Raw genomic sequence first — 71,916 nt, forward strand, 5'->3', positions numbered from 1 at the left:
AAGTGATCTTGTTCTAGGAAGCTGCATATATCAGCAGTGGCCTTTCATGAGAGTGGATCCTCCTGATGCACTGGTACTCAGACAGGTCAAGAGAGCTGTTCCAATCTGATTGTAGATCCTGAGTTGGCCTTCTGCTGCCTTAATGCCAATCTGCCCTATAGAGGCAGAACTGGTGTGACTGCTGCCGACAGAGTAGTTTGTGGCAATGTGACTTCTGCCCTTGAGCCTGAGCAGACATGGAACGTGGAGCTGCATTAGCTGCTGCCATACTATGGTGAAGACTGTCAACAGGAAAGTGCAATGGGGTGCTAGACGGGCAACGTGCCTCCCAACAAGTTGGCAATCACCTGCCAAGCAGTGATTGCACTCTGAGAAACTGCTGTTCTATGCTTTTTCTCTCAATGGCCATGACTGGAGTTCTTCAATGTTATTCATCAAAGCCTTCCCAGCTTGTCAGTTTCACTGAAGCCACTTTTCCTTCTGTGCACTCGCCTCAGTGACCCTGGCAAGTTCCTGACAGGTTGGAAAGCAGGTCATCCAGAAATGAGTCTGAACAGATCTGTGGCGGCATGTTGGCACGGTGGTTAGCACTGTTGATTCCAGCTTGGGTCACTATCTGTGCAGAGTGCACGTTCTCCCCGTATCTGCGTGGGTTTTCTCCGAGTGGTCCTGTTTCGTCCTACAAGTCCCAAAGACGTGTTTGTTAGGTGAATCGGACATTCTGAATTCTCCCTCAGTGTACCAGAACAGATGCCGGAGTTTGGGGACTAGGGGATTTTCACAGCAACTTCATTGCAGTGTTAATGTCAGCCGACTTGTGACACTAATAAAGATTATTATTATTATTTAGTTGTCAAATTACCTTAATAATGTAACCATGCAGTAACCTGGAAGAGTATGAGATGGTGTTGGGACTCTAATCCCAATTACAGGGATTTAACTGTATGTATGTGAAGGTCTTCCCATGACTGTGAAAATTGTTTCCTTCAAAATAATAAAGCAGAATGGGTAAGTCTAATAATTTTACACCAGGGGTCAGTGTTGTACATTCATTTTACCCTTTCAGGGGATTACTTTTGAGTATTTTTGTGTTGTAAAGTCACCGTAGTCCCACATGACCATAGGCTGCTTTCCCTTTGAGGTGGAGAGCTGACTGGTGGTGATTTAACCTGAGGATCGGTGCAGCATGCTGGTGCAGTGGTTAGCACTGCTGCCTCACTGAGTTGAGGATCTGGGTTCGATCCTGGATCACTGTCCATGTGGAGTTTTCACATTCTCCCAGTGTCAGCGTGAGTCTCACTCCCACAACCCAAAGATATGCAGGTTAAGTGGATTGGCCACTCTTTTGAGGTCCACCAACAAAACAGAAGAAAGGAAAACAAACTGAGGGACAAAGCAAAAAATGGCCGCTCCTGTTAGGGGCACTGCCCGAACATAACAAAGATCAACAGAAACTTAAAAACATCAAATAAGAGTGCAGTTAAAGGGGTCAATGAAGCACCCCAACCCCTGCGGGTGCCCACCGGGCAAGGAAGGCCTCGATGGCGCCCGTAGACACCGCATGATCCCTTTCCACGGACACCTGGCTACGATTGTAGCCATGGAAGAAGGGTAGATAGTCTGGCCGGATGACCCCCTCACTTGCCCGCTGCCTGGACCTATAAATGGCGTGCTTTGCCAGGCCCAGGAGCAGGTTCACAAGGAGGTCCTCCGCCTTCCCCACGTCTCTCCGCACTGGGTGCCCGTAGATTAGGAGCGTGGGGCTGAAGTACAAACAAAACTCCAGCAAAAGATTGGTTAGAAAACTAAAAAGGGAGTGCAGCCTAAAACATGTAACATAGACATGGTCCACTGATTCCACAAAGCCGCAAAAATGGCAGGCTTCTTGGGAGTCCGTGAACCAGTGCAATCGGTACTGCTGTATGCAACACCCTCCATCCCAGGTCCCCAAGATTGAGGGGGAGGAATCCTCCATAGAGGGACTTCCAGTGGGGACCTCTGCCGTCGGATGGCAACAAGGCACGTCATGGCGTGTCCGGACGACGGGCGAGGGTAAGGAGGGTGCGCAGCAGCAGCCCGGACAGGAAAGCCCTCTGCGCAGAGCGAAAAGGCACGGAGGGCATTTCCGTGAGGCGGCTAGGATTGTGGGGCACCAGACCCTGAGGGAGGTTTCGGGGCTGAGGACTGATGTGCAACTCCGTCCGGGCAGGGGTTCGCCCAGACGGGATACCACCCCACACCTGTGCGTCCTCCAAACCACGAGTGCCATCGGGTCCGAGCACGACCGTTTTGAGGTCTCGGATGGCATTGGCTGCGATCCGGACGTCCACCGCTGCACATCATGGGGTATCATTTAGCCCACTCCTCCGCCACCCAGCACGTCCCTGATCCTGGTCACCTCGGCAGCCACAGCTCGCTCCTCCGCCAGCCACTCAGTAGTATTGGTGGAGGTGCGGATTCCTGAGCAGCGGTTCCCTGGCGACAGCCACCACTCCTGACAGGGGGGAGCTGCGGTGCAAGGCGACCATGTTCCAGACTTTGAGAAGGTCCTTGTAAAAGACAGGCAGCACCTGCAGAGGGTAACGAAGACCCTGCAGATCTACGAACAGGAGCTGCACGTCATAATTCAGGCCGTGCACCTGGCAAATGAAATGCATCGCCAGGGCACACCATCGTGGAGGGGGCTCAACGTAAAGGTATCGTTGCAGGGTCTGAAAGCCAGAGGTCGCCAGCTGGGTGCGAAGGATAGAGGAGGCTGGCCCTGCTCCAGGCGAAAGGCCGGAGCTCCTCTGGGAGGGGGTCCGTCTGCCACGGACTGACCTGGAGTCCGGAACATTTAGCCCAGTTGATCCTGGCAGAGGACACGGCGGAGTACACAGCCTGGCAGTCTTGCATCCTCCGCAGGTCAGCAGGGTCAGTGAACATGAGCACGTCATCAGCGTAAGCTGAAAGGACCACCACAATGCCCGGCCCGCGCAGAAGCAGTCCCGACAGCCTCCTCTGCAGGAGGCGCAGGAAAGGCTCCACACAATAGACTAAAGTTGGCCAGACAAAGAGCAGCCCTGATGCACTCCTCTCTCAAAGCGAAGGGACCCGTTAACCTTAACGAGACACTCTGCGGCAGTGTACAGAAGTCGGATCCGGGCGACAAATTGCGTCCAGAACCCGAATGCTTGCAGAGTCCCGAATACATATTCGTGATCCACCTCGTCGAACACCTTCTCCTGATCAAGTGCAGCGCCGGCCCTAGGGTTGCTGGCGCCCCGGGCAGGCTGAACATCAGCGCCCTTCGGGGGGGAGGGGGAGGGGGCGGGGCCGAGGCGGAGGGGGCCGAGGCCGAGGGGCGAGGCTGGGGGGGGGGGGGGGGGGGGCTTTGGGGAGGGTGGCCGGAGGGAGGCCGGAGGGGGGGGCAGACGGGGGGGCGGACGGAGGGGGGGGCGCTTTGGGGAGGGCGGCCGGAGGGCGGCCGGAGGGCGGCCACCGCGCATGCGCTGGTGGCACCGGCCCAACTGCGCATGCGCGGGACCCGAGTCTCTGGCGCCCCCTAACACATGGCGCCCCGGGCGACTGCCCGAGTTGCCGGTACCTTGGGCCGGCCCTGATCAAGGGACAGGAAGGCGCTCGACATCCCAGTCCTCTGGGAATGATGGACCAGGTCCCGGACCAGATGGATGTTGTCGTGGATTGTGCGGCCCGGGACCATGTAGGATGGTCAGGGTGGATCATGTGCTGCAGCACGGTGCCAAAGTGCAACACATTGCCTTGGCAAAAATGTTGTAATCCGTGCTGAAGAGGGAGACCGGACGCCAGTTTTTAAGGTGGCGGAGATTCCCCCTCTTTGGCAGCAAGGTAACGGTGGCTGTGCGCCATGAGAGGGGCATCTCCCCGGTTGCGATACTTTCCCCCAGGACCCCCGCATAGTTGCTCCCCAGGACGTCCCAGAATGCTCTGAAGAAATCCACAGTCAGCCCGTCCAGCCCTGGGGTTTTGACCCTGGACAGGCTGTTGAGGGCACCGGTCAGCTCCCCCAGGCTTATAGGGGTATCAGGCCCATCGGCGCCCTCCGGGCCGACCTGGGGCAGGTCCTCCCACAAAACTCTGCAAGCATCCTCGCTGGACGGATCCGGAGATAAGAGAGCGCTGTAGAATCTTTGGATTTGGACCCAAACCTCCTCCGGATCCGAGACGAGGGACCCGTCGTCGGTCAGCAGCGTAAGGAGCTGCTGACGGATCCGGCACCATTTTTCCAGCGAGTAGAAGAAGGCGGAGCCGCGGTCCATGTATGTAAGGATCTGGATCCGCGACCTCACATACGCGCCCCGGGACCGGCCCGCGCCCTTCTTCCCTCTGTCGCAGGGCCAGGTCTTCATCAGGCTGACCGAGACATAACTCCAGGTCAAGCACCTCTTTTTCATAGAATTTACAGTGCAGAAGGAGGCCATTCGGCCCATCGGGTCTGCACCGGCTCCTGGAAAGACCACCCTACCCAAGGTTAACACCCCCACCCTATCCCCATAACCCAGTAACCCCACCCAACACTAAGGGCAATTTTTCTTTTGGACACTAAGGGCAATTTATCATGGCCAATCCACCTAACCTGCACATCTTTGGACTGTGGGAGGAAACCGGAGCACCCGGAGGAAACCCACGCACACACGGGGCGGATGTGCAGACTCCGCACAGACAGTGACCCAAGCCGGAATCGAACCTGGGACCCTGGAGCTGTGAAGCGATTGTGCTAACCACAATGCTACCGTGCTGCCCCAAACTTTTCCAACTCCTCAACCCTGGATTTCCGCCTCTTTATCGGCCCCCTTGCATATTCCTGACAGAAAGTACGCACGTGAGTCTTTCCCACATCCCACCATAGGAGGGGAAGCCTCTCCGCTTCCTTCTCCAGCCGATCCAGAAGTGACAAAACGAGTCCAGGAACTGCTTGTCGTCCAGCAGCGGGTTGTTAAAGTGCCAGTTTATGAACCGAAACAGAGCGCGAGACATGGCGAGCCTCACCCACACGAGACGGTGGTCCGAGCACGTCCCCTTCGGGACACGGGGCAGGTACGCCCTTGAAATGTAGAGGTGGTTGACTCTGGACGTTCCAACCCCAGGCCCCACGAAAGTGAAGACGCTGGAGTCAGGATGGAGAATCCACCAAGTCAAAGAACCCGACCAGGTTCCTTAACTTCACCACCGCCCGAGAGCTGCACTGCGTACCGAGGCGGCCTTTGTCCTGAGGATGCAATTAAAAGCCCCCCGTCCAGGACGATGCACTCGGCTGCGGCGATGGTGCCAAGATGAGTGGACACTTGTTCGAAGAAAGTCGTCTGCTGCTGGCCAGCCTGGGGAGCGGAGACATTCACAAAGTGAAGTACCTCGAGCCCCTCGCAGACCGTCAAATGCAGCAACCGGCCTGGCACTGGCTCCTTGACCCCCAAGATCTCCGGCTGAAAATGTGGGGCCAACAAGATAGCCACCCTGCCTAAACGTGAGGTTAGGTGACTCATGTAGACCCCCCACTCCAGGAGCCATGTGACTTTGTCTCCCGGAGCGGTGTGGGTTTCTTGCAGGAAGCACATTGCATACTCCCCGTCCCAGAGAACTGAGAACTTCTGGAACCTGCGGAATGAGTCCCTGCTGCTGTTAATGTTGAGGCTGGTTATGGTCACCTCCATGTCAGTAGTAAAGTGCTACCTTTGCCTTTTCAGTGCTCAGGAAGAGCAGAGGAGCACCGGCCCCTCTGTTCCCTCAGACCCCTTTGCTCCCTCAGGAGTCCGGCGAGGAAAGATTTCTGCCAGCTCTGCTCGGAAGCGTCCGCGTCTCCTGCCTCTTTAACGTAGGCATGAGAAGACCGGATGAGCAGCGCCAAGTCTGACCACAGGACGAGAGCTAGCTGCATTTGGTTTCGGCGACCGCGGATTGCACACAGAAAATCCCGGAGTTCCCCTCGGGGGATGAGGGGCAACTCGGTGTCAGCCACGAGGGAGTTCACCATCTCGCTGCTGATGGACCCAAAATCATCCCCTGTGCCCCCCACCGAGTCGCCGTCTGGGACCGAGTCCTCCGCCACATTGGTTGGCACGGTCCCACCAACCAGCCCTAGGTCTGCCTCGATCCCACCCCCCGGATCGTCGACAGATGGGTTCCTTGCAGACTCCTTCAATTGTAACAGGCCAGAGGGAGGTGGCGGCTCAGATCCCCCCTCCTCTTGCGCCGCCGGGCCACCGGATAGACCCGGGAACAGTCTGGAAAATGCTCCGGGGTGGAGATGGGGACTGCCAGCGTCAGAGACTGGGATGGTGAGGGGAGGCGCTCCTCGCCACCACCACCCAATGACCCTGAGGTCAGAGAGCCGTCACAGCCCTCTGGCATTGTAAAAAGGAATGTCTCTGGGGTTCAAAATGGCACCGCGCGGAACGGGCCCTCGGGGGTCTCGCTCGCACCCAGCCCCTCGGCATCCTGCTCGGTGGGGGGGGGTCTCACTCCCACGCGGCCCCTCGGCGTCCTGCTCAGTGGGGGGGGGGTCTCGCTCGCACCCGGCCCCTTGGCGTCCTGCTCGGTGGGGGGGGGGTCTCACTCACACGCGGCCCCTCGGCGTCCTGCTCAGGGGGCTGTGACATCTCAGAGGTCGACAGATGATGGACTTTGTCTAATCTCTGCTGGGGGCGCGGTGTAATGTCGAGGGGCAGGGGTCGGGGCACCGCCCGCTCCATTCCGCGGGGTCATGATGTTTCTCTCCCTCCACCTCCGCGGGGGGGGGGGGGGGGGGGGGGGTGCCCTGCATCGAAGAAACCTCCATTCTCACAACGCCCTCTGTCCCTCAACACTGTGCCCCCGGATTCAAGGTGTTGCAGTCTCCTGACCGGCCTGGGAGCATCACCACCCCCCCCCCCCCCCCCCCCCCCCCCCCCCCCTTGCTGACCCGCGCAAAAACAACGACGGGCCCATCCCGATCGACGCTAAGGCGTCAATGGGCCCGGGATGAGCTTGAGTGTCCGCAATGGCCCCCAGGCCGGAGTTCCGGGGCGCAGGGGTCTCTAGGTTGATAGGGTCGGGGATATTTGCAGCCGATCCCCGCCTTGCCTTCTTTCGGGCCTTGCGGCCTGGTGGATGCCCTCCCTCCTCCACTCCGGCAGCCGACCAGCCAGTCTGCGCCAGCACGGTGTCCCACTGTAGGGTCGGGGTGGTAATGCCAATGGAGGGGGAGGGGGCAGCGGTGCCACTTGCAGCCACCTTGGTGTGAGTGGTGGCTTTGGAAGCGGGGCAGTTCTTCCGCACGTGCCCCACCTTCTTTCAGGCGTGGCACCGCATGCTCTCCTAGATGGGAGACCTCGAATCCTCCCTCTAATACATCCTCCCGGGCCAAGCGGATGAAAGAGTAGATGTGCCTGACGGGGGGGCGTCCTTCAGGCCGGGAGGGAGCGGCGCTACCTCAGAATGACCCTCCCCCAGTAGTTGGAGGTGGAGGGAGGAGGAGCTCGGTCGGGAGGTAAGGCGGGACATTGGACAATATGACCCACTCGACACTTTTCAAGGACGAGGTGAACCGCCCTCTGGGCCCTCGGGAAGAACACGACCTTCCGCACATTCGAGAGGCGGCCATAATGGCCGAGGGGCTGAGGACCCCGGCCATTGTGCAAATGCACACCTCTATGGTGACGGTAGGGTGAGCGTAGCACTTTACGCCCAGCCTTCGAGTCAGCAACTGGAAATGTGGCGGGGCTGGGGGAGCAGTGGAGGCCAAAGAGGCTACCACCCCCGCACAGGAGGCTCTGGTCACTGGCGTAGGTGGAGTAGCCAGCAGGGCAAGTGCCACGCCCACCCCAATGTGGGCTTTGTCGCGTTGGAATTTAATTGACGAAATAGATAGTGGGGAGGGGCTTGTCAGGGGAAGGGCGAGGTGGAATGACGTATTTTCCCCCTTGGAAGGTATACGGCGGAGCAAAGCAGGGAAGGGAAGAGAAGAGAGAATAAGGAGCACTGTTGGAGGAGGTCAGCAGTACAGGAGGGTGGGGCACCATAGATGGAATGGTGCCTGAGGTGAGAAACTCCTGAGACTCCGGGTGAAGCTGGAGGGTGGGGGGATTAGGGATCTTCAGCCCAGGAGGGGCCAGCAAAAAAAACACGGTCCGTGCTCCCACCCTAGGTCACCACACTGAACTAAGTAACACTGGTTTAAAGAAGTCTTCAGCCCAAGTATGGCTCAGCAAAAAACTCCACCCTGGAATGACCACCCAATGGGACCAATCTCCTTCCTGCTGGTGTATGGGATCTTCAGCCCGGGAGGGTCCCAGCAACCACTCAATGTCCCCATCCTGGAACAAGCAGCGTCCTTGTCCTCATCCTCGTCCTCTCGTTCTGCAGGCAAGTCAGCAACAGCCAGCACTCAGCAACAGAGACAGAGAGCAGCTGCAGCTACTCAAGGTGGATTGGCAACGCTAAATTGCCCCTTAATTGGGAAAAAAAAATTGGGTGCTCTAAAATTTAAAAAAAATCCTGAGGATCACCACACCTCAGGTGAGGGGCAATGTTGTGACAGTGGGGCCTTCATAAATAACTTCAGCCAGTATAGGAATTGTACCTGGGCTGCTGGCCTTGCATAATAAACCAGTTGTCCAGCCAACCGAGCTAAAGTGGCCCCGTTGTGTTGTAGAGTTAATCCAAAGTTTAATGCTACTTAGTAAAATGAAGAGAACATGAGCAAGTTTTTTTAGATTTGCCATGTGCTCTTCATTTATTGAATTTAGTTGATCGTTCACAAACGGTAGGATTGGATTTTTATTCAATGAGCAGAATTACCATGATTTCATCAAATTTAATCTATAACAATGAGCTTTAAGGAGAGTTTATGACTCAGTGGGGTAGACTTTGGTCTTTTACCGCTTGGACTCAAATTAAATTCAAAACATATGGGTGAAAAAATCTCTGCTAGAATTGAATCTTCAACGTAATCCAGTTGCTAGTGGCTGTGTGCTTTCCGCACTAAACCGCCCCTTTTGTTTTTACAAAGGATCACAACATAATTGTGTGGAAAATATAAAAATATCATGGTGGTGCCAACGGGATTCCAATTTTATAGTTGGCCTGAGGTACAGAACTGAGGTTGCTTGGTGCTGCATCGAAGTATGAAATACCTGACCAGGGAGTGGCCAATGGTGCATTTGATAAGTGTGCACACTTTGTGGGGCCCTGTACTCATCTTCATTTCTAGGGGCCCCCCCTTGAACATCACATCCCTCCTCCCTGTTGCAACCCCATGAGGACCATGGGGAAACAATTATTGGGACTCATGGAATACGAGCTCCCTAGGTAGGGGGGGGGCGGAGGCCAACCAGCTGGAGTTCATTAAGGCAGGGGATAAAAGCAGGCCTAACAGGGCCTGATCTGATCTAACCTCCCAGCGAGGTCTGCATTGGGTGTGAGATGCTGTGCTAAGCATGCAATTATACATATGTTCACCTTCATCACCAACAGATTCCTTTTGCGTTATTATGCCCCAATGATGTCATGCCCCTCCCCTCCCAACCCCACCCGCCCTCACCCGCCCTCACCCCACAGAACGCAAAGATGCAAGTCACTGCTTTAGTGCTTTTTTACTTGTAAAAACAGGTCGGTAAGAATAATTACTGAACTGAGATCAAAGCTTACCTCTTGTCAGAATGGCGGTAAAGATGATTAATATTGCGATGTGTGTGTTGAGGTGAGTAAATATGGAACTTGCTGATGAGCAACGAGATGGAAAAAGCAGCCGGTGTCATCACTGCAGCACAGGCCAATGCAGAATGGGCCAGTCCAGCGCAGGAGCAAATACTCCAGTCAACAAGAGGCATACACTGCCATTCAGTACATTTCACAGAGTCGCATTCACTTTCAAAAGTTAACTGATGTTATTGCCGTAAATTCAGGTGGCAGGGTTTCCTGTACCCTGTTCGGCTGTCTGGGGGGGGCATTGGCACTGGCTGGGGGCGGGGCGGGTGGGGGGGGGCAGCAGATTGACCAGCCCCCTCTCCGGCAGGTCCTGTAAGACACAGGGCGACATGTATGATTAGTCAGCGGGCTGGGGGATCGGGGTTGGGGGTGTGGGGGTTGCAAGGGGTGAGGGTGCGGGGGTGAGGGGGACTGGTGTGAGGGTGTGAGGGGGTGGGGGGGGCTGTGTTGTGGAGGGGGTGGGGTGGGAGAGTGTGGGATGGGGGTTGTGGGGTGACTGGGGTGGGGGGTGTGGGTGGGAGAGTGAAGGGGGTCCACACATGTGTCATGGGGATCCGCAACTAAGCGGGGTCTCACTCCCTTGCCCACCGCCGAACTGCGCCTCGGCGACTTCCCTTTCCTCCGGGCCGCCGACCATGACCAGTGCCCTCTGCTCGGGCATGGTGAGGGGCCGCAGTTCTGGTGGTCGCTATCCGGTATTTTCCCGCTCCCAGCGGTTGTGCGCGTCCTTCTCCTGGGGGCGGGTGGGGGGGGGACACACACAAACAGCACAACCATTAGACGTTCCAACGCTTGCAGTCCAGAGGTTGGGTAGATTGTGGTCTCAGTGGCCAGGGCACCCAGCCATGGCGGCTGGCATGGATGCTGGCATGTGGGGCGGGTGGGGGGGTTCAGCCATCCCCCGGCAGGAAGGGCTGGGTTGCAGGTGTGTCGGGGGGGGTGGGGTTAGTGCCAGGGGCACGGAGCAGGCAGCTCACCCTGGCCGCTCTGAGGAGGCCGTTGAGTTTCTTCCTGCACTGCATGCCAGTCCGGACGACACTGCCCACGGCGCTGACTGCCTCTGCCACCTGCGCCCAGGCATGGCGAATGGCAGTGCCTGGCAGCCTTCCACCTGGGCCGGATACATTGTCATCCGCCTCTCTTCCATGGTGTGTATGAGGGTGTCCAGCTCAGCATCCCTGATCCATGGCGCTGCTAGAATAGAACAGTACAGCACAGAACAGGCCCTTCGGCCCTCGATGTTGTGCCGAGCCATGATCACCCTACTCAAACCCACGTAACCACCCTATACCCGTAACCCAACAACCCCCCCCCTTAACCTTACTTTATTAGGACACTACGGGCAATTTAGCATGGCCAATCCACCTAACCCGCACATCTTTGGACTGTGGGAGGAAACCGGAGCACCCGGAGGAAACCCACGCACACACGGGGAGGACGTGCAGACTCCGCACAGACAGTGACCCAGCCGGGAATCGAACCTGGGACTCTGGAGCTGTGAAGCATTTATGCTAACCACCATGCTACCGTGCTGCTCTCTGGGAGGGACGGTAAATGTGGTGGATGGACTGTTGAAGTGCGGCTGCGGCGTGTGAGCCTCATGTGCGCCAATCATGGACCCGGCAGATCCAGCACCGTTTTGTATGGAATTGATTGTGTTCCACGTGGCGATGGTGCTAGCCCATTTAAAGTAGCTGAATCGGTACAGTTGTTGCGCAGTTTTTCCTGTTGTAAAACGCCACTGTTTCCACACCTCCGTCGGCACTTAGTCTCAAAATCGGAGAATCCAGCCCATAGTCACCCAAACGGAGAATCTAGCCCTTGTTATCTTTACAATTTTGTGTTCAAGAACTCTTTTCATCCACTGTGGCCAATACTCACCTTGTGGCAAAGGTGCATGGACCAACAGTGCCAGGATGTGGGCAGTGTGTAATTCTGACAGGTTGCAGTAGACAGGGGAACAGGCCAGAAAGCTGTAATATGGATATAAGTGACTCAGTAATGATTCCTACTCAACAAATTAGTGAGTTGCTTCTGCCTTTTGCTGCCTTTATTGCCTTGTGCACAACTTGGCAATTTTCCACCCCACCAACCTTCATGTTTGTCGATGTCTATTTCTGATACTTTAACTATGGTTTCGCCATCATCTGCCTGTTCTGAGGTGTGAGGTAAAGACAGGGAATAGGTATCAGCAAAGAATTTGAAAATGGCAGCATTACCATCAAATCAGCATTGTACACTGATTGGTGTTGTAAACTGTTTGCCCTGCCTGCTGCGGTGGGTATGTGCATACGCCTTTATCAAAATGGTGTCCAGCTTACTTCCCATCAGGTGTGTGCACACATCGTAGTCCACATTTTGAGTGTTATGTGGCTGCACAGCATCTAAAATAGTAGCTAAAATGTTATGCAGCCCATCTTTCCCCTATAGTTTTTACAACACTGTATTAGGCTAACGTTTATGTTCCAGAAGATCGTCCTCCACCTTTCTTTATTTATCTCCATTTTTTAATTTAATTGATTTCTCCATCATACTTATTTAGATTCTCCTTAAATGCATCTAGTCTATTCACCTCAACCATTGCTTGTGGTAGTAAGCGCCACATTCTAACCATTTTCTCGGTAAAGAATTTTTGTGATTCTAAATTCCCTATTATCAGCGACCTTAACATCACAGAAATATAGCTCATAATGACCAGTTAAACAATGCTTAACAATAAAAAGAAAGACCTTTACTTCTAACTCATGCCTTCTTTATCTCCAATCAAGCAAAATGCAGCACAGGTCAAAAAACTACTTTAAAATAGAGTGAGCAAACAGAAGGGCCGAGATTCTCCGACCCTGCGCCGTGTTGGAGAATCCCCATGTGGGGAGTAGCGAATCCCACCCCGCCGCCCCGACATCGGATGCCCTATTCACTGGCGCCATTTTCCGGGGGCCGGCGGGATACCTGCCACACTGGTCGGGGGCCGTTGACCACAGCCCCCCCCCCCCGGCTATTCTCCGGGCCCCGATTGGCTGAGTGACAGTAAAGTTTTGGCCCGTCCCACCGGCGTGAGTTACTCACCACACGCACGTCGGGACCTGCAGGTAAGTGTGCGGGGGTGGTCCTGGGGCGGGTGGCTAAACCTGCGGGGGGATCCAACCCCAGGGAGTCCCCCATGGTGGCCTGGCCCGCGATTGGGGCCTACCGATCTGCAAGCGGGCTGGTTCCGTGGGGGGCCTTCTATCCTCCGCGCCGGGCCTCTGTCGGGCTCCGCCATATTGCCCGGGTGTCAGCGCGGAGAAGGGAACCCCGCGTAGGCGCAGAAATATGCCGGCCAGTCTGCGCATGCGCGGAAATACGCCGGCTGTTCCGCGCATGTGTGAATTTGCGCCAACCACTCCGGCATCAACCCAGCCCCCAGAAAATTGGAGAATTCCTCACTTTTGGGGACTGTTAACGCCGGAGTGGTTAGCACCGGTTTTCCCGCAGTGTGGGGACATAGCCCCATTTTCGGAAAATCTCAGCAAGAGCTACTTGCCAATCTTTGGATAGAAAGATCTTTTGAGAGTCTGCTTGACGAGAGAGAGAGAGATATCCTGTCAGATTAATGCTGAATCCCTGACAGCCTTCTGCAGAAGCTGCTTTACTTTCAACTCACAGCTTTTAAACAAAATGTTCTTGGGATGTGGGTGTCGCTGACTGGGTCAGCATTTCTTGCCCATCCCTAATAGCCCTGGAACGGAGCACCTTGCTTGGCCATTTCAGTGCGGGGCAGTTAAGAGTCAATCGTATCGCTGTGTGTGTCTGGAGTCACATGTGGGCCAGACCGGGTAAGCACCTCAGATTTCCTTCCCTAATGAACATTAGGGAGCCAGCTGGGATTTTACAACAAACGACAATGGTTTCATGGCCATCATTAGACTTTTAATTCCAGATATTTATTGGATTCACCATCTGCCGTGGTAGGATTCAAGCCACGGGCCCAGATCCATTACCCTCTGGGTCTCTGAATTATTAGTCCAGTGACAATATCATTATGTCACTGCTCACCCTGCTTCCAGAGAACAAAACTAAACCTCTGCCTGCTACCGACCTGGCTCCTCCCACCCACTCAAATCCCATGACCTACTTACTTAAGTTTAAACACAACGGGCTGGATTCTCCGATTTTGAGGCCATGGCTCCATACTGGTGTGGGAATGGTGGCATTTTACGACCGAAAATTTGGCATAAAACGGCCACCGATCCTCCATTTGGCTGGGGGCTAGGAGACAAGCAGCTCTAGCTGCCGATACAGATCCATGGCAACATGGCACCAGCCATTCGTGCCCCCCCAAAAGCGAAATAGTGCCCCCCATTTGGCCGGCTCATGTGCACGGACCACCCCCCCAACAGTGCCCCCAGCCCCTGTCAAAGTCCCCCCCTGCCCACGGATAGGCCCTCCCCCAACTGTGGCGGCGCAGGACTGAGTCCGCAGCTTTCATGCTGAGTACCCAACGGATGATACCACACTCGATTGACGCCGTCGGGAAAACGGCCGGTCGGGGGCGGAGCATCAGGGGGTGGGCCTCAGGCAATGTCCTGAGACCGTCAATATTGCGTGCGGTGTAGACTGTGAGTATGCTGCTTTGGAAGGGGCGGAGCATCGCAAAAGCAGTGCCGCCCCCAAACTAATCGTAAATGAGCATTCTCCAGCCAATCGCCGAACACGATTTCAGCGCCGCCGACCAGAGAATCCCACCAAATGTTTGTAATTATCTACTCCCCAGGGAGTCCCAGAAATCAAATCAAAAAGCCATTAGACCTCTCGTTGTAAACATATACACGGTTTGAAAGAATTATAATCATACTTTTACAACATCTTAATTGCACATTTGCAGCCACAAAGTTTGGCTGCCTTTCAAACCAGGATTTAAAAGATGTCAGTGCAGCTGATACATACACACACTACCCCAGGCTTTTAAAAATATTACTGCAACAGATAAATATAATACAATATATATACACCAATTTTTACATTCATCACGCTATTGTATTTAAGTGACTATTTTATCTTTATGTCTCTAGATTTAACCTTTCCTCTGGATGAAAACATCTCCTTACATCCACTCAAACACATTCATAATCTTAAAGAACTCCATCAAGTCTTTCCCGATTGAGGGGGTGGGGGTGGGGGGCCTACATTTTGCAGCTGTCTCCGCGGTCGAGTCCGCCATGGCGTTCGGCGCGGCCGCTGGAGGCCGCCGCCTTCTGCATGTGCGGACTCAAAACTGGAAGTGTGGGGGTCCATATCCACAGCTAAAGCTGCGTGAATCACTCTGGGTCCTTGCTAGCCCCCTGCAGGTGAGTGAATTGGATGATCTTTTTGTCGGAAACTCGAGAGTGAAACGCCAGCGTTTGTACGCCGGCGTGGGGACATAGTCCCATTTTGGGAGAATACAGCCCACAACCTCTCAGATCTGGTAATATTCCAGCAAATTTCTTTTGCACCTTCTTCTGTGCCTCTCTATCCCTTTTATGATGTGATGACCAGAACTGTTCACAATACCACAAATGTGATCTAGGAAGGTTCTGTATAATGGTGTACATGTCTTCTTTGCTATTCAATTCTATCCCTTGATGAATGAGACCCAATGCTTTATTTGTTTTTTCGCCTAGTCTTAGTCACCTACTTTTAGTGATCTGTGTATCATTTGACTCTGGTTAGATTTAGTTTCCCTTGACAACTAATGAGCAGACTAGGCTATGTTGATTGGATGTTAAATCCAGGCCACAGTGAGTGCCCTGATGTATGCTTCAGGTTTTCTTTATGCTCTATTGCTACGGTCACTGTGTTTTTTGGCTGTAAAATAAATACCATAAAACTAATAACAAAATCAGTAGCAAAACTGCATGTTTAAATGCTCATACGCTGTGCTAAATGTAACGAGCGAGTGAACACAGTAAAAATGTTTTAGCTAAACAGGTATAATGTTTCATTAAATAGTTAATGCCACGTTGTGTATGAGTTGACACCTCTATAGGTGTCTACTGTCTACTTAAATTAAATATTACAGTAAACAAAATCAGTTGATAAAATGAGCTTGTTGCCTCCACATCCTGCTACAGTATATAGCTGAGAAGCTGGGATCAGTGTTAAAAATAGCCCAGTTCAGTCAGGAGCTGCTGCCGCAGTCTCTGTAGGTACTGCACCTGTGAGGTGATGTATGCTCATCCACCTGAGTACTGTGTCTCAGAGTCATATTACTCTGCTATGATGGCTGGTTTCCTTTTCTGACTTGGGATTAGCCATAGGTTCCACTCCAGACTGTCTATGGATTGTATTGCAAACTGGTATTATATCAGTTAGGCTGGGCGCGAATGATCTACAGCCTACTGGAGTAACCATCTCTACTTCCACCACCAGTTACTCCTTGACCGATATTGTGGTGCAGTTTGGCTTTGGTCATTTGTTTCATAGAGAGAAAAACAGCAAGCTCTGTACGTTCTGAGCTTCATTCATTTTTTCCGTTGATTTACACTGTTACCAAGGTGACAGGGATGATCAGTCCCTCACTGAAGCAACAAAGCCATATTACACAGTTCTGATGATGGAGGAGTGCATCATTCCATAAAACTGGAATATAACAGGTAATTTCTTTTTATTTTACTTTATGCGAGCTTAAAAATATGAATCACCTTCAGAGCAACCTGCCCCCCTAAAAGGGTAGAACTGAGCAGAAGCAGTCTGGTCCTTTAACCATGGCTAGATGATACAAGTCAGAATCTTCCTGGAAGTGTGTGTAACAAGACAGCAGGCAATTTATCTCATACAGATCAGATCTTCAACAAATATATGTGTAGCCTTCCTTTTGGAAATGAACCTTGGTAGAGGGCTGGTAATTTTCTATCGCTATGTCATCAAAATACTGGCAGGCACCCAACATGAAATGATGTTGGTGTAACATTTGAAAGAATTACAGCATGTTAGAAAAAAGAACAATGGGGTATGTTGTAAGACAGTGCGTGGTTCTCACAAAATGAAATCCATTTGATTGAAATCATCAAACACGCATAATTTCTATATGCTCACTTATGCTGGATTTCAGCAATTGGTGCGTTTATTGATTGCACCTTAAAAGCTGTTTAACAACACCAGTGCAAGCTTCAAGGTCAATTCAAATAGGGATGCGAATGGTACTGAACTCTGAATGTGAGGCAGGTTGGGGAGAGTGAGGGAAGAAAGAAAATAATATATAGAATTGCACAAATAGCCTGTTCATTTATCATTTCTGAAGTAAGGTCAAAGATATAGGAAGGATACAGAATGATTGTTTCTTTCAAGTATGAAGAACGATGGACAAACTGTGCTGAATGTTTTCCAAAACCACGGGCTGGATTCTCCGCATCCCAACGGTGAAATAGCGTCCGGCGCCGGGGCAGAGAATCCATTTCCGCGCAGGGAATCGGGACCGGCGGCAGTTCCCCAATTCTCCGGCCCCCGAAAAGCAGTGTACTCTGTGTCGCGTATCCCTACCTGTGGCCATTGCAGAGGCCCGCCCCACTATTCTCCGCCCCCGACTGGCCAAAGTGCCGACGGCGTGGATCTAACATGATCTTGCCGTTCGGGATACTCGCGTGGCAGCTGCGGACTCAATCCGCGGCCGCCATGGTCTGGGGCGGGCCGATTGGAGGGCAGGGCGGGCTTCATACGGGACCAGGCTATTTCTGGGTGGGTGGTCCGTGTCGGGTGCGCGGCCGATCGGGGGCACTATTTAGGAGGTCCAACTCCGCGGTCTGAGTCCGCCAAGGAGCACGGTGCGGCCGCTGGAGGCCGCTGCCGTGCGCATGCGCAGCCTCAGATCCGGACGTGCGGGGGCCATATCTGCAGCTAAAGCTGCTAGATTCATGACGGGTCCCTGCTAGCCCTCTGCAGGGCTATGAATATACGGTCTTTTGCCGCCAGTTTTTCTGGCATGAAAGGCCACAGTTTTTACGTCAGTGTGGGGACATAGTCTTAAAAATAGGGAATCCAGTCCCATATTCTCAGAACGGTTCAACAAAGGAGAATAAAGCACTGTTATTTCAAGAAGCAAAAAGTCCATTAAAATTTAGAATTATCTGAACAGGCTTGAGGCAGATTTTGTTTGCAGAGCAGCCCTTGTTAGTCTGTAAAGTTATTTAAAGAAAACGTGAATGTGTGTGGTTATTTGAGATGATTTTCAGTTTTCAGCTGGAATTTCAGCTACCGGAATCTCCTTGACTAAAGGTGATCAATCATGCATTGGGACCAAGAACAGATAATGATACGGGTACAACACAAAAGATAAAGAAAAAATACTGTCAGAAAAACATGTATCTCTTTCACCTACCTTGTGTGGGAGCTCTGTAGTGACTTGCATAATCTTTATTTTCTGAAACAAACAATGGATGACTGTTCATTCAAAAATTCAATGCGCTTGTAGTGGATGAAAAATTACAAGGGTGTCAGACTGCCAAAAGTAACCTGTTCCCAATTCACAGGATTATATGTGCTTTAATTCAGTGTGGCATAGTGGTGCAGTAGGACTGCTGCCCCACGGCGCTGAGGATCCGAGTTCAATCCTGGCCCCAGGTCACTGTCCGTGTGGAGTTTACATGTTCTCCCCGTGTCTGCGTGGGTCTCACCCCCGCAACCTAAAAATGTGCTGGGTAGGTGGATTGGCCACATTAATTGTGTCCCTTTATAGGAAACATTTTTTTAAAACAGGAAAAAAATGCTTTTATTCCAGTCATTGTAAACAGATTTATCCAGCCTCTAATACGCTCTCGTAATGATGTTCATAAATAGCACTGTCCAAAGGGTATTTGGAACCTACTGTGCACCTTGATGCTCTTTACCTACATTCATTCCGAAGCAATTATTTGGCACCTTAACATTTCAATGAACAGCTAATATCAGAAATGGTGAAAGTGCTCAGTAATTGCAGTCACCAATCACCTGTAACCAATTACTTATTTGCTGTTGTACTTTGTCGATTATTCTTTTTGTCTACGGTGTACGTACTTTATAAATTCCCTTGGGCGCAGAAAAATATTTTTCACTGTACTTCGGTACATGTGACAATAAATCAATCAATCATAACATTCCACTGGTTCTGAAATTGGCAACTTAATACAAAACAAAAATATATATATTTAATATTTTCACACTGGAATTAACCATCATGATGGGCAAATGCAATGTAACATTAGTAACAACACAATTATTAAAAATATTAAAAACCAGGCTTTCCTCCTTGTTCCCTTTATTATTGTTGAACACAGAAAAACGCAGTAAAATCATATGGAGGGAGCAAATGTTGTGCCCTTATTTAAGAAGGGCTGCAAAGAAAAAACTGGGAATTATAGACCGGTAAGCCTAACATCTGTGGTGGGTAAGTTACTAGAGAGGATTCTGCGGGATAAGATATACAGGCGTTTGGAAAGACAGGGGGCTGGATTCTCCGCCGTCAGGATGCTCTGTTTTGCCAGCAGCCCGGGGGTTTCCCAACAGCCTGGGGCTGCCCCACAATGGGAAATGCTGTAATGATATGTAGACAGACTTGTAACTAAAGGGTTAATCACAACACTTAGCTGTGGCACTACCACTAGAGGGCACCACCAGATCACACTATATAAATGAGCTTCCCCAAGGATCTTGCTCTCTTTCCACACAGGAGTAGCCAGCCAGCAGTCGTATAGTATAGCCAGGTCACAGCCTGTCCACCTTGTGTAGTTCAGATACAGTTTGTAGTTATTTCTCATTACTTTATTTCTAGGGTTAGTTCAGTAGAGTGTCAAACTCATTTATAAGTTTTATCGTTACTTAATAAATGTGTTTACTTTACATCGAAGACTTGTGTATTCTTCAAGATCATCTGCAACCAGTAACGACAGATATAACTTTAACCAAGTAATACAACATGCTACCAGCAGTAGCAATATAACATAATAACAATGGGAAACCCCATTGACCAGCCGGCGAAACAGAGCATTCCGCCGGCACGCTGAACCAGAAATCTGGAGCGGCGGGACGGAGAATCCAGCCCAGGGTTTGATTAGGAGTAGTCAGCACGGCTTTGTCCATACCTTACAAATTTGTTAGAGTTCTTTGATGAAGTGATCAGGAAGGTTGATGAGGGCGGGGTGGTAGATGCAGTTTATATAGACTTCAGTAAGGCCTTTGATAAAGTTCCACATGGTCGGCTGCTCTGGAAGGTTAGATCCCATGGAATCCAGGGAGAGCTGGCAAATTAGATATACAATTGGCTTGATGGTCGAAGCAGAGGGTAATGCTGGAAGGATGCTTGGTGGAAGGATGCTTGTCGGACTGGAGACCTGTGACTAGTGGTGTGCCTCAGGGGTCAGTGCTGGGCCCCTTGTTGTTTGTTATCTCTCTCAGCGATTTGGATGAGAATGTACAAGACATGATCAGTGAGTTTGCAGATGACACTAAAATAGTGGTATTGTCGACAGTGAGGAACGTTATCAATAATTGCAGCAGGATCTTGATCAGCTGGGGAAGTGGGCCAAGAAATGGCAAATGAAGATCAATACAGTTAAGTGTGAGTTGTTGCATTTTGAAAAGTCAAATCACGGTAGGACTTCCACGCTTTTTCAGTGAATGGTAGGGCCTTAGGGAGTATCGTGGAACAGAGAGACCTTGGAGTTCTGGTGCACGGTTCTCTAAAGATGGAGTCATAGGTAGATAGGGCAGTGAAAAAGGCTTTTGACATGCTGGTCTTCATCTGTCAGAGCATTGAGTATACAAGTGTTATGGGCCAGGGTTTAGAGAGTCCCAAAGTGTATCATGGAGTTCTCCTGACCCACAACTTTTAATAGATTGTGGTTATGGGGAGTACACTGGCCTATCTTATAGGTGTGATGCACCAGAGATCAACAGTATTTTTAAATTAAAACAATGTTTATTTATGAAACCAGTTAACACTTTATAAACCCACAGTAAACATCTTAACAACTATCAACACCAATAAATCCCCAAAGAATACAGTACTCTATTGGTAACCCTTAATAAATTCACAAACAATATCCGGCAGACAAAAGACCCTTTTTAACCCAGAGATCAGGTTTAAAACTATTGACAGCAGGCAGCACTTTGAAATCATCCAATTGATTTGGCGACAGTCTTTAGTTTGCAGAGAGATCCTTATGCAGCTCCTTGCTTTGCCTGCAGCTATCCAGCTCTCAAAACGAAACTAACCACACCCTGCAGCAAACAGCCTAAAACAAAAGTAAAGCAGACAGACTGCCCAGCTCCACCCTCACTCTGACATCACTGATAAACACTCATTTCTTAAAGGTACATTTCTTAAGCACCCATTTCTTAAAGGTACTCTCACATAACAGAAGTTGGAAAGTTATGTTGCAATTATACAGGACATTGGTGAGACCGCACTCGGAGTATTGAGTTCAGTTTTGGTCGCCTTGCTATAGGAAAGATTTATTAAACATTTACAAGGATGTTGCCAGGACTCAAGGGACTGGGTTATAGGGAGAGATTGGACAGGCTGGGTCCTTTCTCTTTGGAGCGCAGGAGACTGAGAGGGGTGATCTTATAGAGGTGTATAAGATCACGAGAGGCATAGATAGGGTGAATGCACTTAGTTTTTTCCTAGGGTTGAGGAATCAAGAACTAGAAGGCATAGGTTTAAGTTAAGAGGGGAAAGAATTAATGGGAACCTGAGGAGCAACATTTTTACATGAAGGGTGGTACGTATGTGGAACAAGCTGCCGGAGGAAGTGGTTGAGGCAAGGACATTGACAACATTTAAAAGATATTTGGACAGATACATGAATAGGAAACGTTTAGAGGGATATGGAGCAAATGCAGGCAAATGGGGTTAACTTAGATGGACTTTTTGGTTGGCATGGACCAGTTAGGGCCGACCGAGGATGCCGTTAATTCTATACTATGGTATACCAACACAAATGAACCAGTGATAGGATTTTATAACCAATTGTTTCTGTTTCTTTGTTCTAATCCACTGAATGGGCTAGCAACCAGTGGAAAAAGCAAATGATTTGCAGGCGCAAATCAATGCCTCCCATCCAGTGACTCTATATACACCTCCCGCTGCCTGGGGAAAGCGGGCAGCATAATCAAAGACCCCTCCCACCCGGCTTACTCACTCTTCCAACTTCTTCCATCTGGCAGGAGATACAGAAGTCTGAGAACACGCACGAACAGACTCAAAAACAGCTTCTTCCCCACTGTCACCAGACTCCTAAATGACCCCCCTTATGGACTGATCTGATCTCTTCACACATCTTCTCTACTGAGTAGCACTACATTCCTGTATGCTTCATCCGATGCCTGTGTCTATGTATTTACATTGTGTATTTTATGTTTATCCTATTATGTATTTTCTTGTCATGTACGGAATTATCTATGGGCAGCACGGTGGCGCAGTGGGTTAGCACTGCTGCCCCACCGAAGTCCCAGGTTCGGTCCCGGCTCTGGGTCACTCGTCCGCGTGGAGTTTGCACATTCCCCCCGTATTTGCATGGGTTTTGCCCCCACAACCCAAAGATATGTAGGGTAGGTGGATTGGCCACGCTAAATTGCCCCTTCATTGGAAAAAATGAATTGGGTACTCTAAATTAATTTTTTTTTAATGTATGCAATGATCTGTCTGAGCTGCAGCAGGAGGAGCACCGGCAGAGATAGCTCTCTGCCAGTGCTCCTCCTGCTGCAGCTCAGACAGATCATTGCGTACATTAACATGCGTCATCAACGTGTGTCAGACTCAGCCTGATCCAATTCAAGGTGGTCCACAGGGCTCATATGACTGCGGCCCGGATGAGCAGGTTCTTTGAGGAGGTGGAGGACAGGTGTGGACGATGTTGGGGACGTCCAGTGAATCATGTACACATGTCCTGGGTGTAGGGATTTTACTTGGATGGAGGGACTCTGAGCCCCGAAGTCAGTGGCTTGGGTTAGCGACATGGCGGGGTTTCTCAGGCTGGAGAAAATTAAATTTGCCTTGAGGGGTTCATTACAGGGGCTCGCTCAGAGGTGGCAGCCGTTCATCGACTTCTTCAAGAAAAAGTAGACTGTCGGCAGCGGGGGAGGAGATGGGGAGGGGCGGGGGAAAAGGGGAGGCATGGAAGCGATGAATAATAATAGTAATAATAATCACTTATTGTCACAAGTAGGCTTCAATGAAGTAACTGTGAAAAGCCGCTAGTAACCACATTCCGGGGCCTGTTCGGGGAGGCCGGTACAGGAATCGAACCCCCGATGCTGGTATTGTTCTGCATGACAAGCCAGCAGTTTAGCCCACTGTGCTAAACCAGCCCCTTCTAGGGTAGGAATTGGTAGGAAAAAACAATGGCAGGAGGGCCGGGGAGGGCTAGTGGTTTGTTTTTATAAGCCATGTTGGTTGGGGTTTGTATTTGGCGGGAATGATGGTTATTTCATTGTGTGTTCTGTTGGATGTTATTGTTGTAAAGTATCAAAATCGTAAATGCCTCAATAAAATATTTTCTAAAAAAAAAAAGTTTTAATTCTTAACTGTGACTCAAACCCCAGCAGACCTGACATTTTCACAGCAGGTTGACATTACTTTGTTGACCTTCATGACTTTCCTGTTGTAAATTCACGATTTTGACATTCGGTTTACTGTTTTCACTTTAAAATTAATAACGTTAGCAGTAAATGTAATCAAACACCTGGAAATTAGCTTATTGGGTTTTCCCAAAGGATTTGGCACTGCTTCTGTTATTCAAAGCTATGAAAAAAACAATCTTCAAAAGTGCAAATTTGAAATATCTTCCAGAAGATTTGGGGGTGATTTTGTTTATTTTTTTGTGCAGGTGGCACTGGAACAAAATGTTAAATTAAATGGAAATCATTTCTGCCTAACCACCTATTTTTAGTCCCAAAACAAATCTCCAGTTGGGTCTGGATTGGGAATGTTCCCTCCACATAAATTTCCAGGGGATTGGAATTCCAAACTCCAACCATGAAACCTGGCCTCCAGGGTTATTAGAACTGGAGCTTTTAGATGGGAGGTCTCAGATTGTGTTTGGTGATTTCTTTTGCTCAAAAATATTTTTATTCAAGGAATTTTACATGCGTGCATGAAAATACCGAAAGATCAAGCATCAACAATGAACAAACCACAGGCCCCCTAGGGTGGCACAGTGGCGCAGTGGTTAGCACTGCTGCCTCACGTTGCCGAGGACTCGGGTTCGATCCCGGCCCTTGATCACTGTCATTGTGGAGTTTGCACTTTATCACCATCTCTGCGTGGGTCTCATCCCCACAACCCAAAATGATGTGCAGTGTAGGTGGATTGGTCACGCTGAATTGCCCCTTAATTGGAAATTTAAAAAAACAGAGGCCCCCAGCAACCTCCGATACCAACACCCCCACTCACCCAGCCTTCCTAATTTTTCCCCCTTAACACCATCCCCCCCCCGCCCCATGCCACACCAGAGAGGGCAGTCCCAGGAAGGACGGCACCTCTCTCCTCACAAGATTCCTCACCTGCAGGTACCTGAAACCATTCTTTTTGGTCAACTCATACGTTTCCTCCAACTCTTCCAATGCATTATGATGAAGTCTCTCATCACTCAATCTGTTCATAGTAATGACAGCAGTTTTCATCTAGGTTCCCGTGAGGTTAGAACGCTGGTCCACTGAATGCACTCGACTGCCTTAACACCTCACGCATGGCGGGGGCTTTGGAACTACTGAGTCTCTCAAGGGTTGAAGCGCTTCATTCAGGTTGAGTTGACAGGGCCAACTGTGGAGAGGTGATTATTCAGTAGCAGAGGAGGGAGCGAAGCCTAGTGGAAAGCTCACACAGGGGGTAGTACATCAGTGGATGTCCCAGACGCTGAGAAGTCTGAGGGCCAGGGCACTGTCAGGAATCCTCATTGATCAATTTGATGTCCTTGTACTTTCAGTTTTTGATTCTGGAGAATCATGGAGCCAGTCATGTTGGTAATTCTGTTGATTGTGACCGACTTGCAATAGCAACATCTGCGTGCCGCTACACAAGGCCAGGAACAATGCCCTGCAGAGGATCGGAAGGCTGGGCCCATTGTTTCTCCAGGAGCTGGGCCACAGATGGCGGAGTCTTTGAAGAGACACTACCAGCCAAGGGTATTCTGACATTAAACTTCCTACCTTCAGATGTCAGAGTTCCAGTGCTGGAGAAGACTGTGTTTGTCCCGGGTAAGGATGGGCTACCTGTGCCAGGTGATGCAAGAGTTGGCACCACATGGACTGGGAGGTCACTCATTGCCTGTAGCCCTGAAAGTTACTGCCGCTCTCAACTTCTATGCAAGTGAACCAGGATGCCAGGGCCAGCGGCTTTGCCAACATAGCAGGCATGCCCCAGTTGCAGGGTGTAATTGACTGCACCCATGTGGCTCTGTGCTCCCCGTGGCTGCATGGGACGCCATTTGTGAACTACAAGGGATGCTAGTCCGTCAATTTCCAGCTCGCCTGTGATCTAACGGTGCACATCATGTAGGTGTATGCCCATTTGCGGGGAGCATCCATGACAGTTACATCTTAGAACATAGAAAGTACAGTGCAGAAGGAGGCCATTCGGCCCATCGAGCCTGCACCGACCCACTTAAGCCCTCACTTCCCCCCATCCATGTAACCCAATAACCTCGCCTAACCTTTTTGGTCACTAAGGGCAATTTATCATGGCCAATCCACCTAACCTGTACTTCTTTGGACTGTGGGAGGAAACCGGAACACCCGGAGGAAACCCACGCAGACATGGGGAAAACGTGCAGACTCCGCACAGACAGTGACCTAGCAGGGAATTGAACCTGGGACCCTGCCGCTGTGAAGCCATAGTGCTATCCACTTGTGCTACCGTGCTGCACGGTAATACAAGCACAAGCAGCAAGCACAATCTTAGGATGCTTGCTGATCCCAGCCGTCTTTGAGGGAGTTCAGTGGCTTGAGAGCGGGCTCCTCAGGGACAAGGGGTACCCACTCAGGAGGTGGCTTATGAGCCAATGCGGAGGCCACAAATATCCGCTGAGACTCACTATGAGGCTCATGCGTCAACGCACACGTTGGTCGAGCAGTTGATTGGACTGCTCAAGATACGGCCCCGGTGCCTGAACCAGTCCGGGGGGGCGCCCTTCAATATAGCCCCCAGAGGGTGTCCTGCATCATTGTGGTCTGCTGTACTCTGCACAACCTGGTACTGCAGTGGGGAGATGATGGCTAGTGGTATTGTCACTGGACTAGTAATCCAGACACCCAAGGTAATGCTCTGGGGTACCGGGTTCGAATCCCACAATGGCAGATGGTGAAATTTGAATTCAATAAAAATCTGGAATTAAAAGTCTAATAATGTCCAGAGGATTGGAAGATAGCCAATGCTGTCCTGTTATTCATGAAGGGTAGCAAGGATAACCCAGGTAATTATAGGCCAGTGAGCCTGATGTCGGTGATAGTGAAATTGTTGGAAAAGGTTCTCAGAGATAAAGGGCGGGATTCTGCGAGCCTCCGCGCCGTACTCGCGCTCGGCGTAGGGGCGGAGACTGGGCCGTCAGACCCACAATCGGGTCCGACGCCTTCCCGCTATTCTCCGCGGACCATAGAATCGCTGCCAGTTGCGCTTGTGTGGTCAACGAGGCGCCGGTCGGGGCCATTGAAAGAGGCCCCAGGTTTGATTCCCGGCTTGGGTCACTGTCTGTGTGGAGTCTGCACGTTCTCCCCATGTCTGCGTGGGTTTCCTCTGGGTGCTCCGGTTTCTTCCCACAGTCAAACATGTGCAGGTTGGGTGGATTGGCCATGCTAAATTGCCCTTACTGTCCAAAAAGGTTAGGTGGGATTACTGGGTTACAGGGATAGGGTGGAGGCGTGGGCTGATGTATGGTGCTCTTTCCAAGAGCCGGTGCAGACTCAATGGGCTGAATGGCCTCCTTCTGCACTGCAAATTCTATGATTCTGTGATCAGGAGCATATACACACAGAGAGATCTGGGCATGCAGGTCCAGAGATCCTTAAAAGTGGCAGCACAGGTGGAAATGGTTCTCCCTCGAAAGACGGAGGCTGAGGGGCAACCTGATAGAAGTTTATAAGATTTTGAGGGGTATAGATAGGGTGAACAATTGGGGGCTTTTATCCAGGGGGGAATTGAAAATTACAAGGGGGCACAAGTTCAAGGTGAGGGGGGAAAGGTTCAGTGGAGATGTGCGGAGGAAGTTATTTACACAGAGGGTGGTGGTGGCCTGGAATGCACTGCCAAGTGAGGTGGTTGAGGCAGATATGTTAGCGACCTTTAAGACTTATCTAGATAGACACATGAACAGACGGGATATAGAAGGATACAAGTTTTTGGTCTAGATAGGACATGTGATCCATGGAGGGCCGAAGGGCCTGTTCCTGTGCTGTATTGTTTTTAGTTCTTTGATGACCGTGAGACCATTGCCGATTGTAAAAACCTATCTGATTTACTAATGTCCTTCAGGGAAGGAAACCTGCTGTTCCAACCCGGTCTGATCTACATGTGACTCTTGACCCACACAGCCATGAGGTTGACTCTTAACTGCCCCCCACTGAAATGGCCCAGCAATTCACTCAGGTCAAGGGCAATTAAGGGTGGGCAACAAATGCTGTCTCAGTTAGCGACGCCCACATCCTAAGAACGAACATGGAGGGCAAAGAGGGTCAACACGTGGAGGAGGAGGAGGAAGGACCTCGGGCAATTGCCAGGGCTTGCATGGGGTAAAGGGCTAAGGATGCCCTCATAGCATCTTGCTTTGTGGATGACCAGGACTAGGGAGTGAAGAGCTCTCCCACTATGCGGTCTGACATGAAATCACTAATGAGGAGCCTGCAGGACGTTCTCATGGTGGTTCCTATATGCATGTGCAGGACACTAAAGCCATTGGCTGCACGCTGCAGGAGAATGATGATGACCTGTGGTAGTCACCACTGTTTGTATATATCACATACATGAGATGTAATACGGTAAGGCTCCTGCACTACAGGTACAGTGGTAGATCCCTGTCTGTTGGCTCCGCCCAGTAGGCGGAGTATAAATGTGTGTGCTTACCGAGCTGCAGCCATTTCAGCAGCAGCTGCAGGAGGCTACACATCACTGCTTAATAAAGCCTCGATTACTCTCTACTGTCGTCTTGTCTTAATTGATAGTGCACTATGACTTGAATTGAGGACAGGTCGATGCTCCCCTCATCCTCAGCGATATGTTTGACTCCTGCCTGATAGGGAGCTGAACGCTCATGCACATTTGTGCACACTTCCCTGGGAGTGTGCAAGACAGCTCTATCTTGGGCAGGTGAAGATCCCCGGCATCTTCGAGGGACGCACCATGGTGACCAGTTAGCCCTTGGGGGAGAAGGGGTACCCGCTGACTCTCTGGCCAATGACGCCAGTAAGGAGGCTGGAGACTGATGCAGAGACCCGGTATAACGAGGCCCATGAGGCCACCTGGGTTGTCATTAAACAGTGCATCCTACTGCTTAAAATGCAGTTCCGATGCCTCGACCGTCCTGGTGGCACCCTGCAGTACACACCCCAAAGGGTCGCCCACTTTGTGGTGGTCTGCTGTGCCCTCCACAACCTGGCACAGCAACGAGGCGACATGCTGGAGGTGGAGGAACATGTGGCCACCCCCAAGGAGGACGAGAGGAGGAGCCGGACCAGGAGGGGCTGGAGGATGAGCCCAGGGAGGACCCGCAGGAGCAGCCGGAGGATGGAGGACAGGTGGTGGCGATGAGGATCCGGCATGCCTGGAGGAGCAAGGAGGCCCTCATCCTCGCCCGCTTCTCATAGAATGTGGCTTCATCCAAGATCGCACCCCCGCTCCCCATCCCACCCGCTGTCCTCCCCCCCCACAACCATGCCCCTACTCCTTCTCCCCCTCCCCTGTTGCCTTGTTCCACCCTTCCAGGATCTGTGTTACATCACTCCAGGGTGATGGGCCTGTGGCAGCACTGTCAGTGGGTCAATATACAAGACAGGAGGGTGATGATATACTGCTGTGAGCTGAGCTCTGGTGCTGTTCAATCTATGCCATAGTCTGACTTCTGTCTGCTGAATGCGTGCTCACACTTCTCATCTGCACATGGTATGCCTTGGGGCGGGGGTGGGGCCCAGGTCCAGTAACAGGGAGCACAGGGGGCTTGGCCGGGGGAGGGTGGTTGACAGCTAGGGGAGTGGAGGGTGGACAGGCCAGCTCGTAGTGCGGAATAACATGACAGAGGCTTCACATGTCTCGGGTATAACACGTTTATAGGTGTACATGTTTATAAGTACAATAGTGACCCCAACTGGCCCTAGGTCCAATGGTGCCGCCCTCCTCCTCCCCCCTCCAGTGCCCGCTCAGTGATTTTCAATGTGTTTAGCCCTCCGTGCCCTGCCGCTATGTCCAGGTGCGTCCCCAGGATGCATATCAGGGGTGGGGGCAGCCTGCTGTGGCCCTTGATGCCTCTGGTGGGTGTCCTCTGGAGGTCCTGGGGATGGACACTTGGCCAATTAACCAAAATTTGAAGAAAAAACGTAATCCGTATGAATGACATTATTTATTACGACAAAGACTGGCAACTTATGGCAAAGAAGAAATATCCGGTAAAATGAGAATCCCCACGACCTGCTGGCCAATTTGCACTGCTCACCTTGAACACCTCTGTGATCTTCATGAAGTTGCTGTACTCGCATATTAATCATCCATTGAACTTTCCCCAGGAGTTTAATCTTGTAATTAGTAGCGTGAGTGCCCTTTTAACAGCATGATAATCATTAATGAGTGCATATAATATGGGTCTCTGGGGACACCACTAACACCAGTAACATCTGGCCAATTTGAGTATATCCCATTAACCCTACTCTCTGACCCTGGGCACAATCTAAGTGTGAAAGCGAGCGGGATTAGCCGGGTGTTTCCGGCCAGCACTCACCGGTATATAATGTTAATTAGGTCACTTAATGAAAGCTTTACGCCGGAAATGACTGTCCTGGCAGCTGATTCACCGGGATCCGGCCTGACAGTTCCCCACTAATGAGGGGGCGCAGCACTGAAACCGATCCTGCAGAGCAAACCACAGACAGCATGCAGACATACAACCATGCAGACCAGCTCCACGATTCGGGATGCCAACCTGGCCAGGCTCATGGTCGAGTCCAGGAGAGATACCTCGTTCCCCCGAGGGGCTCAGAGGGTGAGCCATAGGGTAGCCAATGCTGCCTGGGAGGTGGTGGCAGCAGCCATCAGCGCAGGGAGTGTCACCAGGAGGACCACCACCCAGTGCCACACAAAGCTCAACAATCTCCACCAGGCCGCACAGGTGAGTTGGCATTGGCCCTCTAGCACCGGTCCCACCTGCCATCCTCGCAGCCCCCGCGACTCTGCACCTGGCACCACCTCCCCTGTCGACTCTGCATTTGGCACCAACCCCCAGCTCGTCTTTCAGTACTTGTGGGAGGAAACCGGAGTCCCCGGAGGAAACCCATGCAGAAATGGAGAGAATGCGCAAACTTCACACAGACACCGACGCTGGAATCGAACCCGGGTCACTGGCGCTGTGAAGCAGCAGCGCTAACCACTGGGCCACTGTGTAGGAGGGAGGACTTTAGATTCCTGGCACACTGGAACTGGCTCTGGGGAAGATGGCACCTGTACTAGCAGGAAACTTTTTTTTTTAAAATTTAGATTACCCAATTATTTTTTCCAATTAAGGGACAATTTAGCATAGCCAATCCACCTACTCTGCACATTTTTGGGTTGTGGGGGCGAAACCCACGCAGACACGGAGAGAATGTGCAAACTCCATACGGACAGTGACCCAGAGCCGGGATCGAACCTGGGACCTCAGCGCCGTGAGGCGGTTGAGCTAACCACTAGGCCACCGTGCTGCCCCTACTAGCAGGAAACTTAAACCAAAGGCATCATGGGACATAAAGACCCCGGCCCTAGTGTGAGCCGGGCACGGGAGACCCTTTGAGTAGGAGTTGTATGAGAGTAGATACAATAAACTTGTGCTTTTTCTTCCAGACATCGCTTCCGATTGGCCGCTGCCTGGAACTTTACAGTCAGTGAAGAAGTGAAGTCAGTGCAAGGGGGAAGGTAATGATGCCTAAACTAGGGTTACTGTGCATGTGTGTAAATGCATGAAGTATAGTAAATAGGATTGGGGAGCTACAGATGCAGATTGCATTGTAGAAATGTGATGTTGTGGCGATAACAAAAAGCTGGCTCAAGGAAGGGACATATTCCTGGGTACAAGGTGTTCAGAAAAGATAGGGTAGGAAGAAAATGAGGAGGGTGGCTGTATTGGTTAAGGAGAGTGATATACCTTCAATTCACAGTGAGGCAGAGAAAGCGAGTGAACAGAAGGCTTTATTAAGCATGAACTTGCCCGGCCAATGAAGGCAAGCATGCCGTATGTCTTCTTGACTACCTTCTCCACCTGTGTTGCCCCTTTCAGTGACCTGTGGACCTGTCACCAAAATCTCTCTGACTGTCAATACTCTTGAGGGTTCTACCATTCACTGTATATTCCCTACCTGCATTAGACCTTCCAAAATGCAGTACCTCACATTTTTCCGGATTAAACTCCATCTGCCATCTCTCCGCCCAAGTCTCCAAACAATCTAAATCCTCTGACAGTCCTCATCGCTCTCCACAATTCTACCAACCTTTGTGTTGTCTGCAAACTTACTAATCAGACCAGTTACATTTTCCTCCAAATCATTTATATATACTACAAACAGCAAAGGTCCCAGCGCTGACCATTGCGGAACACCACTCGTCACAGCTCTCCAATCAGAAAAGCACCCTTCTATTGCTACTCTCTGCCTTCTATGACCTAGCCAGTTCTGTATCCATCTTGTCAGCTCACCCCTGATCCTGTGTGACTTCACCTTTTGTACCAGTCTGCCATGAGGGACCTTGTCAAAGGCCGTACTGAAGTCCATATAAACAACATTCACTGTCCTACCTGCATCAATCATCTTTGTGACCTCCTCGAAAACCTCTATCAAGTTAGTGAGACACGACCTCCCCTTCACAAAACCGTGCTGCCTCTCGCTAATACGTCCATTTGCTTCCAAATGGGAGTAGATCCTGTCTTGAAGAATTCTCCCCAGTAATGTCCCTACGACTGACGTAAGGCTCACCGGCCTGTAGTTCCCTGGATTATCCTTGTTATCCTTCTTAAACAAAGGAATAATATTGGCTATTCTCCAGTCCTCCGGGACATCACCTGAAGACAGTGAGGATCCAAAGATTCCTGCAAGGCCTCAGCAATTTCCTCTCTAGCCTCCTTCAGTATTCTAGGGTAGATCCCATCAGGCCCTGGGGACTTACCTACCTTAATATTTTTCAAGACGCCCAACACTTCCTCTTTTTTGGATCTCAGTGTGACCCAGGCTATCTACACACCCTTCTCCAGACTCAACATCCACTAATTCCTTCTCTTTGGTGAATACTGATGCAAAGTATTCATTTAGTACCTTGCCCATCGCCTCTGGCTCCACACATAGATTCCCTCGCCTGTCCTTCAGTGGGCCCACCCTTTCCCTGGCTACCCTCTTGCTTTTTATGTACGTGTAAAAAGCCTTGGGCTTTCCTTAACCCTATTTGCCAATGACTTTTTGTGACCCCTTTTAGCCCTCCTGACTCCTTGCTTAAGTTCCTTCCTACTTTCCTTATGTTCCACACAGCTTTCTAGCCCTCACAAATACCTTCTTTTTCTTTTTGGCGAGGCCTACAATATCTCTCGTTATCCAAGGTTCCTGAAATTTGCCGTATTTGTCCATCTTCCGCACAGGAACATGCTGGTCCTGAATTCCTTTCAACTGACATTTGAAAGCCTCCCACATGTCAGATGTTGATTAACCCTCAAACATTCATCCTCATTCTAGGTTCTTCAGTTCCTGCCTAATATTGCTGTAATTAGCCTTCCCCCAATTTAGTATGTTCACCCTAGGACCACTCTTATCCTTTCTGACCTGCACTTTAAAACTTACTGAATTGTGTCACTGGTCCCAAAATGCTCCCCTACTGAAACTTCTACCACCTGGCCGGGCTCATTCCCCAATACCAGGTCCAGTATAGCCCCTTCCTTAGTTGGACTATCTACATATTGTTTTAAGAAGCCCTCCTGGATGCTCCTTACAAACTCTGCCCCATCCAAACCCCTAGCACTAAGTAAGTCCCAGTCAATATTGGAGAAGTTAAAGTCCCCATTCACAACAACCCTATTGCTTTTACTCCTTTCCAAAATCTGTCTACCTATCTGCTCCTCTATCTCCCACTGGCTGTTGGGTGGCCTGTAGTAAACCCCCAACATTGTGAATGCACCCTTCTTATTCCTGATCTCTACCCAAATAGCCTCACTGCCCTCTGAGGTGTCCTCCCGCAGTACATAGATATAGAACATAGAACAGTACAGCACAGGACAGGCCCTTCGGCCCTCGATGTTGTGCCGAGCAATGATCACCCTACTTAACCCACGTAACCGGTATACCCGTAACCCAACAATCCCCCCATTAACCTTACACTACGGGCAATTTAGCATGGCCAATCCACCTAACCCGCACATCTTTGGACTGTGGGAGGAAACCGGAGCACCCGGAGGAAACCCACGCACACACGGGGAGGACGTGCAGACTCCGCACAGACAGTGACCCAGCCGGGAATCGAACCTGGGACCCTGGAGCTGTGAAGCATTGATGCTAACCACCATGCTACCGTGAGGCCCCACAGCTGTGATATTCTCCCTGACCAGTGGTGCAACTCCTCCGCCCCTTTAACATCCCCTTCTATCACGCCTGAAATATCTAAATCTTGGAATGTTTAGCTGCCAATCCTGTCCTTCCCTCAACCAGGTCTCTGTAATGGCAACAACATCATAGTTCCAAGTACTAATCCAAGCTCTAAATTCTGCCTTACCCAAACTATTTCTTGTATTAAAACATATGCACTTCATGCCACCAGTCCCGCTGTTTTCAGCAACATCTCCCTATCTGCTCTTCCTAAGAGCCATATTGGCCCTATTCCCTCGTTCTCCCTCAATCTTTTCACCTTCTGACCTATTGCTCCGGTACCCACCCCCCTGCCATACTAGTTTAAACCCTCCCATGTGACAATAGCAAACCTCGCGGCCAGGATATTTATGCCTCTCCAGTTTAGATGCAGCCCGTCCTTCTTATACAGGTCACACCTGCCCCGGAAGTGCTCCCAATGGTCCAGATAACGGAAACCCTCCCTCCTACACCAGCTGTTTAGCCACATGTTTAACTGCTCTATCTTCCTATTTCTCGCCTCACTGGCACGTGGCACAGGGAGTAATCCCGAGATAACAACCTTGGAGGTCCTGTCTTTTAACTTTCTGCCTAGCTCCCTGAACTCCTGCTGCAGGACCTCATGCCCTTTCCTGCCTATGTCGTTAGTACCAATATGTACAACGACCTCTGCCTGTTTTCCCTCCCCCTTCAGGATGCCCGCTACCCGTTCGGAGACATCCTGGACTAGTTAATTCATTTAAAATAAACACTTGAATTATTGTTAGATTGAGTTACAATTAACTATATGGCCCTGACGGTAGATGATTTTTACTGTAAAGTTAAATGCTAAATACCGATCTCTGCCCTCAGGTTAAGTTACTCCATTATCTAGTTGATCAATTAGATTTTTTTTTGCATTATTTTTTTTTCCCAAATTTAACAGGTTCCCAACCAGCCAATCAGGTTGATTTTACTGCGATGTCACTTACAGTCTCTCCCCCCCACCCCCAACACACAATTTGAAAAGGTAATAAAAATAAAATAAAAATCACTTACCTTCACAGGATGCTCTCTGGTTCTCTCCCTGCAGATTAACAGTTACAGGCCAGAAGAAAGAGAACAAAACGGTAAGGAAAAAGTACCTTCTCCCACTCTGCACTGAATTACCTCACTGCACCAAATTACCAAGTTCCAATTCCCACTCTGGATGTGCCTCACTCACTCAGGATGTGCCTCCTTCCCCTGCGCAAAGCTTACTCTCTCCTTCACCTGCACAAAGCTTACTAGTGAGAGGAATGTTGAGGAACAAATCTGAAGGGAAATTACAAGAGATACAAACATTACAGAGTAGTTATAATGAGGGTCTTTAATTACCCGAATGTAGACTGGAACAGTGGTAGTGTAAAAGGCAGAAGAGAACAAAAAATCCTAGATTGTGTTCAGGAAACATTTCCACAGCAGCAGGTGTCAAGTTTAACAAGAAAGGATGCACTTTTGGTGGAACAAGTAGATCAAGTGTCAGTGGGAAACCATTTAGGAGACAGTGACCATTGTATTGTAAGGTTTAGGATGATGACAGAAAAGGATAATAGGCAATCCAGAGTAAAAATAATTATCTGGGGGAGACCCGACTTCAGTGGGGCAAGAACGGAGCTGGGCCAGTTAGACTGGAAACGGGAGGTTGGTGGGAAAAACTGTAGCTGAACAATGACTACCTTCAAAACAGAAATGGTGCGGATACAGTCAACGTACATTCCCTTATAAGGGACAGGTAGGGCAAACAACTCCAGAGCTCCCTGGATCAAAAAGGAAAGAGAAATTAAGATAAGGAAGAAAAAGTGTGCTTATGACAGTTGTCAGGTAGAAAAAACAGTTGAGAACCAAGAGGATTACAGAAGGTTCAGAGGGGAGATGAAAAAGCTCATTAGAGAAGCAAAGTGGGATAATGAGGAAAGATTGGCAGCCAACATAAAGGGAAATCCCAAAGTCTTACACAGGCATAGAAATAGTAAAATGGTGGTAAAACGAGAAGTGGGATTGATTAGGGGCCTAACAGGGAATTTACACATGGAGGCTGAGGGGCATTCCTGAGGTAATTAATGAATACTTTGCATCCATCTTGACCAACGAGATAGATGCTACCCAGGCACGGTGACAGACAAGGAAACTGTCCCTAGAAGGGTTCAAAATTAATAAGGAGGAAGTGTTTAGGTTGACAACAGCACCAGATGAGATGTATCCAAGGATATTGAAGGAGGTGAGAATGGAAATTGCAAGGGTGTTGACCATAATCTTCCAGTCATCTCCAGACTCAGGGGACAGGAGGATTGCAAATGCTGTGGCCTTATTCAAAAACGGTTGCTAGGTTAGCCCCACCAATTACAGCCCAGTCTGTTTAACATCAGTGGTGGGCAAGCTTCTCGAAACAATTATTCGGAATAGAATTATGGTGTCAAACCCGGTAATTATATGTTAATTAAAATATATGGAAATCAGGTTCTTACCCTTTTTTGGTCGTAAACCTGATTGCATCACTGGTGGGGAAGCAGGGGAAGATCTCAAACTGAGATTTCATCGGTGCAAGCCCCGTTTCTGGCTACTTGTGAGATTTTACAGCATTTACAGGATTTATGACGGTGGCTAATGTGGCGGCTCGATCGTGCCTATTATGCACAGGTCCTGGACACCACACTATCGGAAGGAGGCGATCGCATTAGAGATAGTGCAGAAGAGATTTACAAGAATGGTTTCAGGGATGAGAAACCTCAGTTATGAGGGTAGATTGGAGAGGTTGGGACTGTTTCCCTTGAAGAGAAGAAGGTTAAGAGGAGATTTGATAGAGATGTACAAAATCATGAGGGGGTGGGACAGAGTAGACAGGGAGAAACTGTTCCCGCTCATACAAGGATCAAGAAAAGAGGGAAGAGATTTAAAGTGATTTGCAAAAGAAGTAAATGTGATGGGGGAAACAACTTTTTCACACGATTGGTTTGGGTTTGGGTGCACTGCCTGGAAGTGTGGTGGAGGCACGTTGAATTGAGGCGTTCAAGAGGGCAATAGATGATTATTTGAATAGGAACAATGTGCAGGGGGATGGGGAAGAGGCAGGGGAATGGCAGTAAGGCATCATGCTCGTTTGGAGAGCCCGTGCAGATACAATGGGTCAAATGGTCTCCTTCTGCACCGTAACAATTCTGGGATCCTGTGTGACTTGAGGACCTGAATTTTATGTTGGACAATGAACATGATGGAGGCTGTAGCTTTTTGAACATGCTGCTGGAAAATTGGCTTTATTTCCACGCAACTTGATCATTTTGATGTTTACTGTCTGTTGGAGGGAAGAAAAACCTCAAAGTCTGTTCTCGACCGCATGGTGTTGGTAAAACTTTGTTTAATTTGGAGAAACTGTGTGCACACAGGAGAGATAGATTCTGTGACCATCCTGTAGCTCACAAAAGTCAGCTCTGCCTGTCCTCAGAATTACATGCATATATATTTAAAGTTCTTCGGAGTTACAAGCAGGTATTGACGTCACTGAATCATTCGGAACAATACCATGTGATCAGTATGCATATTTTATGGTCCCCGTAATGGGAAAATGATTAAAGAATACAATGTTTCCTTACAATCTCATGGGTTTGTGCTTAACATATTTAACTTCTAGAAGAGGTGCGAATGTGTTGGACAATGGATCCCTTAGACTTACTAGGCCTTCATGTGTTTCCCTTTTCATATTCAAATGCTATAGGAGATGATTAAATCATTTCCAATGTGGGTGACTTTAACTCCTTGCTTGCTGGTTTTCCCTTGGTATATGTTTAACCCCTTGACTGTTGGTTTGCCCTTGACCTGTGCTATTACAATACTTTGAAACATCTTTATTATACCAATCCTGACACATAGGGGCAACACGGTAGCATGGTGGTTAGCATAAATGCTTCACAGCTCCAGGGTCCCAGGTTCGATTCCCGGCTGGGTCACTGTCTGTGCGGAGTCTGCACATCCTCCCCGTGTGTGCGTGGGTTTCCTCCGGGTGCTCCGGTTTCCTCCCACAGTCCAAAGATGTGCGGGTTAGGTGGATTGGCTATGCTAAATTGCCCGTAGTGTCCTAAAAAAAAGTAAAGGTTTTGGGGGGGGGGGGCTGTTGGGTTACGGGTATAGGGTGGATACGTGGGTTTGAGTAGGGTGATCATTGTTCGGCACAACATTGAGGGCCGAAGGGTCTGTTCTGTGCTGCACTGTTCTATATAGCAAATTCATCCGCGAACACTGTTCCATTGGACTCATACAAAGTAGTGTCCTAAACAGAGCAAGATTACACCTATGTTCTGCAAAGGTTAGGCAGCAGTATGATTAATGTATTAATTGAGTGGTGACTTGAAATGAAATGAAATGAAAATCGCTTATTGTCACAAATAGGCTTCAAATGAAGTTACTGCGGAGAGCCCCCAGTCGCCACATTCCGGCGCCTATTCAAGGAGGCTGGTACGGGAATTGAACCCGTGCTGCTGGCCTGCCTGGGTCTGCTTTAAAAGCCAGCTATTTAGCCCTGTGCTAAACCAACCCCATGCTTGCTGTGATTGGGTGTTTGATCCAGCATGCCGCTGACTCCAGGGATCTGTGGCATGTGCAATCTGAGAGAAGCAAATACCTGGCTCTTCAACCATGCGCGGAAATCGTGCCGGTCCCACTGCGCATACGTGGACCTGCGGCGGCCATCTGACTCCGGGAACGGCAGCTGTAGCGCCGTGGGTCGCTCCAGTGCCGTGCTGGCCCTCTGTAGGGGCCAGAATTGCTGATCATGAGGCCATGTTGACACTGTCGGGAAACGTGACGCCGTTTACGACGGCATCAACATTTAGCCTGAGGATCAGCAAATCCCGCCCAGAGTCTAAACAAGGAAGTATAAACCAGGAATTTTAAATTCAATTTAAATTGTTTACAGCAAGTGAAATAAAAGTTTGGGTAGAAAAAGTTGGGACAATATAAGAGAGACAAAAGAGACAAACAGCAAAAATAAAAATCTATACCACCAATTAAATTCTGAAAGAATGAGACTCCATAAATATAAAATGAAAGGTTATCAGCCAGAGAGGTAGTTCTAACAGTAATTCTGCCGCTGTTAAAAAAAATCACTTATATCTCAATGTGGGCAGCACAGTAGCACAGTTGCTTCACAGCACCAGGGTCCCAGGGTTACTGCCTGTGCGGAGTCTGCACATTCCCCTCCTCTCTGCGTGGGTTTCCTCCGGGTGCTCCGGTTTCCTCCCACAAGTCCTGAAAGACGTGCTGTTAGGTGAATGGAACATTCTGAATTCTCCCTCAGTGTACCCGAACAGGTGCAAAGGGTGGAGACTAGGGGATTTTCACAGTAACTTAATTGCAGTGTTAATGTCAGCCTACTTGTGACACTAATATAGATTATTATTATGTACCAGCCCTAATTTATTCTGCCATGTATAGCAGATAATAAATGGACCAGCACAGCAACTTCTATTGAATATCAGTGGCAAGCCAATCAATAAGTCAACCAAATACTGTCTTAGCTTAGCCTGTGCCGAAGCAGGGTGACTCGGATTGCAACTTCTGGATTTCTGCATTTAACTGAACATGTTTGTATTCCAGATGTTACTGTCCAATTTACTCCATAATGACATTGATAACCTCACCCTTATTCTCAGTCCAAGGTCCAGGCCATTGAAAATTTTTAACTTCAAGACAGCAATTTTACCTTACTATTTTTACTTTTGGTAAGTTTCTATTTAATTTGTTTCAAACTAGCACTCGACTCCACCCACACAATCATGCTACAACAGAGACAACCCACTGCCAAATGAGCAATTGTGTCAGGCCAATGCAATCAAAGAGATTAACGACTCATTCAGCTCATTGATGTTTCTGAGATCTTATGTCGTACAAATTGCTGGCGCATTCACCTACAAAGAACAGCGACTGGACTTCAAAGTAATTAATTGCATGCAAAGTGCTTTGGGGTGTTCTGAGAGATGTGATAAATTGTTGAATAAATGTGAGTACTTTGTTTTTTGCTTCTTGTTTTCAGTTTGTTCTTTATTAGATGGAAATTCTAATAATAGAGTTGCCATTCAAACTGTTAATTTACCAGTTCTTCTCTATGCAAAATTATGTTAAATGTTTTACATGTGAATTGTGAGCTATAATTTTTGAATCTCGGTTCCTGGCTCGGAACCTCACTTAACTTAACTACACAAACATTAGGAGCATCAACCTCTATATCAGATTCTCCAATTTAAAGGTAAAGTCGCCACAGTCCCAGATGACCATAGGCTGTTTTCCCCTTTGAGGAGGAGAGCTGACTGGTGGTGATCATCACACCTCAGGCGAGAGGCAAGGTTGAGAAGGTTCATGAAAAACCTCAATTGTACAGGAATTGAACCCACACTGTTGGCACTGCTCTGCATCGTGAACCAGCTGTCCAGCCAGCTGAGATAAATCAACTTCATCAGTTCATCCAAGATTCTGCTGCCCATAATCTATACCCTGCCAAGCCCCATTTACCAATCACTCCCAGCTTGGAAGACCTCAATAGGTTCCCAATTCGCTTATAAATCTAATTTATAGTTTTCATTCTTGTTTTTAAATTTCTTCATCGCCTTGCACCTCCCAATTTCTGTAACCTCCTGCTACCCTACAACCCCGCCAAAGTCTTCCAAATTCTACATTCTTCTGACTCTAGCCTTCTGCTGCATAACCTTTTTTCTGTGCCTTCAGCTCTCTTTGTCCCACACTCTGGAATTGTCTCCCTACAGTCTTCTGCCTCTACATCTCCCCTAAGACTCTACGTTGAGCATGCCTTAACATCTTTGAGTACGCTTTGAGTCACCTCTCCAAATGTCCTCACTTTGGCCGGGCAGAATTCTCTCATCCTCCTTCTGGGCTACCTCAATAAGACTTTCCTACATTTTTTAATGGTGGACTCGCTCGTGGTATAGCCAGCCAATGCTCTGACCAGGCAACCTTTGGTCGAGTCAATTGTGGTTGACCCAGATGGGTACATCTTGGCACTTCTGCTGAGACATGGAGAAATTTGGGGCTACCGAGATCTGTCCAAACAAAGATTTGGAACATAGATTTAAACTGGAGATAAAACCTCCTTTTCTCTATGGTATGTACCTATTGGCTTCATGTATTAATTCAATGCATTCCAAATGTCTCAAATATTTCTTTGTCTACCGCATTAAAGAATGTTACAAAAGTTTACCATAATTTCAGTAACAGCTATTTTTGATAACTGATTTAAATTTATCATTCACACATTTTTATTTCTGTCCATAGGATTATATTTTTCTGACGTACTTATTGTAAATTGCCTTAACTAAACGATTTAATAATCATCAAGGCATTTAAGTGAAGCCCTACCTTATTTGCCTTCCTCAGTTATACAAGAGTGAATAAGTCAAAAAATACAAGTGAAACTAGTCAATTTTGAGCTGACTGCCCATTGCTCAACTATGAGTAAAGTTTAAAATCTTACAATCGTGGTACAGAAACTCACCAGACAGACCAGAGATGGGCTAAAGCATTGTAGTGCTTATTCTCCAACTTGTGCTTGTATTAAAGCTCTTTGCTGGCAGTATAGGTTTTCCGAATGAACCCTGTGGAGCATATAAATGGTTACTACACATTGGTTAAAATGAGTCCAATCGTCCAATTGGGAACTAGCCACTTGCTGAACAATAACAATTAAAATTAATACAATTAAATGGGCGGCATGGTGGCACAGTGGTTAGCACTGCTTCCTCACAGTTCCAGGGCCCCGATTTAATTCTGGCCTCGGGTGACTGTGTGGAGTTTGCACTTTTCTCCCCATGTGGATTTCCTCCGGGTGCTCCGGTTTCCTCCCACAGTCCAAAGATGTGCAGGTTAGGTGGGTTGGCCATGCTAAAGTGCCCTTTAGTGTCCAAAAGGTTAGGTGGGGTTACTGGGTTACAGGGATAGGGTGAAGGCGTGGGTTTAAGTAGGGTGCTCTTTCCAATTGCCGGTGCGGACTCGATGGGCCAAATGACCTTCTTTTGCACTGTAAATTCTAGGAAAACCTTTGTTTCCTGAGAAAATTTGAAACTTCAGCACAATGAACAATGTGTGACTTATTCCTCTCCCTACAGGTAGCCTGGAAGTTGACCTGCATGGGACCACAATCGTGAAATGTGGGCCGCCTACTCTAGTGGGGACAGGCGAAGGGTTGCCCATCTTCAACATTGCTTCCTGTCTGGATTTACTAACATTAAAATTGAAATGACAAAGGACTTTCTGAAAGAAACCATTGGCATTGTTGAACAATCGCTATGAATTTCCAGACCACAGAGGGTCCCACTGAAAAACAATTGTTTTCTTCTGAGGAGCTGGAATGCAAAATCTGTTACAACCCTTACAACCTGAGGAACAGGAGACCCAAGTTGTTGGAATGCTTTCACAGGGTGTGTGCCAAATGCCTGTATAAGATTGTAGACCCTGGAGACACCTCACAAAGTATAATTAACTGTCCTTTCTGCAGGTATGAGACAAGTGTACTCGACGATGAAGTTGGCGGACTTCCGGATGATAGTAATGTCCTTGCTGCCCTGGCATGCAAGGAGAAGAACAGGAAGCCTGCCTTGGACAACCCGTCTGAGCTTCTGCTGAGTCCAAAAAGGTTAGCTTCCATTGCAAGCCCCTCCCATAGCTCCTCAAACTGCCTGGTTATCACCATCATGGAAGTTCAAAGGGAATCCGTACAATCTCAGAGATCACCATCAGCCATGGAATTCCACAACTCCAGCTTTGATTCAACAGCCTCAATGAATCAGCAATGGGAAATTTGGAATTGTTCTCCCCTACTCTGCCATACCATAGGCAGGATACTAGTATGGACACTAGCACTCCTGTATTTTGCCTCTTTACCTCTTGGTGTATATCTGCTAGTGATTCAGAAAGTCACAGTGGGGATTATATTTGTCAGTCTTGTTCCCTCCAGTCTTGGTGTACTTATGGTCTATGGTTTCTGTCAATGTTTATGTCATGAGTTTTTGGATTGCATATCTTCATGAAGCAAAATCTAAAAGTCAGTATGAATTAGCATTAGCATTAGGGAGATTGGAGAGAGAGAGAGACGGAGCGGGAGATTGGAGAGAGAGGGAGAGACAGAGCGGGAGATTGGAGAGAGAGAGAGAGAGACGGAGCGGGAGATTGGAGAGAGAGAGAGACGGAGCAGGAGATTGGAGAGAGAGAGAGAGACTTGGTAATTTGGTGCAGTGAGGTCATTCGGTGCAGAGTGTGAGGAGGTGCTTTTTCAGAGGTGCTTTTTAACCCTGGTAAGTGACTGGTAAGTAGTTTTTCTTTTCATTGTCTAATTTATTTATTTTTATTTTGAAATTGTTGTTGTATAAGTTTACCTAAGGCTTAAGATACGGCAGGAGATCCCAGACCCGTGTCATGCTCCTCGTGTGCGATGTGGGAGCTCAGGGACACGTTCACTGCCCCTGGCTCTTTCACGTGCAAGAAGTGTTTTCAGTTGCAGCTCTTGTTAGACTGCTTGACGGCTCTGGAGCTGCGGGGCATCTTTGGAGCATCCGCGATGCTGAGGAGGTCGTGGATAGCACGTTTAGCGAGTTGGTCACACCGCAGGTGAAAATTAATGAGGGAGATAGAAAATGGGTGACCAAAAGAAAGAGCAAGAGTGGGAAGGCAGTGCAGGTGTCCCCTGCGGTCATCTCCCTGCAAAACAGATATACCGCTTTGGATACTGTTGAGGGAGATGGCTCACTAGGGGAAGGCAGCAGAGGCCAGGTTCATGGCACCGTGGCTGGCTCTGCTGCACAGCAGGGCAGGAAGAAAAATGGCAGGGCTATAGTGATAGGGGACTCGATCGTAAGGGGAAAAGATAGGCGGTTCTGTGGACGCAATCGAGACTCCAGGATGGTATGTTGCCTCCCTGGTGCAAGGGTCAAGGCTGTCTCGGAGCGGCTACAGGACATTCTGGGGGGGGGAGAGTGAACAGCCAGCTGTCGTGGTGCACATAGGCACCAGCGATATAGGTAAAAAACGGGATGAGGTCCTACAAGCGGAATTCAGGGAGTTAGGAGTTAAACTAAAAAGTAGGACCTCAAAGGTAGTAATCTCAGGATTGCTACCAGTGCCACAAGCTAGTCAGAGTAGGAACGTCAGGATAGATAGGATGAATGCGTGGCTCGAGAGATGGTGCAAGAGGGAGGGATTCAAATTCCTGGGGCATTGGGACCAGTTCTGTGGGAGGTGGGACCAGTACAAACTGGACGGTCTGTACCTGGGCAGGACTGGAACCGATGTCCTAGGGGGAGTGTTTTCTAGAGCTGTTGGGGAGGGTTTAAACTAATGTGGCAGGGGGATGGGAACCGATGCAGGAAGTTGGAAGGTAGTAAAACAGGGACAGAAGTAAAAGGAAGTAAGGGGAAAAGTGCAAGGCAGAGAAGACATAGTCAAAAATCTAAAAGGGCGACAGTACAAGGTACAGTGACTGAGGGGGGCTCAGTGAATAGGCCCAGTAATAACAAAAGGAATAAAACTGGAGATGTTAAGATTCAAAACAGAGGTAAAAAAACCAACATAAGTGTACTTTACCTGAATGCTCGTAGTATTCGGAATAAAGTAAATGAGTTGATGGCACAAATCATCGTAAATGACTATGATTTAGTGGCCATTACTGAAACATGGTTAAAGGATGGTCACGACTGGGAGTTAAATATCCGAGGGTATCAAACTATTCGGAAGGACAGAGTGGATGGTAAGGGAGGTGGTGTTGCTCTGTTATTTAAGGATGACATCCGGGCAATAGTAAGGGATGACATCGGTGCTATGGAGGATAAGGTTGAATCCATTTGGGTGGAAATCAGGAATAGTAAAGCGAAAAAGTCACTGATAGGAGTAGTCTATCGGCCACCAAATAGTAACGTTATGGTGGGGCAGGCAATAAACAAAGAAATAACTGATGCCTGTAGAAATGGTACAGCAGTTATCATGGGGGATTTTAATCTACATGTCGATTGGTTTAACCAGGTCGGTCAAGGCAACCTTGAGGAGGAGTTTATAGAATGTATCCGCGATAGTTTCCTAGAACAGTATGTAATGGAACCTACGAGGGAACAAGCGGTCCTAGATCTTGTCCTGTGTAATGAGACAGGATTGATTCATGATCTCATAGTATGGGATCCTCTCGGAAGGAGCGATTACAATATGGTGGAATTTAAAATACAGATGGAGGGTGAGAAAGTAAAATCAAATACTAGTGTTTTGTGTTTAAACAAAGGAGATTACAAGGGGATGAGAGAAGAACTAGCTAAGGTAGACTGTGAGCTAAGACTTTATGGTGGAACAGTTGAGGAACAGTGGAGAACCTTCCAAGCGATTTTTCACAGTGCTCACCAAAGGTTTATACCAACAAAAAGGAAGGACGGTAGAAAGAGGGAAAATCGACCGTGGATATCTAAGGAAATAAGGGAGAGTATCAAATTGAAGGAAAAAGCATATAAAGTGGCAAAGATTGCTGGGAGATTAGAGGACTGGGAAATCTTTCGGGGGCAACAGAAAGCTACTAAAAAAGCTATAAAGAAGAGTAAGATAGAGTATGAGAGTAAACTTGCTCAGAATATAAAAACAGACAGTAAACGTTTTTACAAATATATAAAACAAAAAAGAGTGGCTAAGGTAAATATTGGTCCTTTAGAGGATGAGAAGGGAGTTTTAATAATGGGAAATGCGGAAATGGCTGAGGAACTGAACAGGTTTTTTGGGTCAGTCTTCACAGTGGAAGACACAAATAACATGCCAGTGACTGATAGAAATGAGGCTATGACAGGTGAGGACCTTGAGAGGATTGTTATCACTCAGGAGGTAGTGATGGGAAAGCTAATGGGACTAAAGGTAGACAAGTCTCCTGGCCCTGATGGAATGCATCCCAGAGTGCTAAAAGAGATGGCTAGGGAAATTGCAGATGCGCTAGTGATAATTTACCGAAATTCACTAGACTCTGGGGTGGTCCCGGTGGATTGGAAATTAGCAAACGTGACACCACTGTTTAAAAAAGGAGGTAGGCAGAAAGCAGGAAATTATAGGCCAGTGAGCTTAACTTCGGTAGTAGGGAAGATGCTGGAATCCATCATCAAGGAAGAAATAGCGAGGCATCTGGATAGAAATTGTCCCATTGGGCAGACGCAGCATGAGTTCATAAAGGGCAGGTCATGCCTAACTAATTTAGTGGAATTTTTTGAGGACATTACCAGTGCAGTAGGTAACGGGGAGCCGATGGATGTGGTATATCTGGATTTCCAGAAAGCCTTTGACAAGGTGCCACACAAAAGGTTGCTGCATAAGATAAAGATGCATGGCATTAAGGGTGAAGTAGTAGCATGGATAGAGGATTGGTTAATTAATAGAAAGCAAAGAGTGGCGATTAATGGGTGTTTCTCTGGTTGGCAATCAGTAGCTAGTGGTGTCCCTCAGGGATCCGTGTTGGGCCCACAATTGTTCACAATTTACATAGATGATTTGGAGTTGGGGACCAAGGGCAATGTGTCCAAATTTGCAGATGACACTAAGATGAGTGGTAAAGCGAAAAGTGCAGAGGATACTGGAAGTCTGCAGAGGGATTTGGATAGGTTAAGTGAATGGGCTAGGGTCTGGCAGATGGAATACAATGTTGACAAATGTGAGGTTATCCATTTTGGTAGGAATAACAGCAAACGGGATTATTATTTAAACGATAAAATATTAAAGCATGCCGCTGTTCAGAGAGACTTGGGTGTGCTAGTGCATGAGTCACAGAAGGTTGGTTTACAGGTGCAACAGGTGATTAAGAAGGCAAATGGAATTTTGTCCTTCATTGCTAGAGGGATGGAGTTTAAGACGAGGAGGTTATGTTGCAATTGTATAAGGTGTTAGTGAGGCCACACCTGGAGTATTGTGTTCAGTTTTGGTCTCCTTACTTGAGAAAGGACGTACTGGCACTCGGGGTCTAGGACAACTCATCGCCGCCGACTCATCGCCGCCGACTCAGCGCCGCCAACTCATCGCCAGCCCAACTCATCGCCAGCCCAACTCATCGCCAGCCCAACTCATCGCCAGCCCAACTCATCGCCAGCCCAACTCATCGCCAGCCCACAATAATAATAAAAACAAATACATAACAAGTAATTACCAACTAACTAGATCCACAAATTACTCAATTACCAACGCAACGCCTCTTCATACATAACAAGTAATTACCGACTAACTAGATCCACAAGTTACTCAATTGCCAACTCACCTATTTCTCAACAAATAAATCTGCTCCTCCACATAACAAGTAATAACCGAACTAGATCCACAAATGACCTTCAGGACATCTTTACTTCAATTTTAATTCTTCCAATTTTAAGCCCTTTACTTCAATTTTAATTCTTCCAATGTTAAACCCTTTACAATGGAGCAAATTTTAAGTCAGCGAGGCAAAGAGAAGTTTTCTCATAATGGATATTTGTTCATTTTTGATAAATTCAGTAAAACTAAAGGCGATTTGATGTTTTGGCGATGTGAACAGCTCAGCAGATGCAAAGCAAGAATTCACACAAGATTTGGAAACGTAGTGAAATTCATAAATACTCACACCCATGACTCTTCACCAATACGAATAGAAGTGGCAAGGACGACTACAAAAATTAAAACCCGAGCCGAGGAGACAATGGAAAACCCAAGTGTGTTGATTAATGAAGTTTTGGCGAATGTTTCCCAAGCGGAACAAGGATCACTACCGTGTGCGTCTGCTCTGAAGAAAACAATTCGACGGAAACGGAATCAAATTAGCGTCCCTCCGCCAGACCCAATTGATCTTCATCAGTTAGCAATCCCTGATGAATATGCGACCTACGAAACGGAGCCAAACCAGAAGGAACTTTTTTTACTGAAAGACAGTGGTCCCGGAGAAGACAGAATCTTGCTGTTTGGAAGGAGAAGTTGGTTGCAACAGTTGTCTTCATCAGAAGTTTGGTATTGCGATGGAACCTTTAAGATAGCTCCGAAGTTATTTTCTCAGGTTTATATTGTACTGGCTCAAAAATTCGGAGGTGTCATCCCAGTACTTTATGCTCTTTTACCTAACAAGCAAAAAGTTACATATTCAAGGGTATTTGAAATGATAAAAGAAATTGAGCCCACCGTAAACCCGAAATCAATTTTATGTGATTTTGAACTCGCGGCATTTAGTGCAATCAAATAAATATTTCCAAACGTAGAATTAAAAGGGTGCTTCTTTCACCTTCGTCAAAATATGCAGAAGCACATTGCGGCTTCGGGTCTAACTTCTCGTTATAATAACGACAGCAAGTTTTCGTTACAAGTCAAGATGATACTGGCTCTTGCATTTGTCCCTGTCGAACATATAGATTCCTATATTGATGCCTCAGTTGACGAATTATCTACAGAGCATTTGCCAAACCTGAATTGGCTCAAAAACAATTATATAGGTCAGTTAAAGGGCAGCACGGTGGCCTAGTGGTTAGCACAACCGCCTCACGGCGCTGAGGTCCCAGGTTCGATCCCGGCTCTGGGTCACTGTCCGTGTGGAGTTTGCACATTCTCCCCGTGTCTGCGTGGGTTTCGCCCCCACAACCCAAAAATGTGCAGAGTAGGTGGATTGGCCATGCTAAATTGTCCCTTAATTGGAAAAAATAATTGGGTAATCTAAATTTATAAAAAAAAAAAATATAGGTCAGTTAAACAGATGCGGAAATAGCAAACGTGCCCCACTCTTCCCAATGGAAATGTGGAATTTGTATGTTCGAACTTTAAATCATGAAGACAGAACCAACAACCACGCAGAAGCAGCAAACAGAAGACTACAAATGGAATTAGGGATGGAACATCCTACAATATGGAAATTCATTAATGCACTCAGAAAAGTTCAAAAAGGACGAGACTGTTATTTGGAATTGCTTATAGCTGGCAGTGCACCACCAGCAAAATTAAAAAGATACCTAGATACTGATAACCGCATTCTTAGGATAGTCCAAAGTTTTAATGAAAGGATTCCTATTGAATATTTACGCGGTATTTCTCATAACATAAAATAAGTCTTTTCACCTCCATTAATTTTTATTGAGCACACCATGAATTTCAATTTTAAATAAGTCTTTTCACCTCCATTAATTTTTATTGAGCACACCATGAATTTCAATTTTTAGTTGGGCTGGCGATGAGTTGGGCTGGCGATGAGTTGGGCTGGAGATGAGTTGGGCTGGCGATGAGTTGGGCTGGCGATGAGTTGGGCTGGCGATGAGTTGGGCTGGCGATGAGTCGGCGGCGATGAGTTATCCCATTCCCGGCACTGGAGGGTGTGCAGAGGAGATTCACTAGGTTAATCCCAGAGCTGAAGGGGTTGGATTATGAGGAGAGGTTGAGTAGACTGGGACTGTACTCGTTGGAATTTAGAAGGATGAGGGGGGATCTTATAGAAACATTTAAAATTATGAAGGGAATAGATAGGATAGATGCGGGCAGGTTGTTTCCACTGGCGGGTGAAAGCAGAACTAGGGGGCATAGCCTCAAAATAAGGGGAAGTAGATTTAGGACTGAGTTTAGAAGGAACTTCTTCACCCAAAGGGTAGTGAATCTATGGAATTCCTTGCCCAGTGAAGCAGTTGAGGCTCCTTCATTACATGTTTTTAAGGTAAAGATAGATAGTTTTTTGAAGAATAAAGGGATTAAGGGTTATGGTGTTCGGGCCGGAAAGTGGAGCTGAGTCCACAAAAGATCAGCCATGATCGCATTGAATGGCGGAGCAGGCTCGAGGGGCCAGATGGCCTACTCCTGCTCCTAGTTCTTATGTTCTTATGTTCTTATGAGACAGAGCGGGAGATTGGAGAGAGAGAGAGAGCCAGAGTGGGAGATTGGAAAGAGAGAGAGAGACAGAGCGGGAGATTGGAGAGAGAGAGAGAGAGAGACAGAGCGGGAGATTGGGGATAGAGAGAGAGACAGAGCGGGAGATTGGAGAGAGAGAGACGGAGCAGGAGATTGGAGAGAGAGAGAGACGGAGCGGGAGATTGGAGAGAGAGAGAGACAGAGCGGGAGATTGGAGAGAGCGGGAGATTGGAGAGGGAGAGAGAGACAGAGCGGGAGATTAGAGAGAGAGAGAGACGGAGCGGGAGATTGGAGAGAGAGAGAGACGGAGAGGGAGATTGGAGAGAGAGAGAGAGACGGAGAGGGAGATTGGGGAGAGAGAGAGACGGAGTGGGAGATTGGAGAGAGAGAGAGACGGAGAGGGAGATTGGAGAGAGAGAGAGAGAGAGACAGAGTGGGAGATTGGAGAGAGAGAGAGAGAGACGGAACGGGAGATTGGAGAGAGAGAGAGAGACAGAACGGGAGATTGGAGAGAGAGAGAGAGACGGAGCGGGAGATTGGAGAGAGAGAGACAGAGCGGGAGATTGGAGAGAGAGAGAGAGAGACGGAGCGGGAGATTTGAGAGAGAGAGAGCGGGAGATTGGAGAGAGAGAGAGACGGAGCGGGAGATTGGAGAGAGAGAGAGACGGAGCGGGCTATTGGGGAGAGAGAGAGAGACAGAGTGGGAGAGTGGAGAGAGAGAGACAGAGCGGGAGATTGGAGAGAGAGAGGGAGACAGAGCGGGAGATTGGAGAGAGAGAGACGGAGTGGGAGATTGGGGAGAGAGAGAGACAGAGCAGGAGATTGGAGAGAGAGAGAGAGACAGAGCGGGAGATTGGAGAGAGAGAGAGAGACGGAGTGGGAGATTGGAGAGAGAGAGACAGAGCGGGAGATTGGAGAGAGAGAGAGAGAGACGGAGCGGGAGATTTGAGAGAGAGAGAGCGGGAGATTGGAGAGAGAGTGGGAGATTGGAGAGAGAGAGAGAGACAGAGCGGGAGATTGGAGAGAGAGAGAGAAACGGAACGGGAGATTGGAGAGAGAGGGAGACAGAGCGGGAGATTGGAGAGAGAGAGAGACGGAGCGGGCTATTGGGGAGAGAGAGAGAGACGGAGTGGGAGATTGGAGAGAGAGAGACAGAGCGGGAGATTGGAGAGAGAGAGGGAGACAGAGCGGGAGATTGGAGAGAGAGAGACGGAGTGGGAGATTGGGGAGAGAGAGAGACGGAGTGGGAGATTGGGGAGAGAGAGAGACGGAGCGGGAGATTGGAGAGAGAGAGAGACGGAGCGGGAGATTGGAGAGAGAGAGACGGAGCGGGAGATTGGAGAGAGAGAGACAGAGCGGGAGATTGGAGAGAGAGAGAGAGACAGAGCGGGAGATTGGAGAGAGAGAGAGACAGAGCGGGAGTTTGGAGAGAGAGAGAGACGGAGCGGGAGATTGGAGAGAGAGAGAGACGGAGTTGGAGATTGGAGAGAGAGAGAGACAGAGCGGGAGATTGGAGAGAGAGAGAGAGACAGAGCGGGAGATTGGAGAGAGAGAGAGAGACAGAGCGGGAGATTGGAGAGAGAGAGAGACAGAGCGGGAGTTTGGAGAGAGAGAGAGACGGAGCGGGAGATTGGAGAGAGAGAGAGACGGAGCGGGAGATTGGAGAGAGAGAGAGACAGAGCGGGAGATTGGAGAGAGAGAGTGAGCCAGACAGTGCGGGTAATCTTCTCTTGCCATTCTGCAAGATGTTCCAAATGGCACTCTGCCTCCATGAAAGCATTGGAGACAGTCATCCGAAAAACAGGGGCATGCTGCCTACCTGGTAGGTCTCCTGGACGCTGCTTTCATTCTGGACAGCTCCCTGTGCCACCTCCAATGTCTTCAGCGGTCTCACTAAGCCGCCCTGCCGGGTCCCCATTGGACCCTGTGCCTGCCACGCTCCCACCTCTGCCGGCCTCGCTGGCCACTCTGAGCTAATTTCACACAGGCCAGTCCGTGGCGTATTTGAGCAGCCAGTATAATATCGCGTGTTCTCAGCGATCTCGGGTCAAAGTGGAAGGCACAGCTGCTCCTGGTCTCACCCGCCATGTCTGCCCATCACGGTAAAATTCTCACCATTTTGATTTTTCCTTCATCCAAATTGGCCGCCCCATTCAGGGGACCAATAGGTTTGAGGTCTAATCTCTAAAAATTCCTTCTCCATATTCTCACAGAATTCCCAGCAGCAATGGGAAAAGCACATACCCGAGATGTGCTTACTTGTGCCAAACTGCCTGTATTAATGTTGTTTGAGGCTTAAGGGCAGAAAGTAGAGATTAGGGATGACCCAGTATTTTCAGACTGCAGGGAGGTATACAGTGTGCTCTCCAGGAATTGGTATTAGGACTACTCCATCTTTTTGACACGTATTAGTGACTTGGACTTTGTTGTACAAAGGATTGTTTCAAAATTTGTGGATGATTTTAAATTCGGAAATGGAATAAACAACGAGGAGGATAGTAAACAGACTTCCGGACTTTGGAAATATTCAGAGATGTAACAGATGAAAATGAATGCAGAGAAGTAAGAAATGTACAAAACTTGTAAAGGTGGGAGGTTGAGTAGGCTTTTTAAAAAGCACATGCGATCCTTGCTTTTATTAATAGAGGTATCGAGTAAGAAGAATAAGAATAATCTTTATTGTCACATGTAGGCTTACATTAACACTGCAATGAAGTTACCATGAAAATCCCCTAGTCGCCATATTCTGGCGCCTGTTCGGGTACACTGAGGGAGAATTTAGAATGTCCAATGCACCTAACAGCACGTCTTTCGGGACTTGTGGGAGGAAACCGGAGCACCCGGAGGAAATCCACACAGACACGGGGGGAACATGCAGACTCTGCACAGACAGTGAAGCAACAGTGCTAACCACGGTGCTACCGTGAGTACAAGAGCAAGGAAGTCGTGCTAACCTTTATGAAACATAGGCCTCAGATGGAGTATCATTTCTTTTTTTTTAACAAACATTTTATTAAGGCATTTATGGTTTTATAACAACAAAAGATACAAATACAAATGTAAACATAATTCACTGCGTATCACCCCCCTCCATCTCTTCTCACTGTTCCCGTCTACACTATGGAGTATAATTTCTAAGCACAAAAGGTTATCAAGGATTTGGAGAGAATGCTGAGAGATTTCCTAAAATCTCCAGGCATAAGGGAACATCAGTTGTGTGAACAGACTGCAGATGCTGGAGTTGTTATCCTTACAACAGAGAAAGTTTTTTTTAACTTTTTTTTAATTAAGGGGCAATTTAGCGTGGCCAATCCCCTACCCTGCACATCTTTGGGTTGTGGGGGTGAAACCCACGCAGACATGGGGAGAATGTGCAAACTCCACACGGACAGTGACCCAGAGCCGGGATCGGACCTGGGACCTCGGTGCTGTAAAGCAGCAGTGCTAACCACTGCACCACTGTGCTGCCCCACCACAGAGAAAGTTTAGAGGAGATTTGGAAGGGGTGCTCAAAATCATGAAGTAAAAGTAGAGAAACTGTTTCCAGAAGCAGAGTATTGGTAACCAAATAACCCAGATTTAAAGTGATTGCCAAAAGAACCAAATGCGATGTGGGAATTTCTTTTTTCAATGTAGTGAGTTGTGATCTGAAATGCATTGTCTGAAAAGATGGTTGAAGCAGTTTCAATTGTAACATTCAAAGGAGCTTTGTATTAAACACTTGAAGGATAATGTTGCAATGCTGTACGGATAGAGCAGGGGAGTGGGATTAATTGGATACCTTTATCAAAGAACGCCAACACAGGCACACTGGGTCAAATGCCTCCTTCTGTGCTGTGCCTCTTTTTAAAATAACTGTTCCCACTGGTCCTGCAAACATTGGCAATATCAAGAGTTCCACCTGTGGTATGGAGTCAGGAGAGTGACAAATCACTCTTGATTGTTTAATATCTATACACCAAAATGTCTCAGTTAGACGTCTAACAGGATAATGCACCAGTCAAAATCAACAGTACTGTAAAGAAACACAGAAAATACGGGACAATCTGAGCAGCATCTGTGAAGAGTGAAGGGAGCTAACGTTTTGAGTCTGGATGACTCAAAGTTGGAAAGCGCAATGGGCCAGCTGCAGAAGATGATACTTATACGAATTGTCTTCCTTCCATTTACAAGACTAGCCCTGTTTAGAACTCTATGATTGTTTCATTTTCAATACAAGCATATGTTTTTATTTAGTTGCTTGTGGAAAAAATATTTATTTGATAGCATAACTACTCATTCAGTTAATTCTGGTACATCAGTATGTACAATTATGTGGTCAACTGAGTTAAAAGTTGAATAAAGATCGAACCCTCAGCCTGGGTTCAGTGGAAATTGTTCAGAATATTAAAAAAGTGAGTTCTGGGAAAGAAAAGTGTTACCACAAATTGGTAAGCATCTGATATGGAAGCAGATCCATGTATTAAAATGTTTTGAGAAACTGTCATGCCTGAGTTGTAATAGTTGGTATTCCCCCCATTATGTTTTGCAATTGAATTTTAATGGTCCAGTTTTGTGGCTGGATTTCTCTAATATACAAAAAATAGTAATCTCATAAGGATAGGGCTAAATTAGCAACGGGTTTTTATTGTAACAGTAAATCACAATATTCAGTGATTATCGTTGATGGCAACAAAAAGGGTCTCAGAGTTAGTCTGCACTGGTCTTAATGAAAGCCTTCCTCTGTAATGACTCTTAGTTAATATAAATGTACTGTGTTCAGTTCGGGTCACCCTATTATAGGAAGGATATTGTTGAACTCGAAAGAGTGCAGAAGAGATTTACGAGGATGCTACCAGGATTTGATGGTCTGAGTTATAAGGAGAGGCTGGATAGGCTGGGACTTTTTTCCCTGGAGCGTAGGAGGCTTAGGGGTGAACTTATAGAGGTCTACAAAATAATGAGGAGCATAGAGAAGTTAGATAGTCAACATCTTTTCCCAAAGGTAGAGGAATCTAGAACTAGAGTGCATAGGTTTAAGCTGAGAGGGGAGAGATACAAAAGAGACCAGAGGGGAAATCTTTTCACGCAGAGGGTGGTGAGAGTCTAGAATGAGCTGCCAGAGGCAGTGGTAGAGGCGGGTACAATATTTTCCTTTAAAAAACAGTTACAGTTGCATGGGCAGGGTGGGTATAGAGGGATACAGGCCAAATGCGGGCAAGTGGGACTAGTTTAGTGATAGAAAATGGGCATGGACAAGCTGGGCCAAAGGGCCTGTTTCCATGCTGTAAACATCTAGATCAAGTAACTACAATGCACAGTGGCGCGGGACAGTTTGCTCTATCGCAAATCGCATGGATGTAGGTTTATTTGAATGAATCCCTCATGTATGAAATTCTGCACCTCAGCACAGCCCCAGGGCAAAGTGGTGAGTTCCACGGGGGGGGGGAATCTCCGAGCCACTTGTTCAACAATATCTTCCAAACACATTGGTCAGATAATGGTGCATAGTGTTGGGGAGGAGATGATACAAGAACAAAATACAAATCATGAACAAATATAGCAATACTTATTGGACTGTTAATTGTGTTTGTCCACCAATAATCAGGGCAATTTAGGTTTATCTACTAAAAATAAACTCTCCGTGCGTGTGTGTGTATATATATATATGTAATTGTTAAATATACATGGTGCTGATGTTTCTATCTGTCACTGTTAAATAAATGTGAGTTGATGTGTAGAATAATAATAAATGTTGACAAAGTAAGTTGGCTGAATCCAGACTCCTTTTTTTTCATTCTTGGGATGTAGTGTCGCTGACTTGAGTCAGCATTTGTTGCTCATCCCTAATTGCCCTTGAACTGAGCAGCTTGCTAGACCAATGCAGAGGGGGGAGCAGTTAAGAGTCAACCACATCGCTGTGTGGATCTGGAGTCACATGTAGGCCAGACCGGGTAAGGACAGCAGATTTCCTTCCCTGGAGGACATTAGTGAACAATCGGCGATGGTTTCATGGTCATCATCAGGCTTTTTAATTTCAGATTTTTATTGAATTCAAATTTGGCCAGCTGCCATGGTGGGAATCAAACCCAGGACGTCAGAGCCTTACCCTGGGTCTCTGGATTATAAATCCAGTGACAATACCGCAACGCCACCGCACAGAGGTCTGTTGGGTCCAAACTAAAGTTCACAAAAGCGTTTTGAATTAAGACGAGCAGTTCATTTTTTTAATAGTGTTGAATGTTATGGGTTTCTTAAATCACTGATATCAAGGACTTCCAAGAAAGTTAGTTTATTGTTGAGCGTGACAGCTATATATGACAATTATGCTCTGCCCAAACTGCCGGGGATAATGTCCGTGCTCCTGTCACGTGACCTCTTTTGTAGCCGCGCCATTCCATTCTCACATGACCGCTCAGTCTACATCTTCCCAGTTAGTTGGTGTGAGATGTAACTGAGTGCAAAAGGAAACTGTACAGACCATTATGTAACATACAATTAAACAAACTGACAAAGCATAAATATTTTCATATATATATAGAGGCATAGATTATGCTGTGTAGCAACTCGTGCATAGCCCATCGTGTCTCCATTTCACCCCACCTCGTGAAATTTGCGGCCGGGGTGTGCGTGGGAGGGCATGCCGGGTGTGGGCAATGGGCGGAGGAGCGGAGCCATCACTGTTAGTCAGTCTAACATCCTCTCCCAGTTCCTTACAGATATTGAATGGTATGGACGATATTGTGGACTGGGGGCTTGCTGTCAACTTAATTTAATCAGCAGCATAGTGTTGCAAGCTGAAAGTCTAGAAAAAGATCCAAAGGCTTAGTGTTTAGGAAGTAGTATGGTTGCCAGGTAGCCAAAGTCGACAAATTACTTATTAATTTAGATTTGTTTTTGCATTGCCGAATGTGGAAGCCATGTTTTGAGACTTGGAGTTGAGGATTGGAATTAATGAACTGTTTCCTTCAAACAAACAGTGCTTCTGATTGAATGAATGGAAAGGGGTTCATCAAGACTGGCTGTCCTGGAATTTTTGAAAAATAATCTCATCCTTGCAGGCTGGGAGCTCTGCTGGCTGAAGCTGGACTTCCAAAGGAGACTCAATGCTTCCAGGCTCTGGAGGTTTTCTTTCTGATGAATTTTCTCTATGTCCATAGCTTCAGTTCGATTTCAATTCAGGATCTATTGAAGTTGTCCTTTTCTTGAGTTTCTCTGCATTCTTGTGAGAATAAGGGCTTTTGATCTGGAGACTGCTTTATGACGAATCCTGATTTGGACACCAGAAAGTCGGCTTTGTAGTCTTTGTCACATTAGAAAAATGTTCAGTATACAAAGAGTTAATGTCACAATTGACCACTAGGTGGAACTAGCTACAGTACTATATAAAGCACTGACTCTCAGACTTCTGGGAGAGAGAGTGAAGGTTGGAGTAGAATGTATAGGAGAGATCTAGAGAGGATAGAGTATAGTTAGAGTTAGTAGACTAGTGTTAGTAGAGTGTAGATTACTATAATTCTTGTTTACTATAGGAGTAAGTGGTGAAGCTTGATTTAAGTAGTGTAAATAAATGTTAGTTTTGTTAATGAACTTAGCTTCTGTGGTTTTGTGAACACTATGCTATCCATCCTGAACAACAGCATCACAAAAAACACTACATGAAATGAAATGAAAATCGCTTATTGTCACGAATAGGCTTCAATGAAGTTACTGTGAAAAGCCCCTAGTCGCCACATTCCGGCGCCTGTCCGGGGAGGCTGGTACGGGAATCGAACCGTGCTGCTGGCCTGCCTTGGTCTGCTTTAAAAGCCAGCGATTTAGCTGAGTGAGCTAAACCAGCACCTGCTACCAGGAGTGGAAATATTACCATATTTCTTAACATCACATGGTACCAGACAGTTTGTTCCTATAAATAAGCAGAGAGTTTTAGAAAGAAAGTTCAAATTCAAAGAAGAATGAACAATCATCACTATGCTACACCACTCTCAGAACAAGCAAGACGTTACTGAGCATAAGATGGAAGATCTGAATAAACCAGAACACTTCAGGACGACCGGTAAACTAAGATTAAACTGGAAAAATTTCAAACAGCAATTTGAAGTTTTTTTATCTGCCTCCGCATTAGAATCAGCTCCTGATCAGCAAAGAATGACGCTCCTCCCCAATTTGGCAGATCCGCAGACGTTTGAATTATTCAATTAATTTGAATTCACAGACAATGAGGATAAAAAAAGTATGAACGGGCCATGAAAAAATGAAATGAAAAATGAAATGAAAATCGCTTATTGTCACGAGTAGGCTTCAATGAAGTTACTGTGAAAAGCTCCTAGTCGCCACATTCCGGCGCCTGTCCGGGGAGGCTGGTACGGGAATCAAACCAAATTTGATGCTCATTACAAAACGCAAGTCAATGAGACATAAAAGCGCTATATGTTTTTTAAAGTCTGCAGCTCAAAGGAGAATCGTTTGACTCATTTATCACTGATTTAAGGCTCTGGGAGCAGTTGTGTAATATTTCCTCTGTTACAGATTCAGTTTTGCAAGATCAAATTGTGTTTGGTATATATAACGAGCGATTATGAGAACGATTGTTTTTTTTGGGGTTTTTTTCTTTTTAAAAAAATAATTTTTATTGGAATTTTTTGAAAAATATATATCAACAGAACAGTAATAATAATAACAATAATAGACACCCCAGCACCTGTAACAATGCATGTAACAACCCCCCCCCCAACCCCCAAACCCAATAAACAACAAAATTAATTAACAATAAGCAAATTAACTTAAACAATACCCCCTTGGGACCTCCCCCTTTCCCCCCCTTCCCCCTTTCCCCCTCCCCCCTTTCCCCCCTCCCCTCCCCTTGTCCCCTCCCCCCTCCTTTCCCCCCTCCCCCTTTCCCCCCTCCCCCCTCCCCCCTCCCCCCTTCCCCCCTTTCCCCCCTCCCCCTCCCCCCTTCCCCCCTCCCCCTCCTTTTCCCCCTCCTCCCTTTCCCCTCCCCCCTTTCCCCCTCTTCCCCCCCTTCCCCCCCTCCCCCCCTCCCCCTCCCCCCTCCCCCTTCCCCCTCCCCCCTCCCACCTTTTCCCTCCTTTCCCCCCCTCCCCCCTTTCCCCCCTCCCCCCCTTTCCCCCCCCTTTCCCCCCTCCCCCCCTTTCCCCCCCTCCCCCCTCCCCCCTTTCCCCCTCCCCCCCTCCCCCCTCCCCCCTTTTCCCCCCTTTCCCCCCCCTCCCCCCCCTTTCCCCCCCTTTCCCCCCTCCCCCCCTTTCCCCCCCTTTCCCCCCTCCCCCCCTTTCCCCCCCTCCCCCCCCTCCCCCCTTTCCCCCCCCTCCCCCCCCCTCCCCCCCTCCCCCCCCTTTCCCCCCCTCCCCCCCTCCCCCCTTCTCCCCCCCTCCCCCCCTCCCCCCTTTCCCCCCTCCCCCCCTTTCCCCCCCTCCCCCCCCCCTCCCCCCCCTCCCCCCGTTCCCCCCACCCTCCCCCCTTTCCCCCCCTCCCCCCCGCCCCCTGTTCCCCCCCTCCCCCCCTTTCCCCCCCTCCCCCCTCCCCCCCTCCCCCCCCTCCCCCCCTTCTCCCCCCTCCCCCCCCCTCCCCCCCTCCCCCCCTTCCCCCCCTCCCCCCTCCCCCCCTTTCCCCCCCTCCCCCCTCCCCCCCTGTCCCCCCCTCCCCCCCTTTCCCCCCCTCCCCCCCCTCCCCCCCCCCCTCCCCCCTTTCCCCCCCCCTCCCCCCTTTCCCCCCCTCCCCCCCTCCCCCCTTTCCCCCCCTCCCCCCCTTCCCCCTCCCACCCCTCCCCCCCACCCCCTCCCCCCTCCCCCCTCCCCCCTTCCGCCCCCCTCCCCCCTTTCCCCCCCCCCCTGCCCCCCTTCCCCCCCTCACCCCCCTCCCCCTCCCCCCTTCCCCCCCTCCCCCCTTCCCCTCCCCCCTCCCCCTTTCCCCCCTTCCCCCCTCCCCCCCTTTCCCCCCCCTCCCCCTTTCCCCCCCTTCCCCCTCTTTCCCCCTCTCCCCCCCCCCCCGGGTTGCTGCCGCTGCTGACCTAGTTCCTCATCGTTGAGCCAGAAAGTCGAGGAAAGGCTGCCACTCCTTGTACCGACCCCCTCAGGGCAAATTTGACCCTCTCCAGTTTAATGAATCCCAACATGTCATTGATCCAGGTCTCCACGCTCGGAGGTCTCGCATCTTTCCACTGCAGCAAGATCCTCCGCCGGGCTACTAGGGACGCAAAGGCCAAAACATCGGCCTCTTTCGCCTCCTGCACTCCCGGCTCCACCCCAACCCCAAATATCGCGAATCCCCAGCTGGCTTGACCCTGGACCCTACCACCCTCGACACCGTCCTCGCCACCCCCTGCCAGAATTCCCCCAGTGCCGGGCATGCCCAAAACATATGGGCATGGTTCGCTGGGCTCCCCGAACACCTAATGCACCTGTCCTCACCCCCAAAAAACTTGCTCATCCTCGTCCCGGACATATGAGCCCTCTGCAGTACCTTGAACTGGATGAGGCTAAGCCTCGCACATGACTAGGAGGAGTTCACCCTCTCCAGGGCGTCCGCCCATGTCCCCTCCTCAATCTGCTCCCCCAGCTCCACTTCCCACTGAGCCTTCAGCTCCTCTACCGACGCCTCCTCCACCTCCTGCATCACCTGGTAGATGTCAGACACCTTCCCAGACCCGACCCACACACCCGAAAGTACCCTATCCCTTACCCCCACGGGGGCAGCGAAGGGAACCCCTCCACCTGCCGCCTAGCAAACGCCTTGACCTGAAGGTACCTGAACATATTCCCCGGGGGGAGCTCAAACTTCTCCTCCAATTCACCCAGGCTCGCAAACCTCCCGTCAATGAACAGATCTCCCAACTTCCTAATGCCCGCCCTGTGCCACCCCAGGAACCCGCCATCAATGTTCCCTGGGACAAACCGGTGGTTCCCCCGCAGCGGGGCCTCCACCGAGCTCCCCACTTCCCCCCTGTGTCGCCTCCACTGCCCCCAAATTTTGAGGGTAGCCGCCACCACCGGGCTCGTAGTGTACCTCGTTGGATTGAGCGGCAACGGCGCCGTTACCAGTGCCTTCAAGCTCATGCCTCCACAGGACGCCCTCTCCAACCGTTTCCATGCTGCCCCCTCCCCATCCATTACCTACTTACGTACCATCGTGACGTTAGCCGCCCAATAGTACCCAGAAAGGTCGGGCAGCGCCAGCCCCCCTCTATCCCTGCCCCACTCCAAAAAGACCCTCCTTATCCTCGGAGTCCCGTGCGCCCAAACAAATCCCAGAATGCTGCTGTTCACCCTCCTAAAAAAGGCCCTTGGAATGAAAATGGGGAGGCACTGAAACAAAAACAAAAACCTCGGGAGCACCGTCATTTTAACGGTCTGTACTCTACCCGCCAACGACAACGGCAGCATGTCCCACCTTTTAAACTCCTCCTCCATCTGCTCCATCAACCTAGTAAAATTAAGCTTGTGCAGAGTCCCCCAACTCCTAGCCACCTGAACCCCCAGGTACCTAAAACTCCTCACTGCCCTCTTTAGCGGGAGCCTACCAATCCCCTCCTCCTGATCTCCCGGGTGTACAACAAACAGCTCACTCTTGCCCAGGATCAATTTATAGCCCGAGAAACTCCCAAACTCAGCAAGAATCTCCATCACCTCTGGCATTCCCCCCACCGGGTCTGCTACATACAGCAGCAAGTCACCTGCATACAGCGACACTCGGTGCTCCTCCCCACCCCGCACCAGACCCCTCCACCTCCCCGACTCCCTGAGAGCCATGGCCAGAGGCTCAATTGCCAACGCAAAAAGCAAGGGGGACAGGGGGCACCCCTGCCTCGTCCCACGGTGGAGCCTGAAGTACTCGGACCTCCTCCCATTTGTCACTACACTCGCCATCGGGGCCTCGTACAGCAACCTCACCCATTTAATAAACCCCACCCCAAACCCGAACCTCTCTAACACCTCCCACAAGTACCCCCACTCCACCCTATCAAAGGCCTTCTCCGCATCCAATGCCACCACAATCTCCGTCTCTCCTTCTGCCGCCGGCATCATGATCACATTTAGCAGCCTTCGCACGTTAGTGTTGAGCTGCCTCCCCTTCACAAAACCCGTCTGATCTTCATGTATCACCCCCGGCACACAGTCCTCTATTCTAGTGGCCAAGATCTTCGCCAGCAACTTGGCATCCACATTCAACAATGAAATTGGCCTATATGATCCGCACTGCAAGGGGTCCCTATCTCGCTTCAGGATCAGGGAAATCAGCGCCCGTGACATCGTCGGGGGCAAAACCCCCCCCTCCCATGCCTCGTTAAAGGTCCGAACCAACAGGGGGCCCAACAGGTCCGCGTATTTCTTATAAAATTCAACCGGGAACCCATCCGGTCCCGGCGCCTTCCCCGACTGCATGTGGCCAATCCCTCTGACCAGCTCCTCCAACTTGATCGGCGCCCCCAGTCCCTCCACCTGCTCCTCCTGCACCCTTGAAAATTGCAGCCTGTCCAAAAATCTCTCCATTCCCCCTCCCACCACCGGCGGCTCCGACCGGTACAGTTCCCTGTAGAAGTCCCTAAAGACCCCGTTGACCTCTGCCCCCTGCCGCACCACATTCCCACCCCTATCCTTCACTCCACCAATCTCCCTAGCCGCGTCCCGCTTACGAAGCTGATGCACCAGCATCCTGCTCGCCTTCTCTCCATACTCGTAGACCGCTCCCTGCGCCTTCCTCCACTGTGTCTCCGCCTTTCTAGTGGTCAATAAATCAAACTTGGCCTGCAGGCTACGCCGCTCCCCCAGCAATCCATCCTCTGGGGCCTCCGCATACCTCCTATCTACACTCAACAGCTCCCCCACCAGTCTCTCCCTCTCCCTCCTCTCCCTATGGGCTCGGATGGAGATCAGCTCCCCCCTAATCACTACCTTCAGAGCCTCCCACACCATCCCCACCCGGACCTCCCCAGTATCATTGACCTCGAGGTACCTCTCGATACATCCCTGGACCCTCCTATACACCTCCTCATCAGCCAACAACCCCACGTCCAGACGCCAAAGCGGGCGCTGGTCCCGCACCTCCCCCATCTCCAGATCCACCCAATGCGGAGCATGGTCCGAAATCGCAATAGCCGAATATTTGGCCTCCTCCACCCTCGGGACCAGTCCCCTACTCAGGACAAAGAAATCAATGCGGGAATAAACCCTGTGCATATGGGAGAAAAAAAGAGTACTCCCGAGCCCTCGGCCTCCCAAACCTCCAGGGATCCACTCCTCCCATCTGGTCCATAAACCCCCTCAACACCTTGGCCGCCGCCGGCCTCCTGCCTGTCCTTGAACTAGAATGATCCAGTAGGGGATCCAACACCGTATTGAAGTCCCCCCCCCTCCAGGCCAGGAATGCGGCCCAACATACGCCTCATGAAACCAGCATCATCCCAATTTGGGTCGTACACATTTACCAACACCACCCCCTCCCCCTGCAGCTTACCGCTCACCATCACATATCTGCCGCCACGATCAGCCACCACCTCAGACGCCTCAAACGCCACCTTCTTCCCCACCAGGATCGCCACCCCCCGGTTCTTCGAGTCGAGCCCTGAATGGAAAACCTGCCCCACCCACCCCTTCCTCAGACGGATCTGGTCCGCCACCTTCAGGTGGGTCTCCTGGAGCATGGCCACATCCGCCTTCAGCCCCTTCAGAAGCGAAAACACCCGGGCACGCTTAACCGGCCCATTCAACCCCCTCACATTCCACGTAATCAGCCGGATCAGGGGACACCCCGCCCCCCCCTCCCCCGTCGACTAGCCATAGCCCATCGACTGCTCAACCCTGGCCAGCACCCATTCGGCCCGTTTCCCACGGCGATAGACCATCACCCCGACCCCCCCCGACCCACTCCAGCTCCTCCCTGGCCAATCCAGCAGCAACCCGGTATCCCCCCCACCCAAGGCTAGGACCCCCCCTAGCCGCGACGCTCCCTCCATAGTACTCCCGTGAGCCAGCTGACTTCTGCTGACCCCGGCAGCTCCCGCCCTAACTCCGACCCCTCCCGGTATGAGGTCACCCCCCCCCCCCTGCATCAGCTCCTTGGCACCGCTTCAGCGCGGGAAAACGGATCTGATATCCACGCCCCTTGCCACCAGCTCCACCCCCCTCGTCCTGCAGCGCGTGAAACCAGAGGAAAGCTTTCACACTGCCCCACCCCACCCCCCCAACGCAGCTCCCAAACAGCAGTCCCAACCCATCCACCAACCCCGTACAAACAAAAACAGATCAACCACAAACCCCAATACCCCCCTTAAGACACAAAACCATAACCAACATCATCCGAAAGCGAGAGAAAAAAAACCAAACAGAATAACCAGCAACAGCATACACAGTGATACAGAAAAAAACTCCCACAGCCCCCAATTCCTAGTTTAAGTCCAACTTTTCAGCCTGCACAAAAGCCCACGCCTCCTCCGGGGACTCGAAATAGTAATGCGGTCCTTGTAGGTGACCCACAGGCGCGCAGGCGGCAACATGCCGAACTTCACCTGCTTGCCGTGGAGCACCGCCTTCATCCGGTTGAACCCGGCCCTCCGCTTAGCCACCTCCGCACTCCAGTCCTGGTAGACGCGCACTACCGAATTCTCCCACTTGCTTCTCCTCACCTTCTTGGCCCATCGCAGCACACACTCCCGGTCACTGAACCGATGGAACCGCACCAGCACCGCCCACGGAGGTTCATTCACCTTAGGCCGCCTGGCCAGTACTCTGTGGGCCCCCTCCAGCTCCAGGGGCAGATGGAAGGATCCTGCCCCCATCAGCGAGTTCAGCATCACGGCCACATAGGCCAGCAGGTCCGACCCCTCCAGCCCCTCCTCGAGGCCCAGGATCCGCAGGTTCTTCCTCCTTGATCGAAACTCCATCTCCTCGAAACGATCTTGCCACTTTTTGTGGAGCGCCTCGTGCATTTCCACCTTCCCCACGAGGGCCGAAACCTCCTCCTCGCGCTCAGAGGCCTGCTGCTGCAACTCAAGTATCGCTGCACCCTGAGTTGTCTGGGTCTCCAGCAGCTTACTTGTCGTTATCTTCAGGGATTCCAACAACTCCCCTTTCAGCTCCGTAAAATAGCACAGAAGGGCCGCCTGCTGCTCCTCCGCCCACTGCCTCCACTCCTCAGGGGCTCCACCAGCTGCCATTTTGTCCACCTTCCCCCGCTTTTCCAGGAGAACTGCGTTTTTCTCCTCGCCCCACTCCGGGTCCGCACCATAAATCCCGGGGGGTTTTGCTCCAGACCCCTTTATCCACCGGGAATCGTCGAATCAGCGCCGTTTGGGGCCCTTAAAAGAGGCCACAAGTCCTATTAAAGCGGGAGCTGCCGAACGTGCGGCTTAGCTCCGCATAGCCGCAACCGGAAGTCCACGAGAACGATTGTTAAGAAGACCAATGGTGACATTAGAGAAAGCCATTAACCTGTGCAAAGGCAGTGAGCATACAACTAACACGTATGCAGAGTTCCGAGCGAAAGAAAAAGACGCGAATTTGAGCAACGTGGTCAGCGCCAATGACTCTGTGGCGCCGTTCAGAAAACAGCGTGCCACAGATGGTGGCCATTTTGAGTGTGACATCAGCAATGCCATGGCGTGCACATGCTGTGGCCATGCCCATAATAGAAACAATTGTCCGGCAAAAGTCCTTGTGATGGAACAAGCTTAATCATTTTGCCTCACAATGCCAGTTTACTTCAGCGATACCAGCAAATAACTCAAAAAAGTAATTCCAAAGATTTAGAAAGGTTCATAGCATACAAAAAGAAGACAATGAAGAAAAAAAATTACTTTCAATATTGATTCATCTGTATTTACTCTACAGCATACCTTCATGGTTAGCGCGATAACGAGAGTTAATGCACTGGACACTGATGATAAACTTGTCAGCTGTCTGCTTTAATTAAAGATTGAACTGCCATGTTTAATGTAAATGGGTCTGATGTGCAATTCAAGTTGGACACAGGCACACATGCAAATTTAATAACGGAAACAGGTTTGCAGAAAGTAGGCAGGCTTCCAAAACTTAAAAACCCGATGGTAGATTAACAGACTACAATGGGAACGCAGTAGCAACGAAAGGTACATGCTGCCTTACAGTGCAGAACAGTGACATACGTATACCACTAGAATTTGAGACTGTGGATGCGATGAAGTCATCGCTAGTTGGGGTAGATGCATGCATTCAGTTGAATTTGGTACAGAGAATATACACAGCCACAACTTTAAATGGTTTGCTAAATTACAGAATTGAAACAGCACGGAGCAAATTCAAACATGTCTTTAATGGAATGGGCACATTACCATTCCCCTACAGCATTAAACTAAAAAATGATGCTAAACCAGTCAGACATGCTCCCAGAAGAGTGCCAGTGCCACTGAGAGACCGTCTCAAGGATGAATTAGATAGGATGCAACAATGCGATATCATTTCAAAGGTGACTGAGCTGACAGACGGGTAAGCTCCCTGATTTGTGTGCAAAAACCGAATGGGGATTTAAGGATCTGTATCGATCCCACGGATTTAAACAATAACATAAAAGGGAACACTATCCCATACCTAAGATCGAAGAGATAACTGCAGAAATAGCACATGCCAAGTATTTCACAAAATTAGATGGTTCCGAGGGATTCTGGCAACTATGTCTTGATAGTAAAAGCAGAAAATTGTATACATTTAACACTCCCTTTGGCAATATTGCTTTAGTTTTTTTAAAATTACTTTATCTGAGTTACAAAGCCAGGGCTCAGAGTGTGGACAGAGGCGATCCCCTAATCCAGCTCCTTGCCTGCTCCAAAAAACAATTCAAATTGAATCCAATTCATGGTCCCCATAAAGGAGACATACCAGATCTGAGCCAAAAGGCTCAATCTACGCTCGATCTTAGCCAAAAGGCCGAGAAGCGATCGGCAATATTGCTTTAGTTGATTGCCTTTTGGCATCATATCAGCTTCCACCGTGCGATGGAAACCATTGAAGGAATACCAGGTGTTTGTGTATATGTAGACTATGTAATAATATGGTCCAACACACAGGAAGAACACAGTGAGACGCTAATGAAAGTCCAAACAAGAATAAATTCCTATGGATTAAAGCTGAACAAAGAAAAATGCCAATTTGGAATCCAGAAACTCAAATTTATTGGAGATGTCATATCCAAAGAAGGGGTATAACCTGATCAAGCCAAGATTCAATCCATTGGTCAGATGCCAATGCCAAAGGATATGAAAGCGAAACTACGGATGCTAGGCGTTGTCAACTTCCTAGGAAAATTTATTCCCAATCTGTTCAGCAGATCAATTGCTTTGAGAAATCTAATAAAAAAGAACATTGAATTTCTGTAGACACCTCAACATGCCGATGAATGGCAAGATATCATCTTTAGCTACGGTCTTAGCATTTTTCGATTCCACAAAAGAAACAAAAACATCAACGGATACCAGCCAAAATGGCATTGGAGCAGTTTTCCGACAAAAAACAAAGAATAGCTTCTGGAAACCAGTTGCGTATGCCTCTCGCTCTATGACTCCAACGGAGCAGAGATATGCACAAATTGAGGAAGAATGTTCAGGGCTGCTGACGGGCATAAGCAAGTTTCATTACTATATTTATGGCCTACCACACTTTATTGTGGAAACAGATCATTGTTCGTTGGCCAACATCATCAAGAAAGGTCTCAACGACATGTGGTCAAAACTTCAGGGTATGATGATGTAACTGCGTAGATACGACTTTGAATTAGTCTACACACCAGGCAAAGAACTAGTTGCTGCAGATGCCTTGTCAGGAGCCACGACTTATGATGATGAGAAAGCAACGACAGTAGTACTCAACTTGGAAACACAAGCAAGCCTTATTGCTGAAATGCTACCTGTGTCGGATGCAAAGTTGAAACTAATAAGGGATGAAACGGAACATGACACTATGCTTAAACAAGTGATCCAAAACCTGAGAGGATGATGGCCGAATGGCAGTTGTAACAGTTTTCGCAGTGTCAAGGATGACCTGACAGTCATAAACGGTTTCCTGTTGAAAGGAGACAGGATTGCGATACCATCCTGTCTACGAAGAAGTATTCTGGAGAAGATACACGAAGGGCAAAAGGGGGATTGAGACGTGCAGAAGAAGAGTCAGGAAGGCTGTACACTGGCCGGGCATTAACAAAGATGGTCACAACTACGTACAAGAGTGCAGTGTTTGTCAAGCACACCAATCGCCTCAGAGTAAAAAAACCTTTGTAGAAAGTGAGTTAATCACACAGCCATGGGCAGAGATTGGGATGGACTTGTTCTATTTCCGAGGAAATTATTATTTAATCATAATAGATTATTATTCCAATTATCCTGAAGTCATTACGTTGTCATATTCGACTGCTCACTCAGTCGTAAGAACGGCAAAGTCTGTGTTTGCTAGACATGGCATTCCATTCACAGTTGTTATGGATAATGGACCATGCTTCAGTAGTTGGGAATGGTTGTTATTTGCAGAAACATACAACTTCCAACACGTTACCTCGAGTTCATTATATTGAATTGGTAAGCTGAAAAGGCGGTTGGAATAGTGAAACAACTGTTCAAAAAGGCATTTGATGACAGAAGGATGTTTCACTAGCGCTGTTGAGCTTCAGAGCTACTCCTCTGTTGTCAGGTTTGCCGCCTGCCCAAATATTATTGGGAAGGAAGATACGCACGGCATTACCCGCCTTAACAATTCCGAACATGGATGACCATTTGTTGCACAACAAAATGAAACACCAAAAATGCTGTAGCCATGTAAAATGGCCACCTGCAAAGGACTATGGGAATTGTGGTCAATTTGGGACACAGACAGGTACACAGCCTCTGTGTGTTGTGCAAAGAAACCAGACTTGTATCCATTAAGAATCAATTATCATTTTCCCCAAGACAATAGCATTCACATTAAGGACCATCAACGATAGCAGACTAACCGGCGCAACCCCCCCCCCCCCCCCTCCCCCCCCCACTTATTTGGAAGGGCCTCCGTGCCTGGGATAATGATAGCTCAGTCATCGAGGTATCCGTCCCCTAATTGGCAAAGATCGATGAGGGTGATTGAAACCCTATCGATCCATTGGACCTGGATTAAGAACCGCCCAAAAGGGTGCGAAAGAGACGAAGGATAAAATGCCCTGCGCACTAGAGATCGGCCTCTTTTGGGACTGGCCTGTGCGTGGCCAACTGTAGCAGAACAGCCAAGTTCAAGGACCCGCGAAAGCCTGAAGGATGAACCCAGCTGAGACGAACCCAACAACTTCCAACCGACCACATGGACCGGATAAAGGCCTTCTCTCGCACAGTGCCGGTCACTCGAAGTTAAGCAAAGGTCATCTTACTCGTTAGGTGTAGTTTAATACGGAGCCGCGTGTATTACTGCATAGAGATACAAGTCTTGTGTTATTAATAAACTGTGTTTTTGAGCTAACATACTGGTTGTGTGGTCATTTGGTCAATATAAGAAACAGCTCGTGGTTCACATAAAGGGTAAAAAGGCAATGCAAACAAGCGTATTACAATAGAAATGTAAAGCCATTACCGCCACTGCATGAAGGTGACTTTGTCAGGATTCGCAATCTAGATGGTGGATGGATGGATCTGGCTAAGGTGTTCAATGAAGTTGCACCAAGATCATATGTAGTAAGGACTGCAGCTGGACTACTGTTTCACAGAAACAGACGATTATTATTGAAAGTGAAACAGCCAGTGCAATTTCCAGAGCCAACAAACCAGGACAATTTGTTTTCCACAATTGACTTTCCTACAGCTTTGTTATCAACGACAAGGGACAATTCCAATGACAAGGAAATGACATGGGTGGGTTTCCTCCGGGTGCTCCGGTTTCCTCCCACAGTCCAAAGATGTGCAGGTTAGATGGATTGGCCATGATAAATTGCCCTTAGTATCCAAAATTGCCCCTTAGTGTTGGGTGGGGTTACTGGGTTATGGGGATAGGGTGGAGGTGTTAACCTTGGGTAGGGTGCTCTTTCCAGGAGCCGGTGCAGACCCGATGGGCCGAATGGCCTCCTTCTGCACTGTAAATTCTATGAAAACGTTCCATTCTATGACATTGAGAAGCTCAAGAAGGAATACAAAACTGCCGAGCCGTTTAAACTTATAGACACTAAACAACTACAGCTCTACAACTACAACAATGTAAAAAGATGTCAGAAAAGATTCAAACTTTTTTTGTCAAAGGAAAGGGAATGTGACATTATAGAAATGTTCAGTATACAAAGAGTTAATGTCAAGTTACAATTAACCACTAGATGGAGCTAGATGCAGTACTATATAAAGCACTGACTCAGACTTCTGGGAGAGAGAGTGAAGGTTGGAGTAGAATGCACAGGAGAGATCTAGAGAGGATAGAGTACAGTTAGAGTTAGAGTGTGGAGACTAGTGATAGTAGAGTGTAGATTACTATAATTCTTGTTCATACAGGAATAAGTGGTTGAGCTTAATTTAAATAGTGACAATTAATGTTAGCTTAGTTAATGAACTTAGCTTCAGTGGTCTTTGTGAACAGTACGACATCCATCCTGAAAAACAGCACCACAAAGAACACCACAGTCTTGAGTATATGAACAAGTCTTCATGAACAACTCACAACTATAAACACATAAACAGTAATGTATGGAGTTCACTCCATCCTAGGTTTTACTCATCTCTGGCCATCCCTTGACTGACTCTAGCTTTAGATCATTGTGCCTTCTTAGATCACGGTGTGGGCGGTACTGTTCTCAGTCCCACGGTAGCCCTGTATGCACCAGACTCTACTAATACAAAACCCACTGGCGTTCAAATCTAGGCCATAGAATGGATGTGTATAACTATATCATATCACTGTAGAGAGGCTGGTCACCAGAGTAGAAAATCCCAACATTCTAGGACCAGCACAGCTCAGAGTTCAGACTCTGTGATCCAATGCTTCAAGTAGGAATTGATGCTCGTGTAGAACATATCTCAAGATACGACAGGTGGACAGCGTAGGATGTTCCAGCTTTCCAAATGAACGGACAGAAAATAATGGACCGGAAGCATGTAAATTACCCTGGATGTGCTCCCTGTGACCAGTGTTCTCTGCTGGTGGTGGGGGTGCTGGATAACAAAATCAATCCTTAATATTTTGGTATGAACACAAACTGCTTGATAGTATTGGTGGTGGCTTTGGGGGTGCGATGGGGAGGGGAAGCGGGGTTAAAGATTGCACCGGTATACTTAAATCTCTCTGAGTAAAATGACAAGAAAAAAACACATGGCAACTTTTTTTAATACATTTTAACAATCCAGTTTGCTTCACTTATATTGTGGAGCAGGGCTACTGGACAAAATTCAAAAACACAAAATGTTTGACAAACATTGAGAAAGATAACCTTTGAAGACAATAATCACCTTAAATCAGTAATAATGCACTATCCATGTATGGTTGAAAGCCATCTAACAGACTGCTGTTTGTGAAATGCTGATAATTAAAGGATAGCTGGATTACTTCCATTTCATTAACTTTAATATATAATTTCTCAATGTTTACTTTTTACGCACGCAATAGTCAGGTAAACAACTGTTATGAACTTCCACAGGAGGAACTTTGCAATTATCTGTCAAGGTTTGAAAAAAAGATAGAAAACAAAGAGAGGTCCCAATGGAATAGATTAGCTCTCTGAGACATTGGCAGCAGCAGGTGGCTGTGAAGTGTGTACGTCTGTGAATTGTACTGTACTTGAGTTGATGAAAGTTGGGCGAACTCTTAAAAGGACCATTGTCCATCCAAGCATTTGGACAATAATTAATTGAGGAAAGCGATGTTCTCGTGCTACCTCATTGGCCAGGTCTTTGAACTACTGCTACTCTGTTCTTTTTTTTCTTTTTAAATTTAAAGTATGCAATTCTTTTTTTCCCAATTAAGGGGCAATTTAGCGTGGCCAATTCACCTACCCTGCACATCTTTGGGTTTTGGGGGTGAGACCCACGCAGAGACAGGGAGAATGTGCAAACTCCACACGGACAGTGACCCAGAGCCGGGATCGAACCCGGGTCCTCGGTGTCATGAGGCAGCAGTGCCAACTACTGCGCCACTGTGTCACCCTACTACTCTGTTCTTGAATGTGGCCCTCCCTGTGGCAGCCTCTGTTTAGAATCTATGGGGTAAATGTTCAGCTTTACCATTGTAGAAACCACGCCATCCTTTTCCACTGGTCTCATCAGATTGCCACCCACATAATGCAGATAAAAATCTATCCTGATGTCTCCTGCATTTTATTTCAATATTTTATCGGGAAAATAATAACAGCTGAAAGTACCAGATTGATCTCCCAGCGTGGGGTTGTGCCCAACGACAGTGCAGGTCAAATAATCAGTTGTGAAAACTAACCCAATCTGACCATTAATAATAGCTTCCGCATCCAAGTCTCTGATTTGTTGGGGGAGGCTCCGAGGTGGAAGTGGAGTGTTGCAATTTCGGGATTGTGATTCAAATTTCTTAATATTTGGGGCACATAAGTTAACATTTATTTTCATTACTTGAATCTAAAACCATTCTAAATAACCTTTGAAATCAAATTTCCTAAGCATGGAAATGA

At 48.6% G+C, this 71,916-nt stretch overlaps 2 protein-coding genes and 1 long non-coding RNA gene across 3 annotated transcripts; 2 read left to right on the plus strand and 1 right to left on the minus strand.

Annotated features, from left to right (window-relative positions):
* Positions 1-15,876: 15,876 nt before the first annotated feature.
* rnf182 (ring finger protein 182) lies at positions 15,877-42,577 on the plus strand. Its single transcript, XM_038797089.1, has 5 exons — positions 15,877-16,319; positions 30,710-30,781; positions 34,535-34,571; positions 39,226-39,472; positions 41,589-42,577. The coding sequence occupies exon 5, from the start codon at positions 41,769-41,771 to the stop codon at positions 42,507-42,509; it is 741 nt and encodes a 246-aa protein (XP_038653017.1). The 5' UTR covers positions 15,877-16,319; positions 30,710-30,781; positions 34,535-34,571; positions 39,226-39,472; positions 41,589-41,768; the 3' UTR covers positions 42,510-42,577.
* On the minus strand, positions 34,500-51,320 carry LOC119965992. Its single transcript, XR_005460655.1, has 3 exons — positions 51,146-51,320; positions 40,979-41,078; positions 34,500-34,528 (listed from the first exon to the last, which is right to left on the minus strand). It is a non-coding gene; the product is annotated as an uncharacterized LOC119965992 (long non-coding RNA).
* LOC119965989 lies at positions 46,663-48,293 on the plus strand. The gene is made up of 2 exons (XM_038797087.1): positions 46,663-47,933; positions 48,178-48,293. Exon 1 carries the CDS (start codon positions 46,895-46,897, stop codon positions 47,684-47,686), a length of 792 nt encoding a protein of 263 aa, XP_038653015.1. The 5' UTR covers positions 46,663-46,894; the 3' UTR covers positions 47,687-47,933; positions 48,178-48,293.
* Positions 51,321-71,916: the final 20,596 nt, after the last annotated feature.

Source organism: Scyliorhinus canicula, chromosome 5 (genome assembly GCF_902713615.1).
Source record: "Scyliorhinus canicula chromosome 5, sScyCan1.1, whole genome shotgun sequence".
NCBI lineage: Eukaryota > Metazoa > Chordata > Chondrichthyes > Carcharhiniformes > Scyliorhinidae > Scyliorhinus > Scyliorhinus canicula.

Excerpts from the sequence above, each read along its gene's own strand:
- rnf182 (XM_038797089.1), top strand. The coding sequence starts at position 41,769 with ATGAATTTCCAGACCACAGAGGGTCCCACTGAAAAACAATTGTTTTCT.
- LOC119965989 (XM_038797087.1), top strand. The coding sequence starts at position 46,895 with ATGGAGCAAATTTTAAGTCAGCGAGGCAAAGAGAAGTTTTCTCATAAT.